The 72089-nt window shown below is 41.3% G+C and overlaps 1 protein-coding gene across 2 annotated transcripts; it reads right to left on the reverse strand.

Annotated features, from left to right (window-relative positions):
- Positions 1–18300: 18300 nt before the first annotated feature.
- Positions 18301–23487, reverse strand: LOC132482225 (diphosphoinositol polyphosphate phosphohydrolase 3-beta). Of its 2 annotated transcripts, XM_060087366.1 has the most exons (2): positions 22878–23487; positions 18301–18980 (listed from the first exon to the last, which is right to left on the reverse strand). In XM_060087366.1, coding segments are annotated over exons 1-2 (495 nt in total). In that variant the 5' UTR covers positions 23372–23487; the 3' UTR covers positions 18301–18979. The 2 variants fall into 2 exon arrangements, with proteins under 2 accessions (XP_059943349.1, XP_059943350.1); XM_060087367.1 differs by lacking the exon at positions 18301–18980 and having other exon boundaries at positions 22877–23487.
- Between the last annotated feature and the right edge of the window lie 48602 nt (positions 23488–72089).

The following is a 72089-nucleotide window of genomic DNA, read 5'->3' on the forward strand; positions in this document are numbered from 1 at the left end:
TAGGTGGAGCCAAGTTGGCCCCCTCCCCGGAAGACGAAGGTCACGTGACATCCAGCCCACCAATCAGAACCGAAGACCCCACGGGGCCCGCCCATCCTCCTCCCTCTTGGCGCCCAGGGCTTCTCTGAGGTAAGGGTCGGCCGCCACGCTCTCGTGTCTCTTGAGTGAGAACCTGGCCTTGCGGCCAGCCAGTCGTCCTGTGAGAGGGAGCAGAAGCCTCAGCAGGGTAAGATGCCGGCAGGGCGGAAGAACAAGGTCGCCTCTGCCCCTGGCGACACCCGTGAGACTGAAAACCCCAATCCCGGTGCCTTGGTCCCCACAGTCTCGAGCAACCCATCTCCGTCAGGTGGCGGTGGCACAGCAGGTTCTTCATCCTGCAAGGTGGCTGCCGCCGGCGCCATTTTGCTCACCGGGGAGGACCCGGGGCCCCCCTCCGTGGACGGTGTGCAGGAAGGGGGGCGCCCCGACCTCCATGGCGGCGGGAGTCCCTACGCAGAGCTGAGCTGTGTGGTGCCCAGGACGGGCCAAGGCGTCCAGACAGTGCCTGTGCTCAGTGGGGCCGCCATCTGGCAAGCCGCTGGGGGCGCTGGCCAGCGTCCAACCCAGACCACGAGCCCAGGGGATGGGCGTGGGAGGAAGCGGCTCAGCCGCGAGGAGGCTTCTGTGTCTCTGAAGCTTCCACGGCGCTGTCTGTTTCCCGGAGCTGTGGTGTCCCTGTGGTCGGCCAAGCCATCTTCTCCAAGGTCTGAGCCCAGCAGCAGCGGCCATTTTCAGGTTTCTCTGGGAAAGCACACATCACAGCCGGGTCCTGTCCTTGAAAGCCAGGCTAAAGCACCAGGCCCTGGTGTCTGCAGTCAAGCAGTCAGACCAGGCCCAGCCCTCTGCCGCTGCGCCACCCAGTCTGGCCCTGCTGTCCGCAACCGTGCATCCGTGCAACGCCCTGCTCGCCGCGGCCGCACCTCCCCGTCGGGTCCCGTTCTCCGCAGTCAGGCAGCCAGGGTAGGCCCTTCTCTCCGTAGCCACGCATCCAGGTCCAGCGCTGCTCTTGGTAGCCGTGCAGCTGAGCAGAGACCTGCTCGCCGCCACAACCGTTCACCCAAACAAGGCGCAGCTCGTTGCCGTCCATACGTGCCGGGCGCTGGTCTCCGGCGCCCGGCATCAGTGCCAGGCCCTGCTCAACGCCGCTGCTGTACACCCAAGCCAGGCCTTGCTCATCGCCGCCGCCGTGCTTCCGCGCCAGGCCCTGCTTCCCACCGCCATGCATCTGGGCCAGGCCCTGCCGTCGACAACCAGTCCAGCCCACCGGGCCCTGCTCATCGCCGCCGCCATGCTTCCGTGCCAGGCCCTGCTTCCCGCCGCCGTGCATCCGGGCCAGGCGCTGCTGTCAACAACCACTCCAGCCCGCCAGGCCCTTCTCATCGCCGCCGCCATTCTTCCGCGCCAGGCCCTGCTTCCCGCCGCCATGCATCTGGGCCAGGCCCTGCCGTCGACAACCAGTCCAGCCCACCGGGCCCTGCTCATCGCCGCCGCCATGCTTCCGTGCCAGGCCCTGCTTCCCGCCGCCGTGCATCCGGGCCAGGCGCTGCTGTCAACAACCACTCCAGCCCGCCAGGCCCTTCTCATCGCCGCCGCCGTTCTTCCGCGCCAGGCCCTGCTTCCCGCCGCCATGCATCTGGGCCAGGCCCTGCCGTCGACAACCAGTCCAGCCCACTGGGCCCTGCTCATCGCCGCCGCCATGCTTCCGTGCCAGGCCCTGCTTCCCGCCGCCATGCATCTGGGCCAGGCCCTGCCGTCGACAACCAGTCCAGCCCACCGGGCCCTGCTCATCGCCGCCGCCATGCTTCCGTGCCAGGCCCTGCTTCCCGCCGCCGTGCATCCGGGCCAGGCGCTGCTGTCAACAACCACTCCAGCCCGCCAGGCCCTTCTCATCGCTGCCGCCGTTCTTCCGCGCCAGGCCCTGCTTCCCGCCGCCATGCATCTGGGCCAGGCCCTGCCGTCGACAACCAGTCCAGCCCACCGGGCCCTGCTCATCGCCGCCGCCATGCTTCCGTGCCAGGCCCTGCTTCCCGCCGCCATGCATCTGGGCCAGGCCCTGCCATCGACAACCAGTCCAGCCCACCGGGCCCTGCTCATCGCCACCGCCGTGCTTCCGTGCCAGGCCCTGCTTCCCGCCGCCGTGCATCCGGGCCAGGCACTGCTGTCAACAACCACTCCAGCCTGCCAGGCCCTTCTCATCGCTGCCGCCGTGCTTCCGCGCAAGGCCCTGTTTCCCGCCGCCGTGCATCTGGGCCTGGCCCTGCCATCGACAACCACTCCAGCCCGCCAGGCCCTGCTCATCGCCTCCGCCGTGCTACCCGCCACCGTGCATCTGCGCCGGGTGCTGCCATCGACAGCCACTCCAGCCTGCCAGGGCCTGCTCATCGCCGCCGCCGTGCTTCCGTGCCAGGCCCTGCTTCCCGCCGCCATGCATCTGGGCCAGGCCCTGCTGTCAACAACCACTCCAGACCGCCAGACCCTGCTCATCGCCGCCCCCGTGCTTCCGCGCAAGGCCCTGCTTCCCGCCGCCGTGCATCTGGGCCAGGCCCTGCTTCCCGCCACCATGCATCTGGGCCAGGCCCTGCTTCCCGTCGCCGTACATCTGGGCCAGGCGCTGCTGGCAACAACCACTCCAGACCGCCAGACCCTGCTCATCGCCGCCGCCGTGCTTCTGTGCCAGGCCCTGCTTCCCGCCGCCGTGCATCTGGGCCAGGCGCTGCCGTCAGCAACCACTCCAGCCCGCCAGGCCCTGCTCATCGCCACCGCCGTGCTTCCGTGCCAGGCCCTGATTCCCGCCGCCGTGCATCTCGTCCCGGCGCTGTCGTCAACAACCACTCCAGACCGACAGGCCCTGTTCACCGCGGCCACGCACCCGGGCCCGGCTCTGCCCTCGAAGCAGCAGCACGACTCCAGGCTTTGTGCACCGGAGCCATACCACCCAGAGAAGATCAGGCCTTAGCATCCGCCCTTTCCTGCCTGGGCTTAATAGCCAGAGTCCTCCTTCATCGCCTGGGTTCGCCTCAAGAAGGGTAGTCTTCCAGAGCAGCTCAAGCTCTTCTGATTCTGAGGTCCCAAACTTTCCTACCCAGCAGGTTTGGCATGCAGTTCGTATGCGTGCCTCCTCACCATCACCTCCTGAGTCATATGCTGACAGTTTCTCCTCCTCCTCCTCCTCCTCCTCCTCTTCTTCCTCTGCTCCTTGGTCTCTGGGCCAGAGCCCCTCCTCCTCCCCCACTAATTTTCCTGGCCTGAGCTCCATCTCTACTCCTAGCCCCGCTAGCCTTAGGCGCATCTGGCTGCTTGAGTTTGATGCCCTGAACCCTCTCTCTTCAGAAGAGCTGGCTGAAATAGGGAGCATGCCTCCCTCTCCTACATTTCCTATGTTGTGATCCTCCATGAGCAGACTCATAAGGCCTGCAAAAGAAATCAACATCCACCCACTGTCCTGAATGGGCTGCCTGCTCTGCCGGTTAACTGAGAGGTTTCCAAATGCTCTAGCTATTAAGCAACATCATGAGCAGTTTTGAAGTTGTTGTTTGAAGAGGCAGTTTTGAAGCCTCCCCTCCCCATAATGGCAGTACCTAGCACTTACCTGCTGTTGGCACTTGATTCCAGCACCCCCTTATCCCCCAAGAGGGCCTGCCTTGGCCTCTGAGATTTCCCTTTTCCAAGTTGCCATTCCATAATGAAAGTTTTGAGTGAACAAATTAAAATGTTGGTTGCATTTAAAAATTGTAGCTTTTTTATTGTCCAAAAAACGGTTAATCCTGTGTCTTATTTAGAGGACTTAAGAAAGTTGTTGGCATACTAGCTTACTCATTGGTAGGGAGGGGGAATACACTATTATCCTAGCAATCATTTATTTCCACTGTCTAACATGGAGTTCTGTCCAGGAAAATTCCATTTATATATTATATATGCTCTTTGCATAGGTGATTTGCAACTATGGACAAGAAAAGGGGGCAGGGTTTAACTCAAGGTGGCTAGAGAAAAGGAGGGGTGATGGAGATATCCAGGTTGAAGAAAGAGGCAGGGCATGACCCTGTATGGATAGGGAGAATACTTCCTCCTCAGATGAGAGTAGGGGGTGCTAGAAGGAAGACTCAGGATCAGGAAGGGGGAGAACAGCAGGAGTCAGGAGCAGAAGGGGGAAGGTCTCAGTTTCTAGGGGAGAAAAAAATTTATGTGTTGGGAACAGGGGCTCTTGAGGTCTGTGGGGAGAGGGGAGGGGAAGGTATAGGAGAGTGATTCAAGGTTAATGAGTATGTAAAAATGGTCGTATATTTAGTGAAAACTGTGTTAATGGATAATCCCATTGAAAAAATTATTGTGCCTAAGTGTGAGCAGATATGCGAGGATGAGTGTGTATGTGTGTGTTTGTGTGTGCACATATAGACATATTTGGAGACAACTGGATGGACATACAGCATGCTGTGATCAGGGCATATATCTCATCTTTGGGATAACTGGTGGTATGGTCTTCTATGTTCTACATTTTCCACCATGACCATATTGCTGGTTCTATGATGAAACTCAACTCAGCTGTTTTTTTAAGAAGTTTTGTTGTAGAAACATGGTAGGAGACCACATTAAAACAATAGAGTGAAAAAAATTTAAGCCAAACCAGTAAAAGGAAACTCCTCCCTACTTTCCCATATTTTTTTCTCCTTGCTTTTCTGGTATGTGGCCAGTACTGGCATAGTACTGGCCAAGAAGAACCCTCTTCCTGGGCCCCACATTATAAAGGTTCCCACTCAGGCCCTCTTCGTGCTGTATTCAGACCAAAAAGCTAGGGACATTGACCACAAGGACAATGGGATGTTCTCACCAGGTCCCAACACCCTGCAACATTTGTGTAAAATGTTTAGGTTTCCTTATTCCCCAAGGGTGCTTCCAGGTCCTGTGAGGCCTTACTTTCAGGGTCCTTCCTAAGGAAGGGAGGTCTGGGCCTATGGTATGCAAACTCAGGCCCAAAAGGTGGCCAAGTGGCCACTGTAGAAGCAAAGTGTAGACGGAGCTTGGAGATGTAGGCTGAAGTGTTCTCTGGGTTAGGTGTGAGCGATCTCTTGGTGTAGGACATAGCTGGCAATGGGAAGAGATCAAGGACGTGGACCAAGGGCCTACATTTGTACTTTTGTGCCAGACATACTGCAAATGTTAGCGACTGCCCTGGATGTATAGTTAGCTCTGTAGTCCAGCCTCAGAGAGTTAGAGACACTAAGGGATATATCAATATATTTAGGAAGCCACATCTTGCCCTGGAAGTGGCTCTGACCATACAACAACATCAATATCTCAAGATGTTGAGGGAAGCAATAGTTCAGGTCCTAGGTTTGGTCCTTCCCGCAGTGAGCTAGCATTCAGTGGGCTGAATCAGAGATGCCACCACTCTACTGCATGTTAATGTTTTAGTGCGTCTCCTGGCATTTGATCTGTTTGGGAGTGGACCTCAATCCAATGTCCTTAACTCAAGCCCACCATACTAAAATTTACATAGCTGCTATTGGCCATAAGCATTTCTTCCTTCTCTGGACCCTCCCTATGAAAGTATCAATTGTCATCACATAGCAGACCTTCATTGTGCAAAATCCAGTGGACAATTCCTAGATTTCATCTTGTTATTTTTTTTTTTTTGGCTGTGCAACATGTGGGATCGCAGTTCCCTGACCAGGGATCGCACCTGGGCCCTTGGCAGTCCTAACCACTGGCCCACAACGGAATTCCCTGTGCACTTTAAATTTTTTTCGTTAATTGTGATAAGATACGTATAACAAAATTTACCATTTGTAAGTGTACGGTTCTATGGCATTTACTGTTATGCAACCATCACCACATTCCATCTCCAGAATTTTTTCATCTCCAACTAAAACTCTGTCCCATGAAACCATAACTCCCCATTCCTCTCTTTCTGAAGTCCCTGGCAATCAACATTCCACTTTCTATGGGTTTGACTACCCCTTTTTAAAAATATTTATTTATTTGGCTTTGTCGGGTCTTAGGTGCGGCACACAGGCTTCTCTCTAGTTGTGGCGCATGGGCTCTCCAGTTGTGGCGCTCGGGCTTAGTTGCCCTGTGGCCTGGGGGATCGTAGTTCCCCGACCAGGCATCGAACCCACTTCCCCTGCATTGGGAGGCAGATTCTTAACCACTGGACCACCAAGGAAGTCCCAGTTTTGTTTTTTGATAGCAGCCATCCTAATAAATGTGGGGTGATATCTCACTGTGGTTTTGATTTGCATTTCCTTAATGATTAGTGGTGTTGAGCATCTTTTCGTATGCTTGTTGGCCATTTGTGTATCTTCTTTGGAGAAATGTCTATTCAAGCCCTTTGCCCATTTTTAAAATCAGTTTTCTTGTTGTTATTGAGTTGTAGGGGTTCTTTATATGTTCTGGAAGTTAGCCTCTTTTCAGATGTATGATTGGCAAATATTTTCTCCCATAGGCTGCCTTTTCACTCTATTTAAAGTGTGTCCTTTGATGCAGAAAGTTTTCATTTTGATGTAATCCAATTTATCTATTTTCACTTTTGTTGCTTGTGTTTTTGTTGCTTGTGTTTTTAGCGTCAAAACCTAAAAATCATTGCCAAACCCAACATCATGAAGCTTTTTTAAAAATTTTATTTATTTTATTTGTTTATTTATCTTTGGCTGCGTTGGGTCTTCATTCCTGCACACGGGCTCACTCCAGTTGCGGCGAGCGGGGGCTACTCTTCATTGCAGTGCGCGGGCTTCTCATTGCAGTGGCCTCTCTTGTTGCGGAGCACGGGCTCTAGGCACGTGGGACTTCAGTAGTTGTGGCTCGCTGGCTCTAGAGTGCAGGCTCAGTAGTTGTGGCGCACGGGCTTTGTTGCTCCTCGGCATGTTGGATCTTCCCGGATCAGGGCTCGAAACTGTGTCCCCTGCATTGGCAGGTGGATTCTTAACCACTGTGCCACCAGGGAAGCGCTAGATTTCATCTTAATTCACCTTTTGGCAGCATTTGACACAGTTAATCATTCCCTTTTCCTTTATATATGTTCTTCTTCTTCTTGTTTTTTTTTTTTTTTTTTTTTTTTGGTGGTATGCGGGCCTCTCACTGCCACGGCCTCTCCCGTCGCGGAGCACAGGCTCCGGACGCGCAGGCCCAGCGGCCACGGCCTATGGGCGCAGCCGCTCTGCGGCATGCGGGATCCTCCCGGACCGGGGCACGCACCCACGTCCCCTGCATCGGCAGGCGGACTCCCAACCACTGCGCCACCAGGGAAGCCCTAGATTTCATCTTAATTCACCTTTTGGCAGCATTTCACCTTTTGGCAGCATTTGACACAGTTAATCATTCCCTTTTCCTTTATATGTGTTCTTCTTTAATCTTTGAAGACTGTTCTCTTTATGTCCACCCCACATTCTCCTAGACCTTTCTCATTTTCCACACCTCTAAGTGTTGGATTGCCCAAGGCCTCCGTTTTTTTGCCTTTATTGCTCTTTTTTTCCCTATACACATTTACTTCCTAGGTGATTCCATCTAGTCTCACATCTTTGAGTATTGTTTTAGGCTGGTGAATCAAAATATTGTATATCCACTCCCATCTATTCCCTTGTACTCCAGTCACGTATATCCAGCTACCTAATTGACTTTTCCACTTGAGATGTCGAAAAGGCATCCCACACTTCAGTAATATGGAATTCTGTCCAGTAGAAATATAATGCTAGCCACACATGTAATACCGTTTTCTAGTGGTCACATTTAAAAATGCCTAAAGAAACACATTTAATATTTTATTTAATTTCATCTATCCAAAATATTATTTCAACATGTAATCAATATAAAAATTATTGAGATATTTATTTTTAGATAAAAAAATATTTTTATTGAAGTATAGTTGATATACAATGCTGTGCTAGCTTCTGGTGTACAGCAAAGCGATTCAGCCATGCATATATATATACACACTGTTTTTCATATTCTTTCCCATTATGGTTTATTACAGTATATTGAATATAGTTCCCTGTGCTGTACAGTAGGGCCTTTTGTATGTATTTTATACATAGTAGTTTGTATCGGCTAATCCCAAACTCCCAGTTTATCACTTCCCTACCCCCTTTCCCCTTTGGCAACCATAAGTTTGTTTTCTATCTCTGAGTCTGTTTCTGTTTCATAAATAAATTCATCTATGTCATATTTTAGATTCCACGTATAAGTGATATCACATGGTATTTGTCTTTCTCTTTCTGACTTACTTCACTTAATAATTTATGAGTTATTAAAAATTTTTCCTACTAAGTTTTCAAAAGCTGGTGTGTAGTTTACACCTGCAGCATAACTCAGCCACATTTCAAGTACTCAATAGCCACAAGTGTGGACGTGTGTATACAGCACAGTTTTAGACCTTCTCATTTCCTTAGTCTCTCTTATTCATTTCCTACTGAATCATGATTCCAGTTCCAGAGGTTTCTCATATGGTGGGCTCCTGTCCTAGAAGGGAGCCCTGAAGTGTCAGTTTTCAGAGTTCGCAGGGGCTATGATGCTTCCAGCCCCTTTAGTGCCTTTTCAGCTGGGCTCCTTGCACTGACCTGGTATTGAAAAGGGCAGAAACCCTGCCAGTTTCAGTTTCTCTTTCCAGTGAGCTGGCTAGTTTGTGGTTCACCTATTATCAAGTTAGTAAAACGCTGTGCTGTTACTTCTTTTTCTTCCTGCACAGACACCGGTACCATGTAAGCAATGCAACTTTTAGTGGTTTGTCCTCACCCACTTCAATTTTGGAGGCTGAGGGGATATCTTATAATCTAGATTTGTTGAAAATATTATTCATGCATTTTGCTTTTGCTCTCTAGTTGCTCTGTTTTTATGTGTTTGGAGAGATCCAAAAGCTATATAGCCACTGACGCCACCATCTTCCCAGAATCTCTACCAACAAGTGTCCTTACTCCTTGAAAAATGTTCCACCCGGTTAACCCTTTGGTAGCTCTGAAGGAACACAGTGGGATCCATCATCTGTACTAAAATGGAAAAAAAGAATTAAATTCAGGAATTGGAACAAATACCTATGGGGCATGCTACTAAAAATCATTAGAACTAAAGGAATTATTTTTGAGAGCACATTTTAAAAACTTTTACTTTGTCATGTTACTCTGTTGGCTCACAAACTGGCCCCTGTACATGAAGGGCAAGGAGAGACGGAAGAAAGAGGCAGACCGCTCCAGATAGGTAGGTGGCAGATTAATAAACAAAGAACTTACATGTTTTTCAAAAAATATTGGCGTTTCACATTTAAGTCTTTATTTATTTATTTATTTGGCCACACCATGTGACTTGTGGGATCTCAGTTCCCCAACCATGGATTGAACCCAGACCCTTGGCAGTGAAAGCACAGAATTCTAATTACTGGACTGCCAGGGAATTCCCCACAAGGGACTGACATTTGAGGCTTGTCTTGGGCAGCTGAAAGACAGTAGATCTCCATACCTGCTTCCCAGAATCTTGAAAGTTTACATAGAGGCCTTAATGGGGCTCGGTCACATATACCAACCAGATGGTCTCAACATCACATTACTGTCTCAAGGCTGTGTCCTTGAAAACGGCTCCAGTTTGAGAATTGTGGACTGAAGGTACATTCCAAGGACTGGAGAGGGGATGAGGAGCCTCTGATTGCCCAGGTCCAGCTTTAGAGTCAGCAGTTGGTCACGTCCTCTTGATGACCTCCACCACCATCCTAATTCTTTTTCTTTTAAAAATCTTTATTGGAGTATAATTGCTTTACATGGTGTGTTAGTTTCTGCTTTATAACAAAGTGAATCAGTTATACATATACACATGTCCCCATATCTCTTCCCTCTTGCCTCTCCCTCCCTCCCACACTTCCTATCCCACCCCTCTAGGTGGTCACAAAGCACCGAGCTGATCTCCCTGTGCTGTGCGGCTGCTTCCCACTAGCTATCTATTTTACGTTTGGTAGTGTATATATGTCTATGCCACTCTGTCACTTTGTCCCAGCTTCCCCTTCCCCCTCCCCATATCCTCAGGTCCATTCTCTAGTGTGTCTGCGTCTTTATTCTCATCTTGCCCAAAGTTTCTTCATGACATTTTGTTTTTCAAGATTCCATATATATGTGTTAGCATACGGTATTTGTTTTTCTCTTTCTGACTTACTTCACTCTGTATGACAGACTCTAGGTCCATCCACCTCACTACAAATAACTCAGTTTCGTTTCTTTTTATTGCTGAGTAATATTCCATTGTATATATGTGCCACATCTTCTTTATCCATTCATCCGATGATGGACACTGCTGGAGAGGGTGTGGAGAAAAGGCAACCCTCTTGCACTGCTGGTGGGCATGTACACTGATACAGCCACTATGGAGAACAGTATGGAGGTTCCTTAAGAAACTACAAATAGAACTACCATATGACCCAGCAATCCCACTACTGGGCATGTACCCTGAGAAAACCATAATTCAAAAAGAGTCATGTACCAAAATGTTCATTGAAGCTCTATTTACAATAGCCAGGAGATGGAAGCAACCTAAATGTTTTTATTTTTTAAGGTTTTGTGTTATTTTATTTATTTTTTATTGAGGTGTAGTTGATGTACAATATTGTATAAGTTACAGGTGTACAATATAGTGATTCACAATTTTTAAAGGTTATGCTCAATTTATGGTTCTTATGAAATATTGGCTATATTCCCTGTGTTGTACAATATATCCTTATAGCTTATTTATTTTACACATAATAGTTTGCACCTCTTACTCTCCTACTCCTATATTGCTCCTCTTCCCTTCCTTCTCCCCACTGATAACCACTGGTTTGTTCTCTATATCTGTGAGTCTGGTTTTTTTTATTATATTCACTAGTTTGTTTTATTTTTTAGATTCCAGAAGTATTGTTTTTAGAGTGGAAGCAGTGGAAGTTTATTTAGTCTGTCATTTAACTGTAAAGAAACAGGGTCACATTAAATAGTTTCTATGGGTCTATAGCCACTTGTCAGCACACAGGTGTTTTCCGACCTCACCTCTCACTGCTGCCTAGAAATCTTGCTCTATTTTCTTAGTTCTCTTTTCTGTTCTCCACAGAGTTATTCAATACATCAATTCTGCTCTTCTTTCTCCTAACCTCTAATCTTACACATTCTCTCCTCACATGGTAGATGATTTGACTCTTACCTCCCCAAGGGAAATGAATCTCTCAAATGTAACATACCTCAGTTTTACAGCACAAATGTACAACCTTCCTTATACATAATCCAGCCTTTCTTCCTTCCCTCCAGGTATGGTGGAAGAGGTAGCCTTCCCCCCATCTAAGATAAATTCCTTCACTGTGCTTCACACACAATTCGTTCTACCCTCTTGTTCCATTGGTTACCACATCTTCCTGTGTTTTCAGGCTTTCCCTCTCTACTGGCTCCTCCTCATCAATAAGTAAAGGTGGTCAAGTGTCTGCCACCTTGAAAACATTAAAGCTGTCCTTCAATGTGACATTAACTTTGAGCTACCATTCCATTTCTCTCCTCTTTCATAATTAAACTGCTTGAATGAATTATTTAGACTCACTGAATCTAATTTCTTATCTCCCACTCATTCTTTAGCCCACTGTCATCTGTCTTCCCACCCTTCTATTTTATTGAGGCAGTTCCTATTAATCATTTTTTCTACTATGTCATTGTCAGTGGAACACCCCATATGCCTTAAACTCCCTTCTTAAAATGTTGTATGCCCTCAACTCTGCCATTACTTTCTCCCCACTTCCCTCTTATTTTGATAACTACTCCTTTTTTTTGATGATCGTTTTGTACGCACTTCTCTCTCTGCCCAACCCAGAAAATTTTGTTAATGGTTTTATTAAGATGTAAGTTACGTCTCATAATCTTCACCCATTTAGTGTATAAGTCAAGGGTTGTTAGTGCATTTATAGAGTTGGGCAACCATCATCATAATCTAATTTTCAAATATCTTCATTATTTCAAAGAAAAACCTTGTACCCATTAGAGGTCAATCCCTATTCCCCTTTCCTTCAGGCACAGGCAACCATTAATCTATTTTTTTTGATTCTATATGCTTGCCCATACTAGACATTAAGTGAAATTGTACAATATGTGACGTATGATGTCTGGCCTCTTGTTCATCTATGTAATAGCATAGTACTTCATTCCTTTTTACTGCTGAATAATATATCCCGTTGTATGTATGTACTACATTTTGTTTATATATTCATCAGTTGATGGACATTTCGGTTGTTTCCATTTTTTTGGCTATTATGAATAATGCTGCTATAAATATTCATGAACAAATCTTTTTTATGGAATATGTTTTTATTTCGCTTGGGTATATATCTAGTAGCAGAATTGTTGGGTTATGTGGTAACTCTATTTGTCATTTTAAAGAACTGCCAAACTATTTTCCAAAGTGGTAGTAATATTTTACACGTGAGGTCTCCAATTTCTCCACATCCTCAATAGCGCTTGTTACTTTTAGTCTTTTTCATTATAGTCATTCTAGTGGGTGAGTAGTATCTCATTGTGGTTTTGATTTGCATTTCCCTAATAGCTAATAACGTTTCATGTACTTATGGTCCACATGTGTATTTCTTTGGAGAAGTCTATTCAAATCCTTTGCCCATTTTTAATTGTATTATTTGTTTTATCATTGACTTATACATATTCTTAATATTCTGGATATAATACAGATTGTTGATCATTTCAAAGAACCAACTTTTAGTGTTGTTGATTTTCACTATTGTTTTTCTATTGTTTAATTTATTTTCATTCTATTCTTTTGTATTACTTTCTTTTTGCTTGTTTTGTGTTTACTTTGCTCTTCTTTTCATAGGAATTAATAATTATGAATTATCCTTTAAAGTACTGCTTTAGCTGCATCTCAAGTTTTGGTGTTTTAATTGTATCCACCTCAAAGTATTTTCTAATTTCCATCATGATTTCTTCTTTAACCCATTGGTTATTTAGGAATGTATTGTTTAATATCCACATATTTGTTAGTTTCCCATATATCTCTCTCTTGTTGATTTCTAATTTAATTCCATTTTGGTTAGAGAACATAATTTGTATGATTCCAATCTTTTAAATCTTTTGAGGCACGTTTATGGCCTAGCATACAGTCTTTTTTGGAGAAGGATCCATGTACTTGAGTGGAATGTTCATTTTGTTGTTTTTTGGTGGAGTAGTCATTAGATGTATATTAGTCTAGTGTTTTATAGTGTTGTTCCCCTGTTGCTACTAGTGTCCTGGAGCTACCAGGCCCCTCTTAATGGCTCACCATTAAGATCCCCATCGTTTTTTTTCAAAAATGCCCTTAGGCATAAATGTTTCCAGGTCCTTTTCCAAATAAATTCAGTCCCTTCAGGCAAAGCTGCTGTGCTTAGTTCTTACGGCCTGCTTCTGCACCCAGGCAGAAACTTCAGACAACTATACCTGAACTGGGGGTGGATATAGCAGGACACTTCTCCTGCCGTAACACCCCATTGGGCATTCAGGGGAGATAGTAACACCTGGTTATTTCAGCTTGCCTGTCTCCATGTAGAAACTTCACCCTATCAATGAACTTGGGCAGAGGAGATTGGGATCCCACTTTTACTGGCCTCTCATGCCTGAGGTCAAGCCCTCACCCTATAATTGGGAGTTAGTCCTCTAGCCCAGGCTTGCCTGGAATAGTGCCTTGGCAACTGTGGTGGAATAAAAGACACTGGTGCCCACCTCCTGGGATGAAAGTATGGCCCTAGACTAGGAACTGAGGGGATAGGGAGCCATCGTCTTCTTGGGCACATCCATATCTGGAGTAAAGCTTGTCACGTAGAGCTGTGGGAGATGGAACAGATTATAGCTCAAATGCCAGATTCTATTTTTACAGATTTAGTAGATCTTTTTGAACAAATGTTTATCCATTTGCTGTATGCCCTTATGACAGTTTCTAGGGACTTTAAACGTGTGTGCGCGCGCACGCGCGCGCGCGTGTGTGTGGTATGTGTGTATGTATATACATATTTGTCACCAATTAAATGGTGTTTCACTGGGGAGTGGATCCACCAAGATCCTCACACAACTATTCTGGAAGTCCTGCACCCACCCTTAAATGTTGATATCCCTCAGGGAGAGTTTCACTGTCCTCTCTGTACACCCTCTCCTGGATGACCTTGACCCACCTCTTCACCTATTATCCATCTACTGATGATTCCAAAAATCTACACTTGCAGCTCATTCTTCTTTCCTAAGCTGCTTGTCTATGTATCTCTGGCCTTTTGGACATGTCCAAGTTAATGTCCCTTGGGTACCAGAAACTAACAGTTATAAAACTAATCTCATCTTCTCAGTCCTCCGTAACTAATGCTTTCCCTCTATTAAATTCCACCTAAGGGAATGGTACCATCAACTCAGTTGCTCTAGCCAGGTATCTTTAAATATATCTATATCTACCTCTCTCTAATCTCCTACATCTAATCAATCAACTCATACCCCTTTAAACCCTATAAACTTCTAAAATGTGTCCACGCCTATAAATATACTCAATTACCCTAGTTCAGGTCACCATCATTTCTCACCTGAACTACTACCACAGTCTTCTCTCCCTTTACAAATAGTTTTCCATTCTTCAGACAAATTGATGTCATGTCTCCTCTCCTCAAATCCCTGAACAAGTCACATCAGACCCTCTATAATCTTTTTCTTACCCCATTGACTTCATCACTAGGAGATCCTTTCTTCTTCTCTACACGCTCAAACTATGTTCCAGACATAATGAACAAGTTCCTGTTCCTAAAAGCATCATACTTTATCTGGCTTCTAGAACCTCACACCTGCTCTTCCCTCCTTCTGGAGGAATACTCTCCCACTACTTCTCCTGGCTAAGCTCTATTCACCCTTCAGGTGAAGGCACTTTCTCTGATAATCTCTCATCCCCGCTAAACTAGGTTAGTTTACTATGTGCTGCCAGAACCCACTGAATCCCCACTATCATAAAAACTGTACATTTTGCTGAGATTTCTTGTTTTATCATCTGTCTCCCCAGTACACTGAGAGCTCCAATTAAGGACTGAGGTACTAGATAAATGCAAATACTTTCCTATTTATCTACCAGGTTAAAGCTAGATGAAAGAACACAGCTTAAAGACTTGAAATTTTATTGACTGGGACATGATAGAGGGTCTTTCTTCATATATAACATATTAAGATTTAATTCAGGATTATGAAAAAAATTGTAAATAGACTTGGACAGCAAGGTGCTCTTGGGCAGCAAAGTACTGATATTCCTGGGAAGGGTTTCCTTGCTCTAAACAGAATGCATCCAGGACTGGGTTAATTCCTAAAATGCCCACTAGGGATTGTGATGCCATCGCTGATACCACCTACTACGAAGGATTTTGCAGTCCATTTATCTTTTGTAACACCCAAGAAAAGAGGTCTAAGTTTGAGTGCGTAGACAAAAGGAAAAGAGAGAATTGATACCAACTCTGTTCCAAGTCCTCTATGCCCTCAGCACTGGCCCCAAAGAAGTCTAAACTTCTAGAGGTCCTGCCTGCTTTTTCACACTGCTGTGTAGGATTACACAGGGGCAGGGTGTTAAGTCTTCTTGGACCATGGATGGACAGTTTGGTTCCCTATGTTTACTATCCTGGGAAGAGGTGGAGCACTGAGCTCACTGTAAGATATTGTCAGCCCTGTTCTTCTTCATCTTAACATGAATCATGATCTTTGGAGTAATACGAGACTGAATTTCTATATCCAACCCATCACATTCTAGCCCTTTGATCCATTCCATTGATTTCAGGTAAATTTGAGACACTTTGAGTACTTTTTAGAGATTGAGTTGTGGGAGCAGCTTTCCCTTCTCCATGGTGAGGATCAGTTTATCCATGATGTGAAACTGCAAACTCTCAGGTTTTTGGTAGTGATGGGGAGTCGGGGGTTGAGGGACTTTCCTAGGCCATTTGGAGTCAGCCTGCATTAGGGAATTGGTCTAGCAATGGAACCTAGAAAAGATATGAACTGTGCAGTAGGTGTAAATTGTGTTCTTTGCCTCACAAAATCTGGTAATCTTCAATAAAATCTCATCAAGAGTTACGGCCTTGTCTCTGGAGTACTGTAGTAAATGAGGGATGGATAAGGGCACATTCTGGGGTAAAAAGGTAGAAGGGTGAGAACAGGGTTCCATTTCCTGAGTCCAGAGTGGTGGTGCCCTTGTTTACCAGTTGAAAATCACTGTCCCCAGAAGAGCACATGAGGGTCAGAGGCTGCAGACATGGTAGCTTGCTGAGGATTCAGAAAAGACAGAGGGAACTTTCTGGAAAACAAGGTAGTATCAGGCCTACCTTTAGCCAATACATTGCAATGTGTGATTTAAGAAAGGGGCACTCCCTCTGAATTGATACTTCCCCCTCCCCTAGCAGCCTCAGTGCTTGGTGAGTAGAAAGTTTGTGTGGGAATTAGAAGAAAAACCAAACCCAACCAAGCCAAGCCTATTCTGCCCTACATCAGGACTTGGTAGAGAGCTTGGTCTGGATTTCACACCCAAGTTTTGTGCCATGCCTGCCGCACTTGTGCAGGAAAGAAGTAACACAAATTCCATGACGGCCCTGAGCATTAGCCTAAAAAACTGAGGAACAGCAAGGTGCCTGTGTGGTGTGTGCTTAACAAAAGGGGTCATGGATTTTGGGAAATATTCTGGAGGAAGGGGCTCACCTGTGCCATCTGTGTCTGGGTTACATATGTTTGTATTTGGAAAGAAAAAAGGCTGGAATACACACACACACACACACACACACACACACACACACACTTTTTTGAACTTGGTTATTCTAGGTAGGGGGATCATGTGTGATTTTTGATTCATTTATTTTGGGGGGAATTTTACAAATTTTCTGAAATTAAGATGAATTAATTTTGTAATCAGGAAAACAATTCAATTTTTTAAGGTAAATTGTAGAATGGGGAGTGGAACCTAAGCTTATGTCCACCACCGGGGTTCAAAACTTTCTGGTCATATCTGACATACTGATGCGACTAAAAGTCTTTTTACATGTAGAACTGGGAGACCTCCAAGGAAAGAATTCACACTAAAGGAAGAGCAAGTCTGCTAACATGTCAGCTCGGGAACAAAACCTAGGTTTTTGGAGGGGAGGAGAGAGTCTGGCAGCTGGGCTGTAGATTGATGTTCCAACCAACCTTCTCTCCTTAAGTCTTAGGGATAGAGGGGGGCCTACAAGTAAACTCTGAAGAATTTGTTTTCAATTTTTATTATGGAAAATGTCAAACATATACAAAAGTATAGAGAATAGAATAATGAACTCCCAAATATCCATCACGCAGCTTCAATAATTATCAATTTATCACCAATTTCCTTTCAACTATATGCTCACTTACTCCACCCTCAGATTATTTTGAAGCAAATATCAGTAGCATATCACTTCATGTGTCAAATTTACAGTACATTTCTCTAACAGATAAGAATAAAAAAACATAACCACAGTACCATATCACACCTAAAAAACCCCAATATGTTGGGGAGGTGTGTTTTTATTTCAAATTCTGTAAAGGTTGGGGGAACAATTACTAAATAAATACATTTCACTGGTAACATGAGGAAGGGTGTAACACTCAGATGGAGCCCATTTTTTTCCTGATGTAATTGCTTTACAATGCAAAAGAAAGAAAACTACCATATTAAAGCCACTTTAGGGACTTTGTAGGGAGCTGGGGAAGAGTGCTGACATCACAAACCCCATGGCAGAACTCCATAAAACTTCCTCTAAACACCTTTGTCATTTTCTTAAAGTTGATCTCCTGGAGGTAGCTGACCCAAGTCCTCTCTAAATCTTTCATTTTTGGTTCCCTCCCAACAGAAGTGTTTTTTTTTTCCCCCAATGCCTTTGCCAAGTGACAACAATTCAGTTGTCTTTCAGTCCTCTGCATTCTCACATGCAGAAACCAGGGGGGATGAGGAGCTAGCTGATGTATTGGAAAAGGGGAGGAAAACTGTGGCCAACTGAATCACTAAGAGATGCAAAAGAAACCTAGGCAAACTAAGTGGCATGATTAACTTTGGAAACTGCCTATAGCAGTCTTTTTTGCCTCTGGCATCAAATAATACAGTACACTGAATCTGAAAAATAAGAAAAAACATCTTTTCTTCAAAGAGATGTTAAGATTACATTAAAGAGCTGGTTAGGGCAGTGCAAAAACATTAAACTTATTATTTGTATATCATTTTAAAATTTTTATAAAAAGCACATTATCTTATGTTCATTGTATTTATTTTTATAGTTACTTTTATAGCAAGTGATATTTTTGAATAAAATTTTAAGCAAATCAGCAACAGTACAAAAACACTGAAGTTGTTACACAAAGGACTGATTCTACAAAATGCTGCCTTAAGTGATGGGTAATCTTAAAACTGCCAGCCACTGTGTGGTATGACTTAGAAATATGAGTAGTAATTCTTGTCCTTGAATATCTTACAACTGCCTTGAAAAGTTTCTGAAACACCTGATACAGACAAGCCACACACGTGGTGCCTGGACAGCATATACTCTACTAGCACCAGATTGGAAGGGGAATGTTTTACCATGTAGTGATTATAAAATATGAGTTGAATCAAAGAACCTTCAGTGATGCCAACCATATTTCAAGTAGTGTCTCAGATGCAGAATATGCAAAGAGTAAGGAAACGTGGTCCTTGCTCTCAAGGATATCATAGTCTAATGAAGAAGGCAGACATATCAAAAAAGCACAATAAAAGGCTACGGGTGCTGAATAAGAGTCTGTTCACATACAATAGTACAATCACCAGGGCAAGAGGAGTCAGTGGAATAGACAGGGAAGGAGTGTCCCAAGATGTACGAGTAAAACCAGATGAGCTGTCTCCTTGGAAACATGGAAGTGCTCACTTATACTTGCCAATTCCATTCATCAGTGGTTCACATCAATGACTCTTTCAAAGCAATCCTGGATATCTTTGCTGTTCATCTGGAGAAACAAACCAACATACAATTAGCAGGCTCATACTAATTTGACAATTCTTCCAATTGATAAATTTACAAAAGGTTTATTATCTGCATCACTCACTTTGCATCTGGAAAGCCTTCACAGAATTATCTAATGCAGATGCAATGTGAGTCTGGATCCGCAGCTGAGGGAGTTACAGGTCAGTATATGTTACAAAACAAAGAAGTCAGGAAAGCAGTGATACCAGAAGTTTTGCAAAGGGGGGAGTGGTCATCTAAGACATAAAAAAGTCCTAAAGTCCATGTTCTGGACTCTAAGCTTATGGCAATTATTCAGGCTGGTTCCTACCCATCAAAAAGTTTGTGGTCTACTGGCCACACAGCCATGCAAATAGAGAAGTACAATAAATTGTGAGAACCATGACACACACAGAAGAGGATATGTTGACCCAGGTGGTCAGAAAAGGCTTCTCATAGGAAAAGTTTATGAATTAACTATTTTTATTATCTTCAATTTTATATTAAAAACCCCTGAGCATCAGACAGTTAGACAATTTGGCTGAAGTTACAGAATTTACAAAAACTGGAAGCAGTTTTCAACCCTAGGTCTGTTTGACTTCAAAGCCCAATGTAGTTTGATGTATCACATCAAACTCTCATAAAAATGTCAAGTTTTTGGGCTTCCCTGGTGGCGCAGTGGTTGAGAATCTGCCTGCCGATGCAGGGGACACGGGTCACAGCTGAAAATATATGCTGTTTATAAAACATGCAGAACATAAATTTGATTCATTTCTGCAAACTTCAATTAGCTATGGAGAGTACCCTTTCTCCGTTTCTACCAAGGGGAGGGCTGAAAAACCAAACAAACAACATATAAGTGACTTTTTAACACTCTTAGAAGGAAAAAGAATCCCAACTGTACAATCTTTGGAGCACTGAGGTGGTAGAAATTTTCTATATATGACCTCTGCTCACCTGTTTAGCCGGAAACACTTGGTCTTAAAGAGAAAAAAAACGAAATCTCCTTGGAGCTTTAAACTATTTTAGGCTAGGTTCCAGAGAATATTTCACAAAAACTACTTAGATGAACCTAACGGTCAATCCTAAAAAATAGCATGACAGGGCTTCCCTGGTGGCGCAGTGGTTGAGAGTCCGCCTGCTGATGCATGGGACACGGGTTCTTGCCCTGGTCCGGGAAGATCCCACATGCCGCGGAGTGGCTGGGCCCGTGAGACATGGCCGCTGAGCCTGAGCGTCCGGAGCCTGTGCTCCGCAACGGGAGAGGCCACAACAGTGAGAGGCCCGCGTACCGCAAAAAAAAAAAAAAAAAAAAAAATAGCATGACATATTCTAAATGTTTCTGGCGAAAAACAACAACGACAAAAAAAAACCCAACCAAACAAACAAAAAAAACAAACCCACAACATATTTATAGGCTAAATTCTTTATAACGGGTTAATATGAATATTGTACATTTTTTGCCTTTGTCAGATACTTAATTTAAGAACCAAATAAGATGATGCATTATTACCTCTAAGAATAACAAGTTAAGGCTCCAAAGTATTTGTGATAGCATTTCAGGTGGAAGGGGTTTTTATCTGCAAAATTATCTGTAAAATAAGAACCCAGTATATCTGCTGTGTTAATGTTAATGTAGAATTTAAGAGTCTTCTAACCTAGAATAACTAGGTTATTGGGGGAAAATATCTTTGGGTCTATTTGAGATTGAATGAGTAGTAAAAGCCAGATTGTTTGGAATTAAAAATATGTACTCAAATATATATTCGATATATATCACTTTTGCAGAGAAAAACAGAAAAATACACAATAACCATAATTAATCAAATGATATAATTCAGATAATAAAACTGTCATTGGTTTTAAAAAACCCACTCATTTTTTAGTTTACTTTGATAGCATTAGTACCGAAAATGTTTTGTGAACTGAAACTTGTACATTGTTTATCTGTGCTTGAATGTGTAATAAGATTTGTTTTCAAAAGAGTGGTACTGAATTTCTTTAGAAAGTGGAACAGAACCCACTTTTTAGAGGCAATCGTATAAGCATGTTACCAATTTATAGAATTAAAATGCAACCAAATAGAGAAAAATATTTGAGTATTTTGAGGAACAAAATACACATAGCACACAAGGGGGCAGCACAAAAGAGTGTGTTCTAAAATTCAATATAAAGTTCAAAAGCAGAACTTAAAAGATAGGAGGGCGGAGTACTGATTAGGAAGAGGAATGCAATGGGCTTTTGAGTAACAGGTAATATTAATTTCTGGATCTGAACTCTGGTTACATGTATGTGCTCACTATATAAAGATTCATTAAGCTGTAAAGATTTGTCAACTGTTCTGTATGTATGCTGCACAACCGTAAGCTATGAATTAATTTAAGAAAGGTAACTTCCATTCAATCTTCAGCAGTAATTGTGTTTAAAAAGGTGACTTTGAGAACTAACAAAATGTTTTAAACAACCATTATTTTCTACCTTATTTATTTACTAGAAGAATGTTTTAAAAATGCTTAAGCGTTATATAAGGAATGACCTTTCCACCCTGATGTCCTCTTCAGAAAGTAGATTTTCCCACTACCTAACTGACGACATGGCTAGAGGAATAAAGGTAGTTCCAGAAGACAGACCTATGCACTTTAGACAGGATCCCTGATTTCAAACAAGTACTGAAGCAAATGTAAGAGCTTTTAATTTGGTAGCTTTTAAGTCTGTCATGTGACACAAAACCTTTATCCTAAATCTTCACAGGCGTCCTGACAGTTTGAGAATTCTGTAGCAGCTGAATATCAAGAAGGCTAACTCACTCAACTGGGATGTAATTACCATACAATATTCCATTCCTTTGGCTACTGGTATTCAGACAAGTTTAAGTGGACTATCATGAACTCAAATATGTGAACTAACTTTCTTTCAAAGACTAGTTTATAATGAGAGAACCATGTTGTTCTAGAGCACTGAGAAAGGAGCAATGGGAGTTGGAAGTTGAGCACGCTAAATCTCACTCAGAATACAGTTTTCATAATATGTACATATCAGGATATGTACATAACAATACCTTCCCGAGAGGGTCTTTATTCTATAAAATAATATTTTGCTAAGCTACATTCAGGCTCAATGGGAAATGGCCATTGCAAGTAAGAAGTAAAAAACTACCAGTTGTGAAAACGTTCTGAAAATCGAATTATCGACATATGAATTAAGCAATTTCTGAAAAGGGCAAATTGGATCACATATCTGAAGATAAAATTATTGTTCAGTGTGGAAAGAGCACATGATGTAAAATTCCTTAAATACTTCTTTGAAATTCAACACTGGTCCTTCAAACCAATCACAGAAGGGCTTTCTGACAAGGGCTAATGCTGTGAATGAGAAAACAACTTAAGAGAAAAAATTAATGAAGTTGCCATACAACCAAGGTGATCAGATTTTAAAGGCCTTCACTACAAAAAACCCACAAGACTGGTACCAAAAGTGCATACACACGCAGACACATACGGACACACACACACGTGTGAACTGCTAAAAAAAAAACAAACCACAACACGTATACACGTGTACACACACACACACACACCCGCCCCCCAAAGACTGGGTCAGCAGTTAAGGCACCTTTATAAACAAACAAACAAACCAAAAAATCCCATGTGGCTTTGGCTTTCCGAAATGTGTTACAGTGCTACCAAGAAGCGATTCTGAAAGCATCTGAAAAACGTGCAAAATGTCTGAAAACAGTGCCTGGCAACTGAGACAGTTTGCAAGCGTGATTCAGAGGTCTGCCAAGGAAACAAAAGAAGCCTCCCTCCTCCCGGTGAGACCGCACACGGCACCAGGGGTGCCCCGGGCACTATTTACTGTCAGGTAGGTAGAAAGCAAGAGTCTGTGCAGGAGCGGTACATACTAGGGATCGCTCTCTGGCAGGGACGGGGCCATGGAGTTTCCACTGCTCGGGGAACCGCCCAGCTTTAGTTTTTGCAGATATTCGGCATGCACGGGCTTGTGGCACTGGAGAACCTTGATCGCATCTTCGATTTTGAACCACTCTCGCTTCCTCCCAATGCTAACCGAATCTTCCCAATCCTCCAGAATCTCAGTGACAGTCAGTACATACACGTACGTTCTGTGCTTGCGATCTTGGTTCTGCTCGAAAATGCCCAGGAGCCGGCCTAACTTCCCCTTGACTCCCGCCTCTTCGTACACCTCGCGGACTGCAGCACCGCCCGGCTCTTCCCCGGGCTCCATGCCCCCGCCCGGCACGATCCAGCGGTCCGGGTACCGACTGCTACTCACTAACAGCACCTCGTCCTCGCGCTCGCTCCGGAAGCACAGGCACGCCGCCCGCTTCTTGAACCCCTCTGGGTCGTAGGTCCGCGTCTGGTTCGGCTTGCACTTCATCCTCGAGGCCGCTCGCCGCTGCTCGGGTCCCTGCTGCCGTCGCCACCGGGCCGAGGGACTCCGAGGTGCTGTGGAGAGAAAGGGCCGCGGGCAGGGGCGGGGAGAGAGAAGCGTCTCAGCCCGCGAGCCACGGGAGCTCGGGGAGGATGAGGCGGGGGCGGGGACGGAGGCGGGGGCGCACGAGGTACGTCAGTCGGTCCGTCCCCCGGCGCGGCCGGGGGGTCCCGGGCGCAGACGCCTGAGTGGAGGAGGCGCCGCCGCCACCGCCCCCATCCCCGCCTCCGCCCCGGAGCCCGCCACTCTGCGCGGAGCCTACCGGCGTCTCCGGTGCGTGTCCCCGTCCCTCCCTCCTCAGCCGACGGGGCCGGGGTTGAGCGAGGTGAGGCGCATTCGCGGACGCGTCCCCGTCCCCGGGCACGTGCGCGTTCCCGTCGGAGGGCGGGGGGCGGGGGTCTCGTGGCTCCCGCAGCGCGTGGCGCCTGGGGCGCACTGCGCAGGCGCCCCGCACCTCCGGGCTGGGAATGTGCATCCCCCGGGGTGGAATGCCCCGCTTGGGCCAAGCTTGCTTCCACGTGTGCCTTCGAGCCAGACGTGGCTGTGGCGTGGCTGGAAGTTTCTCCTCCCCCTCCCCACCAGGTTGCAGGAAACACACAGGCAACCGTTTTACACAGAGGACGGATGGTCAAGTGCGTGTGGTCTTCGTCATCAGCCATAAGGTAGAGTGCTGGCTTCCTTACAGGAAGGCCCCGGTTTTGTGAAGACGATCCTCGGTATTCTTGACAAAACAGAACCTAATCTTTGCTTCGTCATATCATGCGGTTTTGTTTCTTCAACAGGTTCTTCACCTTGCCAGGCATCTTGGCACAGCCCATAAGTGAACACCTTTCTTGAACCCCTGTTGACATCTTACCTAACCTCTGGTCCTCGGTTTCCTCAGCAGTAAACTCCTCACCTACTTGGTTCAGACCTTTGCATTTTGGGTCATGTTCACTCAACAGCTGGAGAACCACCCCAAGCAGTGTTTTATTAAATCCCAGGAATCTCTCCCCTCCACACACTCCACCCTTGTCTCTCTTTCTCATTGAGAAGTACTGGTTGAGGCTTTGGGAAACGTGCCTCTGGCAATCCCTTCATATTTTGCATTTTGATTTTTAGAAGCCTCCTGGCCAGGGAATCCAGCAAGGCCACTTGGTGCTCTCTCACCTCTGTCTGGTCATCCTGTCCCCTTGGCCAAGAAGTGGCTCTCCCACAGCCCCAGATGTAACAGCCTAAAGCCTTCCCCCTCCTTTGTAATTTTTCTTATTGTTTCCCTGCTCTCACAGTAACCTATGGAGAAGACCTCTGATATCCCCTCCCTTTTGCCTTATTGCAACTTAGGCATCTTTGTCTTTCTCTTACCCACAGACCCTCTGCTGGCATCAGGCAAGCAGGATCACAACAACTCACTTTTCCAGTGAAATAATCCACTCATCAAGGGGAAATTGAATCGGAAAGGTATGTGGAAAATGGTTATGAAACATACAGTCCGGTTTTTAAATAACAAGTTAGTTCAGCTTGCCAGGGTCTGTTCCATGCCGTGTATATATAAATAGCTCATAAAAATGATTCTGTTCCTGGTGGCAAGACTACCCTCAATATCTAGAGCATAATAAGACAAAAATATATGGTCATAATATAATAAAACTGTATGAAGAAGATGATAAAATGGAGAAATGAAGAGAATGACCTCAACCAATAGCGATACTGGTGCTGATGACCATATTTTACCGATATATGGATGATCAAGGAACATTTGGAGGAAGGCAACATACCATGATTAAAAACAAACTAGGAGGACTTCCCTGGTGGCCCAGTGGTTAAGATTCTGCGCTTCAGTGCAGGGGGCACGGGTTGGATCCCTGGCTGGGGAACTGCCTCATGCCGAGAGGTGCGGGCAAAACAAACAAACAAAACAAAACAAAAGACACCAAAACCCTAGGAAAATAGATTTCAGCACAGGCTGTATACCTCAGTGTGCCCATACTCACAAATACACAAATGATGTTAAACAGCTAGATACAAAATTCATTATAGTCAGGATCTAGGCAAATATACCAATTATCACCCATATTATTACATATCATTTTAGATTTTCTTTCCCATGTAATGAGATTACCATTTTGGTAAAGAAGACAAAATTGTCATTCTTAGCAGATGGTAGGAATATATCCTTGGGAAACACCTAAGAAACGATGTAAAATAAATGTAAAATGTAAAAATAAATTTTTTTAGGACTTCCCTGGTGGTGCAGTGGTTTGGAATCCGCCTGCCGATGCAGGGGACATGGGTTCGTGACCCGGTCCGGGAGGATCCCACATGCCACGGAGTGGCCGGGCCCGTGGGCCATGGCCGCTGAGCCTCTGCGTCCGGAGCCTGTGCTCTGCAGCGGGAGGGGCCACAACGGTGAGAGGCCCGCGTACCACAAAAGAAAATAATAATAAATAAATAAATAATTTCTTTAAATGGTAGAAGTTAATAAACGTTAACATTTAAAATCCCAAGAGCTTTCATGTATGCCAGCAATAACCCTCTAGAACATATAATGGGGAAACGATGACATCACAGTAGCAATATCAACCACTACAAAGTAAACAAAATACCGAGGGATCCTAAAAAATATGGTTAGGGCATTGTAGTAGAAAGCGATAAAACTTGTACTCAACTCTAAAAGATATTTGAATAAATCAAGAGGAACTTTAGCAAAGCTGGGAGATTGGACTGGTGTCTGCAGGGAGGTGTGGACCAAACAGGCCCCAGCCACATCACAAGTCTGCTTCACAGTTACCAGGTACTATGTCCTTGTCTCACCAGAGGTGCCGTTTTATGGTCTGCTGCATCACTCCCACATCAGATTATGCCTATGCAATATGTCTGTGCCGGGGGTGGGGCATACTTATTGGAAGGGGCAGGAGAAGCAACATTATAATATGGAAGGAGGTAGAGACTGAATTCCTACTGGCAAAGTCATAGCATGTTCCTGGATAAAGAGATCCACGGGTTGTAGGTTTAGTGCAATGCCAAGGAAATTTTCAAATTAGTTTTTTTCCAAATTTCATAAAATGATTTTATTTTCCACCTGTTAAAACAATAGGGCAAGACAGTTTTAACTTCTTCTAAAGAAGAGTAGAAATCTGTTTTGGGAGACTAGCACTCTGCTGTCTGGTTTATCTATAGTTCATTGTTTCTCCACTGATGAACAGGGTTGTTTTATGAACCACTGTGGTAGCAGACTGTTACAGCAATAGCTGTGATACGTGCTTGCCTCCCACATCGTCCTTGGCCTTGGCATGGAGCTTGCTTTGTGCCATGGGACCATAGCAAGTGTGAAGCAAGCAGAGAATTGAAAAGTGCCTGTGCACTGGGGTTTGCCCTCTCTTTCTGCTCTTGAAACAAGATGACAAGAATGTGAAGAAGCCTGGGCTAGGTGAATGCTGAGAGATCCACAGTCCATGCATCGCCTTCACCCCACCTTACAGTGGATCCTTTGCCAGAAATGTAGGTGAGACCATCCTAGACCACCCATCCCCCAGCAGAGCCAGTTAGCCGATAGAGCACCGACCACGGATGCATAAGGAAGCCTTCTGAGGAGAGCAGAAGGACCAGTCACCCGAGCCCAGCTGAAGTCGTTGAGCTGTAGAATTATGAGCAAAAGAATCAGTTGTTGTTTAAAGCCACTAAAATTCGGTGTGGTTTCTTATACATCAAGAGCTAGCTGACACCACCATTAACTGCCATCCATCGAAATCCAACCAAAAATAAAGAAAGTATGTTCCCCAGTAGAAATTCCACCTCTTCTTGAAGAGATTGCCATTGAACTTTCCCTGGAGTCAGAAGGAGAGGGATGAAGTTAAGACATGTAATATTTGTACGTGTCAGTCTTTGTGCCAGACCCTGTGTTGAGCCCTGTATCTTGTTTAACTGACAGCCCATTAAATCCTAAGGAGACAGTTATTATTTTGGTTTCATAGAAGAGAAGGCTTAGAATGGAGTTAGTGTTTGAATTCAAGTCTTCATGTCTCTATAGCGGTGCTCTCCCAAAGTCACCATGTCTTGTCAAAAGGATTCATTTTATCAAGGGCTACGGCTTGTTGTGGCATTGAAAAAATTTATTTTATTGAAGTGTAGTTGATTTACAACGTTGTATTCATTTCTACTGTATAGCAAAGTGATTCAGTTATACGTATGTATACATTCTTTTTCATGTTCTTTTCCATTATGGTTTATCACAGGATATTGAATATAGATCCCTGTGCTGTACAGTAGAACCTTGCTGTTTATCCATTCTATATATAATATTTTGCATCTCCTAATCCCAGACTCCTAATCCATCCCTCCACCTGCCTTCTCCCCCTTGGCAACTATGAGGCTGCTCTCTATGTCTGTGAGTCCTTTTCTGTTTCGTAGATAAGTTCATTCGCGTCATATTTTAGATTCCACATATAAGTGATAGCATATGGTATTTGTCTTTCTGTTTCTGACTTACTTCACTTACTATGATAATCTCTAGTTGCATCCATGTTGCTGCAGGTGGCATTATTTCATTGTGTTTTGTGGCTTAGTAGTTTTCCATTGTATATAGGTACCACGTCTTCTTTATCCATTCCTCTGTCGATGGACATTTAGGTTGTTTCCATGTCTTGGCTATTGTGAAGAGTGCTGCAGTGAACCCTGGGGTGCATGTATCTTTTCAAGTTATGTTTTTCTCCGGATATATGCCCGGGAGTGGGATTGCAGGATCATATGGCAACTCTGTTTTCAGTTTTTTTGAGGAACCTCCATACCATTTTCCATAGTGGCTCCACCAGTTTGCATTCTGTTGTGGCATTTTTGGATGACGTTCAGAGCTGACTTCTTAGGTAAGGTGTTCATTTGCTAAGGGTCACTGAGTTCAACGGAAGCTATTTCCGCTCCGGATGTTCTTCTCCTGAGAAATATAGTGAAAAGCCCACCTGAGGGCCCATCTCACTCCCACCAATGAAGGGTGTCACCTTGACATGTTACTTAACACCTTGAAGTTCAATTTCCCCTGCAAGCATAAAATGGAATTAGTGTTACAGAGAAGAAGACGTTCTATTTTGTCATCATCCTGGGCATTGATTTTGATTTGTCGAGCGTCCGCTTTATGCATGTAGTATTAATTTACCAGCTAAATTGAAAAACGAGTATCAAAATCTCCTTTCAACAGATTAAGAGACAGACTGAGATGGGTTTAAGGAAGTGAGGCAGCAAGTGATGGAGCTGAGTCACACGTTGGTCTGCCTGACACCAAAGGTAATCTTCCCTTCACTATGACAGATTTCACGTGTGTTGAGAGTTGCTGAGATACACACACAGTACATGTCATTCCTTGTGGCACAGACTTCCTCCGCTCTCCTTTTTTTCTGCCTGGGAGATCTGGGCACCCAGGAGAACACAGCTTCTATGTAATGTTCTGAAACTGAGGGGATCTGCTCTGAGCGCAACAAGTCTGGGATACATATTTCCACATGTTTTCTGATTTAGGAAAGAGCAGGCAGATTGGAAAGTGACAGCAACATTAGAAGCATGGTCCTGGGAAGTTGGGTGCCTTTCTTGGTGAGATGGGCATGGAAGCTAGAGCTGCCCCTTTTGCGATTAATTTTAAGTGGAATGCAATTCTAAGCAGGAGGAGCTCTCCAGAACAGCTGTCACCGCAGATGGAGAATGTTACAGACCTTCTGAGGGCCTTGTGGTCTTCACAGCTGGACCCAGCTTTCGGGAGAGTGACCACACATACCTGAGAGGATTCCTAGATGTACTAAAGGGAAGCAGAGTCGGGAAATGTGATTTTAGTAGTAGTCAGTGAGTGGGAAAACATTGGTGTTTTGTAAACCAAATGCCCTAGAACTTAAGTCTGGCTCTCTCAGTAGCCGTGCAGCCTTAAGCAAGTGAATATCTTGGACCTTGATAGTTCTCATCTGTGAACTGGGGATAATAAAAGCACCTACCTCATTAACTTCAACCTTCCCCCAAAGGCTTTCCTGATCATGTGTACTCACCCGCCCCTTACACTGCAATTAAATGCCCCTCGTCCATTTTACCGGGCTCCCTTGACTTTAATTCTGTCATGGCTCTAATCAAGGAGCAGTGTGATGATCTGTCTGTATGTTTGTAAGCAACTGAAAGGCTAGGGTCCAGCCTGCTACATACCTGCTCCCCCTGAGTCAGCACAGTGACCTGAGCTCGGCATCCAGCAGGGATTCAAAATACATTGATTGAATGAAAGAGTGTGACAAAGCCTACATGGATCATAAAGGATGGTCTCATTGTACCTAATAATTGTTTATTACAAATATAAAATGAAAGATGAGTGAAGAGAGGCAACTCCACACATAGCTTTTCACGTGTGTGAAAAGGGAGGCTTCATCATTGTCCTTGGATAACCTGTTTTTCCTTGAAGCACAGCAAGGGCTTCAGAGTGGGGCTACAGTAGGTAGTTCAGTAGAAACTCCTCAGATACAAAGGGATTGGAACAAAAAAATACCTCCCCATTTTTCTTTTTCTTTGCTTAACGGAGGCACCATGGGGATGAATACAGGACTTGTACGTTTGTGATTTTGTGAGTAACGGCACACGTGTGCACAGTCACGGGTGTGAGCCCAACGGTCAATGGAGGTCAAGTCCAGGTGAGTGTTTCCACTCTCTGGCAAAGAGGCAGCGCTCCTTGATTTCTCCTGCTTCTTTGATCACTCCCTCTGGTCCCCTGACTGCTGTATCCCCTCTCTTCACTGATACCGTCCTCTGTACAGACCTCTAATTCAGCAACTAAACCCTTCCTAGCACTGTTCCGTTCATGGCTCAGAGTCAAATGCGAAACCCTCAGAAAGGTGTAGGAGGCCCTACAAGATGTGGCCCCATTTCCTCTCTGACTTTACCCCACCAGCCTCCCTTCAGTCACTCAGGTCCAGGACTCTGCAGTTTCTGGGTCTTGTCAGCCAGGCTCCCTCCTCAGGGTCTTTGCTCTAGCTCTTCCCTTTGCCCGGATGCTCCTCACCCACATCTGCCTGGCTGACTTCCTCATTTCCCTGGAGGCCTTGCTCAGTTCTCGCCTTCTCAGTGAGGGCTAACCAGGCCACAGGACAGCATATTGCCAAGTGCACCCGTCTTTCCCACCCTCCACCCTATCCCTGATCCCCTTTGCCTTGGCCTAAATTGTCCTTTTGTTATAACACTTATCAGCTAACAGACTCTGTTATTTACTTCTTTGTTATGTTTGTTGCTTATCTCTGTCCTCCCCCAGAGTTCCCAGCTGTGAGGTCCTTGGTCTTAGGGATCTTTGTCTCTTGCCCACTGGTCAATCTCCAGCAGCCCAGAACTTTGCTGAGCACACATTGTAGTCATGCAGAGGATATCTGTTGACGTAATGAATGTGTCTGCCTCCCTAGGTACATTGTGATACCCTTGAGGGCAAGGGCCATGTTTCATTGGTCTTTTGTCAGTCCATGATCCAGGACACTTTCTGATACAACTGGGAAGGCACTACTGAATATTCATTGAATTAATCTATCAGTTAATGAATTAATTTGTGAAAGTGATCCTAACAGGGAAAACATTCTGTTTACAAACTGCAGTTATTCCAGTAGGTGCCATCTGTGTGAGCGCCATGTCTGTATCAGCTGCCACGCAAACTCTGCTAGTCGGCGCAGCCAGATGTCTGACTCATTTTTCGTGGATCCCTCCTAGGCCAGCCCTGTGCTTACTACGCAGCATGACTTAGGGTGGCGTTTCCAGACCTCAGGGCTTCGTCACCTAAATAGACTTTGCTTTATCTGCGCAGAACATGTACTAATTTACATAATATATTTTCTTCAAATAAAATTGTATCTTTGAGAATAAAAGGTAATCATACAGTTAAATATGGTGAATGCCAAAGAATGTAATGAGCTCATTGAAATGGAAGTTGAGATTAATGTGAAGTGATAGTACACGCAGTGAAGGGCACCAAGCTAGGCTCTTCACTGATCTTCTGTAGTTGAATCCTAGGACTACAGGATTTGTAGTTGAATTCCTTCAAAGGAAATATTGTCATTCCCACTTCATAAGGGAGACTGTTGAGATGACGGACATTCTGTAAGTTGCCCACGATCTGGCATAGCGAGATTGCCCAAATGAGAGGGAAACTCGGGGCTCACCGATGATAACACCCCAGAAAGAGTGCAGCATAGGCAGACCCCCGCTTAATTTTCTCCCAGCAGTCCTGTCCGGTTCCCTTCCTTTTTTCACTGATCCAGCTGTCCAAAGCTTTCATCCCATCTCCTAACACTTGCAGAAGCTCTTCATCCCAGAGACCTCGCCCCAGCTGCTTTGGCCAAACGTTGGTATATTCAACACTGATTCCTGCTGCGGCAGATGGAAGGTGACTATTCTGAGTCCTTGTGAAGGAAGAAAGTAATTGTTGTTTACACTCCTTCATGACTTTTGATGATTGTGGATCCTGGGGAGGGTCCTTTGTTGCAGAGCTAGTTTCCTTGTGTGAGAATCCTGTTCTTGGCAGGATGCCCTTTCCTTCCACAAGGACATCCAACTGGCCCAGGAGGGAAGATCAGGAGTTTACTGATCAATGCTGCTGTGCACCCACAGGCCCAGGCACCGTGAGACCAGTTCCCTCAGAAGCAATACTGCAGATTTCTCAGGGTTACCAAGCTGTTCTGCACATTTCACAGGCTCCTTTGATGAAGACCACAAGTGAGGTATGGAATCAAAATTGGGATCAGGAAAACGGCCACATTCTCCCGGCACCCCCAGTAAAATCCACCTGTTCTGGGAAGGTGCACCGTTAGTGAGCAGCATGGTAGGGTGGCTCTGACCAGGGGTTCTGAGCCGGGCATCACCCTCTGGAATTTGAGATTAGTAGGAAAACGGCTTTTCCTTTTCTTTTTTCCCCCCATCTTCTCCTCGGGTGTTTATTATTTCAGGGCACATTGGAAAATCGGTGGTTTTCTTAGCAGTGTTCCCCAAATACGAGGTCTCCTAGGAGAGGACACCAATTAGACTCTTAGTTTCTGAGCTTCGTTTAACTTTGATCAAATAGCTTTTAGTACCAGCCTACATCTCAAAGGAAGTATCCTTGATTTGTTGCTTCGGATGAACTTTCTGCTGTGTGTAATTCCCAAAATTCTTGTAAAGGAATCCTTTTTTTCTGTTGTTGCTTTTTCCTAACTACATATCAGAAGACATGATAAAATCTCTTTGAGGGCCTACCATGTGTCAGGTGTTTACATATCTCACTGACAATTTTCATAAAATCCCTGTGGCATAAGTACCATTATTCCAGTTTCACAAATGAGGAAATCAAGGCCCAGGAGGGTAGATACCTTGCTCATCACAGAGCTAGGAAGTGGCAGAGCTGGGATTTAGGGGAACTGCTGTCACAATCCATTGTCTGCATATCTCCACGTTTTTAAAAAGTTTTTGAAAAAAATTCCTGTGTTCTTGAGAGCCACCAATGTAAATTTTAAAATCCCACACCGTTGCTATGTCACCATTCTCTTTATTTTTCGAGTTTTTCTCATGACACATAGTACCTTCCTTTACAGAAAACATTTAAGCTTATAACATTGGAGTTGGGGGTGGCAGACATGGAAAGGCTTACACATGGCTAAGTTCTGGGAATTGTTGCTTTTAGCCATATTGTGGGCTAAAGACCGTGCCACGTGCTTTGTAGAGGCCCATGGACAAACGAACCAGATCTCGTCCTCCAACACCTCCTAGGTTCTAGAAGAGTTTGCCTGATACTCAGAAACCACACACATGCTACCTATATAGAATGCATCTACTGTCCTACTCCCAGATGGCAAGTGGATGTTTCTGCTGTCAGAGTTTCAGTATGAAAGAAATGCCTTCAGCAAACCTTCAGCAATGCCTACCATGTTTCATGCAGTGTACGTCGTACAGGATAAGCAAAGAGCAAAGAAAATATGGTCCTAGCCCTTCAGGATCTCACAGGAAAACAAACATAAAAAAAGAATGTAATTTCTGAATTAGAAGTATCCACGGAGTACATTTACAGTGCAAGAGAGGAAAAGAGGAAGAGGAGACAAAGATTTGGGTGATAAAAAAATAGAGGCAGTAGGATCAGGAGTCAGATCAGGGGAACTGGGACCTTGTGACTGTGAGCATGAAGGCCTCTATCTGAAAATTCCACTGTTTGGGGCTCATGGTTATGATTCCTTAATCCCGAATATTTGTGATCTTCAGCAAAACAAACAATCAAATTACCAGTCTTATATTCACTAATTAATTTCTGCAGTTAAATTTCTTTAAATGATTTTTATGCTTCAGTCACTTTTCACTTGCAAAGTCTAGGGGCCTTAAAAAAGCTCCCACCGTGAGGACATTTCAGAAACTGAGAGATTGTTAGAAAGGCCAACACTGATCACGAAGCCAGGAAGTCCGCAGTGCACTGGTACTAGAAGCTGCTGAATACAGGGAGCTGGTGTAAAAGTCAGAAAATGCGTATGTTCCATGTGCTGTGGTAGCCTCTCGGGGTAGAGGGATCAGGCAAGCTGATCCAGCTGTCTTAGTACAGAAAATCACGCAGGCAGATCTTAAACCCAGCGGTCTGTAAAGATTTGTCAGGATTATCGAGGAGGCGTGTCACCTGCGCGCACGCGCGCGTGCCCACACATACACATACACATACACATACACATACTCACACAGAGTTAATAAATTAGAATTCCGAAACACAGCTAGGATCACAGAGTGTTGGAGCCAGTCTGTCTACCTCTAAAGCCTCAAAGAATGTCTATGACATCAAACCCTTTTCCATAAAAATTAATTTCCATTTAATTCAGAGCCACTACCTGCAGTTTCCCTGACTGTGCTTGCCTGCCGCTGCCCTGTAGAGGGCCTGGGAACTGAGTGTTCTGCTTTGTCTGAAGTGCAGGGACTGAGTGGGCAGCTCCAGTGTCCAAGCCCTTCACACTGAGTATGGCCCTATCTTACCAGGACGTGCCCTCGTGTTGCTGTCACAAATTTAATTCTCACAATAGTCCTATAAAATAACTAGTGTTCTTAATCCCCATTTTCCAGATGTAAGTCAAAGAGATATAGTAGGGCTTCCCTGGTGGCGCGGTGGTTGAGAGTCTGCCTGCCGATGCAGAGGACGCAGGTTCGTGCCCCAGTCTGGGAGGATCCCACATGCCGTGGAGCGGCTAGGCCCGTGAGCCATGGCCGCTGAGCCTGCGCGTCCGGAGCCTGTGCTCCGCAACAGGAGAGGCCACAGCAGTGAGAGGCCCGCATACCGCAAAAAAAAAAAAAAAAAAGTCATGTACCAAAATGTTCATTGCAGCTCTATTTACAATAGCCAGGACATGGAAGCAATCTAAGTGTCCATCGACAGATGAATGGATAAAGAAGATGTGGCACATATATACAATGGAACATTACTCAGCCACAAAGAGAAATGAAATTGAGTTATTTGTAGTGAGGTGGAAGGACCTAGAGTCTGTCATACAGAGTGAAGAAAGGCAGAAAGAGAAAAACAAATACCATAGGCTAACACACATATATGGAATCTACAAAAAAAAAAAAAAGAAATGGTTCTGCAGAACCTACGGACCAGAAAGGAATAAAGACACAGACGTAGAACACGGACTTGTGGACATCGGGAAGGGTAAGGCTAAGCTGGGACGAAGTGAGAGAGTAGCCTTGACATATACACACTACCACGTGTAAAATAGATAGCTAGTGGGAAGCAGCCACATAGCACAGGGAGATCAACTCAGTGCTTTGTGACCACCTAGAGTGGTGGGATTGGGAGGGTGGGAGGGAGATGCAAGAGGGAGGAGATATGCGGATATATGTATTATGTATAGCCAATTCACTTTGTTATACAGTAGAAACTAACACACCATTGTAAAGCAATTCAACTCCTATAAAGCTGTTGAAAACAAGCAACAGCAACAAAACAAGCAAACAGAAAAACACATTATCCTTCTAGATGCTCACTTAGAAAGATTGGGGTCAGTCTTGCCATTATATCCATCCAGAAATCCTGTTGCTTCCATGGTCTAATGCCTCCTCCCGTGCTACCACTTGATTCTAAGCCACTACACTTTATTGCCTTAGAACAACAACTTGCAACACCTTCGAAGTATTTACGTGGTCTACAACTTTCTACAAGATTTGCTCTTGTGTTATTTCTCTGAAATCCAACTACACTACCACTAGATCCCTCCACATCTACCTTAACTCTAGTAGTTACACTTTAACTGAAACCTCTTGCATTGGCTGTTCTCTGTGTTGCAAATGTTCTTCCTCCACATATTTAACAGCTCGCCCCATCAACTCCTTCAAGACTTTACTCAAATATCACTTTCTGAGGAAGGCCTATCCTGACCACTTCACAAAATTTCCAGTTTCTCAGCATTCCAGACCCAGTTTGCTTTTCATAACAGTGTAATCTTCCTACGTACAGTATAATTTAATCATTTATTTTATTTATTGTTTATACAGCTAGCCCAATATATGACTTCTATGAGGGCAGAGACAGATGTCTGTTTTGTTGACTACAGTATCTTCAGGGTCAACAGGAGTGCCTGGCAGTTAGCTGTCAGTCAGTACGGTTTGGTGCATTTTCCAAATAGACTGGAAGTGCAAAGTAGGGTGGGTTCTAGACATGGCGAAGTCTAGCTCAGGGATGTCATCAAGGGTTCAGATACTTTCCCTCTGTTTTTCTCCGCCACCTCAGGGTCCTCATCATTTTGGTCCCCAGATGTCTGTAGCAGTTCAGGGTTCATATCTAGGAATGGTAATATTTAGGCAAAAAGGGAAAATATCTTCCAGTGTTCCTTTTCAAAGAGAAAGAAAACTGACATGATACTTTCCAGAAGATATCCACCCGCATCAACCCAAACATATGCGACTGAATCTGGTCACATGACCAACCTAAAATCAGAGATTGTCAAGGATATTGGATGCATCATGACCGGCTTAGATGAACATGAGATGATGAGGAGTTTATCACAGTGTTCCCTGAAACACATCTGTGCACTGGTGTGATAAGATGAGAGGGAGGTCAGGGGCAGGGCGAGGAGAGAGAGAAGAGAGAGAGAGAGAGAGAGGTTGTGTGTGTGTACTTGATAGGGGGTGGAATTCTGGTACTCAGTGGTTTCAGATTGTAAAGAAACAGATGATGGGGCCTCCCTGGTGGCGCAGTGGTTAAGAGTCCGCCTGCCGATGCAGGGGATACGGGTTCGTGCCCCAGTCTGGGAGGATCCCATATACGGAGCGGCTGGGCCCGTGAGCCATGGCCGCTGGGCCTGCGCATCCGGAGCCTGTGCTCCGAAACGGGAGAGGCCACAACAGTGAGAGGCCCGCATACGGCAAAAGGAAAAAAAAAAAAAAAAAGAAAGAAACAGATGATGGTAATTCAGGAGGCAGAAGATGGGGGAAAGTTGACGTCTTGCATACAAACTCCTGGTCTGTTAACGGCATGAGGCTAACATCATCTGATATGTCCATCTCATACTAGGTAATCCTTTGACAGAGGCACCAGAAATACTCACAGTCAAGTTGGTAGAGACACTTTTACCCACACAGTGTTTAGATAGGCATTAAAAGTGTTTTATTTCACGGATGAGTAACCAACCCCTTCTGACTGATAACATCTTCACATAGCCATGTTAATACCTTTATTCAAATCTCAAGGCTTCCCTGTCTTGGGACCTTCCTGTTCTCTTTTGTTGGGTTCAGTTTTGAAATAATATATACCTGCATACAAAAGAAGCATAAAACATATATACAGAGATTTATAATGAACAATTATAACGTGAAAACCTATGTGACCACCACCCAAAACAATGAATCAAATAGTATTAAAACCCCAGAGCCCCTGAGGCTTTGCTCCCTGACCACAACCGTGTGTCTCCTTAGTAGACAAGTCTGCCATCCTAATCATCCTTCCGTATCTCTTTTTTTATTAATTAATTAATTTATTCATTTTGGGCTGCGTTGGGTCTTTGTTGCTGCGTGTGCGCTTTCTCTAGTTGCGGCGAGCGGGGGCCACTCTTCATTGCGATGCGCGGGCCTCTCACTGCGGTGGCTTCTCTTGTTGCGGAGCACGGGCTCTAGGCACGTGGGCTTCAGTAATTGTGGCACGCGGGCTCAGTAGTTGTGGCTCACAGGCTCTAGAGTGCAGGCTCAGTAGTTGTCGCATGTGGGCTTAGTTGCTCCGCGGCATGTGAGATCTTCCCGGATGAGGGCTCGAACCCGTGTCCCCTGCCTTGACAGGCAGATTCTTAACCACTGCGCCACCAGGGAAGTCCCCAGTATCTCTTCTTGTTGTTCATTGTATCTTCACCTACCACCTATGTAAAGTACACTAAACTATCTAGTTTCATTAAAAAACAAAAACAAAAAACCCTTATGGCATCAGGCATCCCATGTCTGCTTTGAGTTTTAAGTGTACACTCAGAAAACCACCTCATGTAACTTGTTTCTAGAGGCTCCTTGAAATGTATAAAGAAATCCCTCTTCCCAGGTTAAAGGGACAAACCCTCTTCCCAAATATGTGCTTGGGGGTGAATTCAATGCCAGGGTATACATGAGAGCTAAACGGTGTTCTCTACCTCCAGTGAGGCTATAGTCTAAGTAGGAAGATGGTGCTTACTGATGCTGTGCACTGGCAGAGCTCAAGACAGCTCAGGTTAGCAGCAAGGCCATGGGTGAGATATTTGATATGCCGCCTCTCCCTAGTTTGTGATTTGGGGTGAGTCTCTCTACCTCTCTGAGCCCGTGTACTTACTTCTTAAAGAGAGATTTAAAACCTGCTCCCCAGGGTTGCCATGTGTGGACGTTTGTAGCTCTCTGCTGTAACGCACTGCACTGGTCCGCAGGAAGGGTGAACAATATTTCAGTTCTCTCTGAACAGTCTACATGGCATACATACGAGTCTAGTGACTTTAGTACCTACTAGGTGTTAATGTGAGGAATTCTTTGGTCCCAGGAACACACCAAGGCAGCTAAGTGGAGTGGTAGGAGGCTGGACATTAAGATCAGAAATATTGGGCTTAATGATTATAATCATGGTGAAAGCTAACTTGTACTGTGCACTGTAAGCCCCCACAGGCACAGGGAGTCTGCCTCCTAGCAGGCACCTCAGTGACACAGTAAGATCTGTGTACTGAGACCAGAAGCGTCTGGGTTAACGATGTACTTTACTTTTTAAAGAATCAAAAATGTTAGGCTTAAGTTCTCTTGAGTATTCCCTGCATCCAATCAATTGCTCAAAACATATTATATGCATCATCTCATTTAATCCTTACCATGGCCTGAGGAGGTAGGTAAACTCAGTGATTACCCCTATTTACCTGTCAAAAACCTTGAATTCAGAGATTAAGTAACTTTTCTGTGGTCACACAGTTAATCATGAAGGACACAGGAAATGATCCCAGTCGGTATCTGGAACCCACATTACTTTTTGTGAGGGCGATACTTTTTTGGGGAAATAATTTCAAACTTAGAGAAAAGTTTCAAAAATAGCGCAAGGAACTCCCATTTCTACTTCACCCAAATTCCACAATAGGTAATAGTTCCCATATTTGTTCTCTCTCTTTCTCTCTCTCCTCCACCTTTCTCTTTCTGTCTGTCTCACTGTCTTGTTTTCCTGTCCATACACACACAACACGCAGGCGCACATACATACAAACTTTTTCTAAATCGTTTGAGAGTAAGCTGCAGACATGTCCTTTGACCCCTAAATACTGCGGTGTTACTTCCTGAGAACTAGGGCATCCTTTGGGGTAAGCACTGTACACTTATCAAAGTCAGGAAACTAACATTGATACAGTACTATTATGTATCTCATCACAGACCTTATTCAAATGTGGCAATTATCTCAACAATGTCATTTATAGAAAGTTTTATAATTTTCTGTTCTACTCTCCAGTCTAGAATCACGCTTGTATGTATTTGTTGTTTCACTTTAGTCTTCTTCAGTCTGGGACAAGTCCTCAGACTTCCTGTTTTGAACGACCATAAAAGTTTTGAAAGTATGAACCATGCCCCTCAATTTGGGTTTGCCTGATTTTCGATTCTCATGACTAGATTCAGCGTGTGTATCTTTGCCAGGGAAACGACGAAAGTGATAGTATATCCTTCTCAGTGCATTATATCAGTCGGCACATGCTATTATTTATTCTGTACTGGTGAGGTTAAATTTGATCACTTGGTTAAGGTTGTATTCACCAGGTTACCCCAAAATAAAGTTATTATTTTCCCTTTGTCCACTTAACTATATTGTGGGGGGATACTTGGAGACTATGGAAATATCCTGTTCTACCATCATTGATGATTCTTCCCTAAACCCACTAATAAATGATGGTTGAAAAATCATGCATTTCCAACTCCATCATTTCCCCCCATTTACTAGTTGGGATTCTTCTGCAATGAAGAGCTTTTCTCTGACCCTCATTTGTGAATTATTCATGTCTTCATTGATGTCCTATGAGCTCATGGACATATATTTTATTCACTGGGTATATAAACCCATTACCATCGCGATTCAGTTTAATACTCCAATTTGCCCACATTTGGTCAGTGGAACAGTGGAAGCCCCGTAAATCTTGTTCCTGTATCCTTTTAGATGTACTCCTATTTTTCTTTGAAAATTTCTTTTGGTACAGCAAGATATTCCTGGCTCTTCTTGTACTTTCCCTGTTCCGGCCCTGGAATCAGCCATTTCCCAAGGAGCTCTGGTTTCTTTTGTGTCGAATGGTATTTAGAATCAAGTCTGTGCTTTTAACTATTGTTCTCTTACTGGCAGTATGAATTTATACCCCCCTACATTTCCCTTAACTTCGTTACCCAATATGTGGAATTGGCATAAAAATAGGAATTCTTTTTTCGCTGTGTTGCACAGCTTGTGGGATCTCAGTTCCCTGACCAGGGGTCTAACCCAGGCCCCAGCATTGAAAGTGCTGAGTCCTAACCAATGGATCGCCGGGGAATTCCCCAAAACAGGGTTTTTGTTATTGGTATGTTGTAAGATTTAGATACAGTAACGAAGCATGTAGTACAGTGCCTGGCACACAGGTAGTTTTTAAAAAATAGCATAATTTCAGCATCTATAATAATAATAATAATAATAATAATAATAATAATAATAATAATAATGGTTTATCACCCAATGAATAAAATAAGAATCTATAAGTCCATTTGAAAATAAGTGGTAGCTATTTTCATCATCATTTTTGTTACTACCAAGTACTTCTGACTGTCAATAAGAGATACCTCTGGGAAAAACCTCAGGTTTACAATAGTAGCCTTGTCAAGTCAAGGCCAACTCAACAGCATCACAGAGCTTGTAAAAATAGAAACATGAAGCATGATCACAGAAGCAGGCCTCAGGCCTTGGTGACTGACACCACTTCAGTATTAGAAACAAAGGACATGAAGTGAAGAGCTCCGGCCACTCCTACAGCCTGCTTCTGGCACCCAGGACCTCTCTTATCATGGCCCTAAGAGCACTGTTCTGTAAACAGGTGTTTGCCTGCTTCATTCATTAGACTGTGAGCTGATGGATGTAACTTGTTTATGACTTATTCTCGCCACCTAAAACAGTACCTGTCAGATAGCAGACATTCGACAAATGTTTGCCGACTGAATGAATGGAAGTGTTGAGCAGTTTGAAATATCTCATTAGGATAACTAAGGAGAGGAGGAAACTAAGGCTCCAAAAGGTAGAGAAGCATCCCCAAGGTCATACAACTAGTAAGAGATAGAGGTGGAATTCCATCCTGGTCTGACTCTAGAAGCCAGAAGTCTTAGTTGTATTGGCCTCCTTGGACAGTGGGCCTTCCCAGAAAGATTAACTTGTCCAGTTTCCATGTTTCCCAGAGTCAGGTGGGAGACCCATAGGCACCAGATTGCATATCCGAGACTGGTTCAAGGATCAGGCATTTAATTCAACAAATATTTATGGATCACTTACTATAGGCCTTTCCGTCTCGGGGGACAGGGCTCTGAGCACAATAGTCAGATCCCCTGTGTTCACCAATATTTCATTCTAGTGTGAAAAGACAGACAGTGAAGAAAGGGATAGATAAGATTTAATATGGTGGAAAAGTTACAGCTTGATGATCAAATAGGTAATCATCCATCATGTGTGTGTACAGAAGAGAGAGTGGATGTGGAGGTGAGAGAGAGCTTGCTGGGTTCAGGGAAGTAGGAGTAGTTTGTAATGGCTGGAGGTAGAATGAGATGTAGACTGGGGGCTGAGGTGGGAAATTGGAAAGCAGAATCCACAAGAAAGTGAGTCACTTAACTTCCCTGAGATGAAGTGTTCCTTTCAGAAAATGGGGATTTGAATATCTGAGAAAATGCATGGAAATATCTAAGGCTGAAATCTAAAAACAGTAATGTTATTAAATTATTAACCAATAAAGAGAGTAATAGTACTGGTTAGTTGGAATCTACGGTATGTTGCCTTTTCAGTTTGGCTTATTTTATGAAGTAATATTCATTTGAAGGTCCTCCATGTCTTTCCATAGTTTGATAGTTCATTTCCTTTTAGCGCTAAATAGTTCGTTGTTTGAATGTACCACAGCGTATTTATCTATTCACCTGCTGAAGGCCATTTATTTCTTCCAAGTTTTGGCAATTGTGAATTAAGTTGGTATAAACATTTGCGTGCAGATGTTTGTGTGGATATAAGTTTTCATTTCATTTGGGTCAATACCAAGGAGCATGATTGTTGCATCATATGGTAAGAATATGTTTAGTTTTGTAAGAACTGCGAAACTGTTTTCCAAACTGCACCAGTTTGCATTCCCATCAGTAATGAATGAAGTTCCTGTTGTTTGACATCCTTGCCAGCATATTATGTTTGTCAGCATTTTGGATTTGGCCATCCTAATAGGTGTGTAATGCTTATTTGCCTTCTGTACATCTTCTTTGGTGAGGTGTCTCTTCCGATCTTTTTTTGTTTTAAATTGGGCTGTTTTCAAGCTTTATTGAGGTATAATTGATATACAAAAATTGCACATATTTAATTTATGTATTTTTATGAGTGTGGAAACATGCATACACCTGATATATCATCACCACAATCAATGTATTAAATATCATATCCATCACACCCAAAAATTTCCTTGTGCTCTTTTCTTTTTTTTTTTTTTGATGTGTGTGGGGTAAGAACACTTAACATGAGATGTATCCTCTTAACATATTTTAAAGCACACAATATTATACTGTTAACTATAGGTACTATGTTGTACAACAGATCTCTTGTTGAGTTTTAAGAATGCTTTGTATATTTTGGATAACAATTTTTTATCAGATGTGTCTTTTGCAGATATTTTCTCCTAGTCTGTGTCTTGTCTTCTCATTCTCCTGACATCATCTTTTGCACAGCCAAAGTTTTTTATTTTAATGAAATCTAGCTTGTCAATTATTTCTTGCAGTTGTTCATCAATTATTTATTTCTTTTGTTTTCTAGCTAAAAAGTCATCATCATATCCAAAGTTCTCTAGATTTTCTCCTATATTATCTTCTAAGAGTTTTATAGTTTTGTATTTTACTTTTTTTTGTCTAAATCTATTTTATTTTAAATCCAGCAACTTACAGCTGTAGTCTTTTTTTTTTACATCTTTATTGGAGTATAATTGCTTAACAATGGTGTGTTAGTTTCTGCTTTATAACAAAATGAATCAGTTATACATATACATATGTTCCCATATCCCCTCCCTCTTGCGTCTCCCTCCCACCCTCCCCATCCCACCCCTCCAGGCGGTCACAAAGCACCGAGCTGATCTCCCTATGCACTGCGGCTGCTTCCCACTAGCTATCTAACTTACGTTTGGTAGTGTATATATGTCCATGCCTCTCTTTCGCTTTGTCACAGCTTACCCTTCCCCCTCCCCATGTCCTGGAGTCCATTCTCTAGTAGATCTGTGTCTTTATTTCTGTCTTACCCCTATGTTATTCATGACATTTTTTTCCTTAAATTCCATATATATGTGTCAGCATACAATATTTGTCTTTCTCTTTCTGACTTACTTCACTCTGTATGACGGACTCTAGGTCCATCCACCTCATTACAAATAGCTCAATTTCGTTTTCTTTGATGGCTGAGTAATATTCCATTGTATATATGTGCCACATCTTCTTTATCCATTCATCCGATGATGGACACTTAGGTTGTTTCCATCTCCGGGCTATTGTAAATAGGGCTGCTATGAACATTTTGGTACATGACTCTTTTTCAATTATGGTTTTCTCAGGGTATATGCCCAGTAGTAGGATTGCTGGGTCATATGGTAGTTCTATTTTTAGTTTTTTAAGGAACCTCCATACTGTTCTCCATAGTGGCTGTATCACTTTATATTCTCACCAGCAGTGCAAGAGTGTTCCCTTTTCTCCACACCCTCTCCAGCATTTATTGTTTCTAGATTTTTTGATGATGGCCATTCTGACTGGTGTGAGATGATATCTGATTGTAGTTTTGATTTGCATTTCTCTAATGAGTAAAGATGTTGAGCATCCTTTCATGTGTTTGTTGGCAGTCTGTATATCTTCTGTGGAGAAATGTCTATTTAGGTCTTCTGCCCATTTTTGGATTGGGTTGTTTGTTTTTTTGTTATTGAGCTGCATGAGCTGCTTATAAATTTTGGAGATTAATCCTTTATCTGTTGCTTCATTTGCAAATATTTTCTCCCATTCTAAGGGTTGTCTTTTGGTCTTATTTATGGTTTCCTTTGCTGTGCAAAAGATTTTAAGTTTCATTAGGTCCCATGTGTTTATTTTTGTCTTTATTTCCATTTCTCTAGGAGGTGGGTCCAAAAGGATCTTGCTGTGATTTATGTCATAGAGTGTTCTGCCTATGTTTTCCTCTAAGAGTTTGATAGTGTCTGGCGTTACATTTAGGTCTTTAATCCACTTTGAGCTTATTTTTGTGTATGGTCTTAGGAAGTGTTCTAATTACATTCTTTTACACATAGCTGTCCAGTTTTCCCAGCACCACTTATTGAAGAGGCTGTCTTTTCTCCATTGTACATTCTTGCCTCCTTTGTCAAAGATAAGGTGACCATATGTGCGTGGGTTTTTCTCTGGGCTTTCTATCCTGTTCCATTGATCTATATTTCTCTTTTTGTGCCAGTACCATACGGTGTTGATTACTGTAGCATTGTAGTGTAGTCTGAAGTTAGGGAGCCTGATTCCTCCAGCTCTGTTTTTCTTTCTCAAGTGTGCTTTGGCTATTCGGGATCTTTTGTGTTTCCATACAAATGGTAAAATCGTTTGTTCTAGTTCTGTGAAAAATGCCATTGGTAGTTTGATAGGGATTTCATTGAATCTGTAGATTGCTTTGGGTAGTAGAGTCATTTTCACAGTGTTCATTCTTCCAATCCTAAAACATGATATATCTCTCCATGTATTTGTATCATCTTTAATTTCTTTCATCAGTGTCTTATAATTTTCTGCATACAGGTCTTTTGTCTCCTTAGGTAGGTTTATTCCTAGATATTTTATTCTTTTTGTTGCAATGGTAAATGGGAGTGTTTTCTTGATTTCACTTTCAGAATTTTCATCATTAGTATATAGGAATGCCAGAGATTTCTGTGAATTAATTTTGTATCCTGCTACTTTACCAAATTCATTGATTAGCTCTAGTAGTTTTCTGGTAGCATCTTTAGGATTCTCTATGTATAATATCATGTCATCTGCAAACAGTGACAACTTTACTTCCTTTCCAATTTGGATTCCTTTTATTTCCTTTTTTTCTCTGATTGCTGTGGCTAAAACTTACAAAACTATGTTGAATAAGAGTGGTGAGAGTGGGCAACCGTGTCTTGTTCCTGATCTTAGTGGAAATGGTTTCAGTTTTTCACCATTGAGGACGATGTTGGCTGTGGGTTTGTCATATATGGCCTTTATTATGTTGAGGAATGTTCCCTCTATGCCTACTTTCTGCAGGGCTTTTATCATAAATGGGTCTTGAATTTTGTCGAAAGCTTTCTCTGCATCTATTGAGATGATCATATGGTTTTTCTCCTTCAATTTGTTAATATGGTGTATCACATTGATTGAATTACGTATATTGAAGAATCCTTGCATTCCTGGAATAAACCCCACTTGATCATGGTGTATGATCCTTTTAATGTGCTGTTGGATTCTGTTTGCTAGTATTTTGTTGAGGATTTTTGCATCTATGTTCCTCAGTGATATTGGCCTGTAGTTTTCTTTCTTTGTGACATCCTTGTCTGGTTTTGGTATCAAGATGATGGTGGCCTCATAGAATGAGTTTGGGAGTATTCCTCCCTCTGCTATATTTTGGAAGAGTTTGAGAAGGATAGGTGTTAGCGCATATCTAAATGTTTGATACAATTCGCCTGTGAAGCCATCTGGTCCTGGGTTTTTGTTTGTTGGAAGATTTTTAATCACAGTTTCAATTTCAGTGCTTGTGATTGGTCTCTTCATATTTCCTGTTTCTTCCTGGTTCAGTCTCGGCAGGTTGTGCATTTCTAAGAATTTGTCCATTTCTTCCAGGTTGTCCATTTTATTGGCATAGAGTTGCTTGTAGTAATCTCTCATGATCCTTTGTATTTCTGCAGTGTCAGTTGTTACTTCTCCTTTTTCATTTGTAGTTATGTTGATTTGAGTCTTCTCCCTTCTTTTCTTGATGAGTCTGGCTAATGGTTTTTCAATTTTGTTTATCTTCTCAAAGAACCAGCTTTTAGTTTTATTGATCTTTGCTATTGTTTCCTTCATTTCTTTTTCATTTATTTCTGATCTGATCTTTATGATTTCTTTCCTTCTGCTAGCTTTGGGGGTTTTTTGTTCTTCTTTCTCTAATTGCTTTAGGTGCAGGGTCAGGTTGTTTGCTCGAGATGTTTCCTGTTTCTTAAGGTGGGATTGTATTACTATAAACTTCCCCCTTAGAACTGCTTTTGCTGTGTCCCATAGGTTTTGGGTCGTCGTGTCTCCACTGTCATTTGTTTCTAGGTATTTTTTAATTTCCTCTTTGATTTCTTCAGTGATCACTTCGTTATTGAGTAGTGTATTGTTTAGCCTCCCTGTGTTTGTATTTTTTACAGATCTTTTCCTGTAATTGATGTCTAGTCTCATAGCATTTTGGTCAGAAAAGATACTTGATACAATTTCAATTTTCTTAAATTTACCAAGGCTTGATTTGTGACCCAAGATATGATCTATCCTGGAGAATGTTCCATGAGCACTTGAGAAAAATGTGTATTTTGTTGTTTTTGGATGGAATGTCCTATAAATATCAAGTCCATCTTGTTTAATGTATCATTTAAAGCTTGTGTTTCCTTATTTATTTTCATTTTGGATGATCTGTCCATTGGTGAAAGTGGGGTTTTAAAGTCCCCTACTAGGAATGTGTTACTGTCGATTTCCCCTTTTATGGCTGTTAGTATTTCCCTTATGTATTGAGGTGCTCCTATGTTGGGTGCATAAATATTTACAATTGTTATATCTTCTTCTTGGATCGATCCCTTGATCGTTATGTAGTGTCCTTCTTTGTCTTTTCTAGTACTCTTTATTTTAAAGTCTATTTTGTCTGATATGAGAATTGCTACTCCAGCTTTCTTTTGGTTTCCATTTTCATGGAATATCTTTTTCCATCCCCTCACTTTCAGTCTGTATGTGTCTCTAGGTCTGAAGTGGGTCTCTTGTAGACAGCATATATATGGGTCTTGTTTTTGTATCCATTCAGCCAATCTGTGTCTTTTGGTAGGAGCATTTAGTCCATTTACATTTAAGGTAATTATCGATATGTATGTTCCTATTCCCATTTTCTTAATTGTTTTGGGTTCGTTATTGTAGGTCTTTTCCTTCTGTTGTGTTTCTTTCCTAGAGAAGTTCCTTTAGCATTTGTTGTAAAGCTGGTTTGGTGGTGCTGAACTCTCTCAGCTTTTGCTTGTCTGTAAACGTTTTAATTTCTCCATCAAATCTGAGTGAGATCCTTGCTGGGTAGAGTAATCTTGGTTGCAGGTTTTACTCCTTCATCACTTTAAATATGTCCTGCCAGTCCATTCTGGCTTGCAGAGTTTCTGCTGAAAGATCAGCTGTTAACCTTATGTGGATTCCCCTGTGTGTTATTTGTTCTTTTTCCCTTGCTGCTTTTAATATGTTTTCTTTGTATTTAATTTTTGACAGTTTGATTAATATGTGTCTTGGTGTATTTCTCCTTGGATTTATCCTTTATGGGACTCTCTGTGCCTCCTGGACTTGACTATTTCCTTTCCCATATTAGGGAAGTTTTCAACTGTAATCTCTTCAAATATTTTCTCAGTCCCTTTCTTTTTCTCTTCTTCTTCTGGAAACCCTGTAATTCAAATGTTGGTGCATTTAATGTTGTCCCAGAGGTCTCTGAGACTGTCCTCAGTTCTTTTCATTCTTTTTTCTTTCTTCTGCTCTGCAGTAGTTATTTCCACTGTTTTATCTTCCAGGTCACTTATCCGTTCTTCTGCCTCAGTTATTCTGCTATTGATTCCTTGTAAAGTATTTTTAATTTCATTTATTTTGTTGTTCATCATTGTGTGTTTCATCTTTATTTCTTCTAGGTCCTTGTTAAATGTTTCTTGCATTTTGTCTATTCTATTTCCAAGATTTTGGATCATCTTTACTATCATTATTCTGAATTCTTTTTCAGGTAGACTGCCTACTTCCTCTTCATTTGTTAGGTCTGGTGGGTTTTTATCTTGCTCCTTCTCCTGCTGCGTGTTTTTCTGTCTTCTCATTTTGCTTATCTTACTGTGTTTGGGGTCTCCTTTTTGCAGGCTGCAGGTTCATAGTTCCTGTTGTTTTGCTGTCTGTCCCCAGTGGCTAATGTTGGTTCAGTGGGTTGTGTAGGCTTCCTGGTGGAGGGGACTAGTGCCTGTGTTCTGGTGGATGAGGCTGGATCTTGTCTTTCTGGTGGGCAGGTCCACGTTTGGTGGTGTGTTTTGGGGTGTCTGTGGACTTTTTATGATTTTAGGCAGCCTCTCTGCTAATGGGTTGCGTTGTGTTCCTGTCTTGTTAGTTGTTTTCCATAGGGTGTCCAGCACTGTAGCTTGCTGGTCGTTGAGTGAAGCTGGGTGCTGGTGTTGAGATGGAGATCTCTGGAAGATTTTTGCCGTTTGATATTATGTGGAGCTGGGAGGTCTCTTGTGGACCAGTGTCCTGAAGTTGGCTCTCCCACCTCAGAGGCACAGCACTGACTCCTGGCTCTTCAATTTGGGATGATTCGTTGTCTATTCATGTATTCCACAGATGCAGGGTACATCAAGTTTTTTGTTGATCTTTAATCCGCTGCTCCTGAGGCTGCTCTTGCATTTTACTTTTAGGTCTATGATCCATTTTGAGTTAATTTTTGTAAAGTGTGTAAATTCTGTGTCTAGATTTATTTTTTTTTCATGTGAGTGTTCAATTGTTCCAGCACCGTTTGTTGAAAAGGCTATTCTTCCTCTATTGAGTTGTCTTTGGTGTCTTGAGGATCCCTTCTACTTATTTGTGAGAATCTATTTCTGGGCTTTCTATTCTGTTCAACTGATCTATTTGTCTATTCTTTCACCAATACCACATTCTATTGATTGCTGTAGCTTTTTTGTGTGTGTGGTACACGGGCCTCTCACTGTTGCGGTCTCTCCCGTTGCGGAGCACAGGCTCCGGACGCGCAGGCTCAGCAGCCATGGCTTACGCGCCCAGCCGCTCCACGGCATGTGGGATCTTCCCAGACCAGGGCATGAACCCTTGTTCCCTGCATCGGCAGGCAGGCTCTCAACCACTGCGCACCAGAGAAGCCCGCTGTAGCTTTATAGTAAGTCTTAAATTAGAGTAATGTCAATACTCTGATTTTTCCTTCTCTTTCAATAGTAAGTTAGCTATGTTGGATCTTTTCCCTCTCCATATAAACTGGATCAGTTAGTCAATAACCATAAAATAACTTGCTGGGATTTTGATTGGTATTGTGTTGAATCTTTAAGCCAAATTGAGAAGAACTGACATCCTGACAATATTGAGCCTTCTTATCCATGAACATGGAACAGCTTTTTATTTATTTAGTTCTTCATTGATGTCTTTCATCAGAGCTTTATAGATTTTCTTAGATAGGAATTGTACATATTTTGTTAGATTTATATGTACATATTTCATTTTTGTGTGCTAATATAAATAGTATTGTGTTGGGACTTCCCTGGTGGCGCAGTGGTTGGGAGTCCGCTTGCCGATGCAGGGGACGTGGGTTCGTGCCCCGGTCCGGGAGGATCCCGCATGCTGCGGAGCGGCTGGGCCTGTGAGCTGTGGCCTCTGGGCCTGCGCACCCGTAGCCTGTGCTCCGCATCGGGAGAGGCCGCAGCGGTGAGAGGCCCGTGTGTCGCCAAAAAAAATAGTATTGTGTTAATTTCACTTACACTTGCTCATTACTTGCATATAGGAATTATTGACTTTGGCATATTAACCCATATCTTGCAAACTTGCTATAATCACTTGTTAGTCCCAGGAGTTTTTTGTTGATTCTTTCAGGTTTTTTGTATATTCAGGTTTTTTGTTATTTCTTTCTCCATAGATGATTATGTCTTCTGACAACACAGATAGTTTATTTCTTCCTTCCCAGTGTATATACATTTTGTTTCCTTTTCTTGTCTTATTGCATTAGCTAGGACTTCTAGTACAATGTTGAAAAGTAGTGGTGAGAGGGGACTTCCTTGCTTTGTTCCTAATCTTAGCAGGAAAACTTGTAGTTTCTCACCATTAAGTATGATGTTAGCTGTAGGGTTTTTGTACATGTTCTTTATCAAGTTGAGGAAGTGCCCCTTTATTCCTATTTTCTGAGACTTTTTAGCATGAATGAGTGTTGGACTTTGACAGATGCTTTTTCTGCACCTATTGATATAATCATACGATTTTTCATTATTTGTCTATTAGTGTGAAGGTTTACCTTAATTGATTATTGAATGTTGAACCAGTCTTGCATGCCTAGGATAAATTCCACATGCTTGTGGTGTATAATTCTTTTTATATATTGTTGGATTTGATTTGCTAATATTTTTCTGAGGATTTTTATATTTATATTCCTGAGAGATATTGGCCTGTAGTTTTCTTTTCTCCTCTAATGTCTGTGTAGTTTTTATATTAGCATAATGCTGGCCTCTTAGATAGGTTAGGAAGTATTCCCTCAGTTTCTATCTTCTGGAATAGATTATAGAGAATTGATATAATTTCATCCTTAAATGTTTGGTAGAATTCACTAATAACCTATCTGGGCCTGTCACTTTCTATTTTGGAAGGTTATTAATTATTCATTCAATTTTTTATTGATAGAGGCCTATTCAGGTTGTCTATTTCTTCTTGTGTGAGTTTTGGCAGATTATGTCTTTCAAGGAACTGGACCATTTTATCTAGGTTATCAAATTTGTGGACTTAAAGTTGTTCTTAATATTACTTTCAATTTTATTTTCAATGTCCATGGGATTTATAGTGAAATAAAAATTGCGACTATACAATGGAGAAACCTGGCAAACTCTACCTGAGCCAAGTGATCAAGGTTAACTTTATCAGTTACAAGTCAAGTTTATAGAATATACCCCGGATATGTTGTATTGAGAATGTCACTTCATGTCTGTGGTCTTCCTCCCCAAAATCCATAACCTCAGTCTAACCATGAGAAAAACATCAAACAAACACAATTGAGGTGCATTCTAAAAATTACTTGACCAGTATTACTGTACACTGTCAAGGTTATCAAAAACAAGGAAAGTCTGAGAAACTGTCACAGCAATGGGATACTATTCAGCCTTTATAAAGAAGGAAATCCTGCCATTTGTGACAACATGGATGAATATGAGGGCATTATGGTAAGTGAAATAAGCCAGACACAAATACAGCATGATCTCACTTGTATGTGGAATCTAAAAAAAGTCAAACTCATAAAAGCAGAGAGTAGAATGGTGATTGTCAGGGACTGGGCAGTGAGAGAAATGGGGAGATGTTAGTCAAAGGGTATAAAAGTTCAGTTATGCAGGATGAATAATTTCTGGAGACCTAGTGAACAGCATGGTGACTGTAGTTAATAATACTGTATTAAATACTTGAAACTTGCTAAGATAGTTGATCTTAAGTGTTCTTACCACACACGTACAAAATTGGAACTATGTGATATGATGGATATGTTAATTAGCTTGATTGTGATAATCATTTCACAACATATACATGTATCAAAATATCATTTTGTAAGCCTTAAATATATACAATTCTTATTTGTCAAGTATATCTCAGCAAGGCTGGAAAAAAGAAAATTAATAACTGTTACCCCCCCGAATAAAGAAGAGCCTAGGGAGACATGATGACTAAATGTAATGTAGTGTCTTAGATGAGGTCTTGGAACAGAAAAAGAACATTTGATAAAAATTGAACAAATATGAATAAAGTATGGACTTTAGTTCATAATGTGTCAGTGTTGCTTCATTATTTCTGACAAATGTACCATAGTAATGGAAGATGTTAACAACTGGGGAAACTTATTTCTGTAAATCTAAAATTGTTTTAAAATAAAATTTCATTTAAAAAAGACTAACCACACTAAGTGTAAGTCAGGATGTGGAAGAACTGGCATTCTTATACACTGCTGTGGGAATATATAATGGTACAACACTTGGAAAACAGTTTAGAAATTTCTTTAAAAAAAAAAACCCTGGGCCTGTGTCTACCATGTGATCCAGCCATTCTAGTCCTAAGCATTTAGCCAAGAGAGAAGAAAGCATATGTCCAAAGGGATCAAGTATACTTAAATAAAATTTTTTTAAAAGCTAAGGATAATTTCAGTTTGTGATTATTAAAATTACTTGATTCTGAAAAAGAGAGAAAGCATATGTCCATATGAGGAATTGGGAATCATTGGGAGGCAGGGAGCATAGAAAGCTTCCTGGAGAATATACATATCAACTGAGTGTTGATATGAAATAAAATCCCTAAATGACTGAGATGTTAAAAATGTCACCTTAGTTTATGTTGGTGACAAGAACTATGCTAACTGCTATATCAGAAGCTGTATGAGTTTGCTAGGGCTGCCATTATGAAGTTATGACTTAAACAACAGAAATTTATTGTTTCACAATTCTGGAGGCTAGAAATCTGAAATTTGAAATAAATGTGTCAGCATGGTTGATTACTGCTGAGGACTATATGGGAAAGACTGGTTCCAGGCCCCTCTCCTTGGCTTGTAAATTCATCACCCCGATCTCTGGCTTCATTCTCCCTTTGTGTTTGTCTATTTCTTTACATGGTGTTCTTTTATAAGGACAGCAGTTGTATTGGATTAGGAACTAAGTACCTCTGCAATGACCCAGTTTCCAAATAAGATCATATTCTGAGGCAGTGGATGTTAGGATTTCAACATGAATTTTGAGGGGACAAAATTAAACCCATAACAGATGACAGAAATGGAGCAGAGTTCTGGATCTCTGAAACCTCAGATTTCTTGTACAAATTAAATGGCATCTAATACACAGAAGCTATTCGTGTGGTGTCTTGGAAAGATAGCATCTACTATACCAATACCAGTTTGGAATAGGAATTTTTTCCTTACAGTATATTTACAAAATATTTGTTAAATCAAAACCTCTTCAGGGAGTCCTGCCATATTTCAGGCAGTTTCAGGTGCTAGACATGAAAGCATAATGAAACATGGTTCCTACCTTGAAGGATCTCACAGTCTAATGAGGAAGTCAGAAACATACTTTTAAAAGTAAAACCAAAGGTTGTAGTTGTTGAATTCAATATCTGTGTTTGTACAGTAGCAGGACAAAGACCATGGGGAGAAAAGCAGTGTCGAAATGTATAGGAAGAAAATAAAAGCAGTTGTGTCCTCTAGATTGTAAGAGAGCTCACCTGGATGTGACGATTCCATTGTGTATTCATTTCACACTTTTAAGTCTTACTATGTGAGCTTGAAGGAAAACCATGCTTTTCACCTAAAAAATCCAAATAACATATTTGTATTTGTTCAACAGTTCATCCATATGGACATAATTTATTAAGGGCCTCATATGTGTGCTTAATAGCATTGTATTTGGGAAACCTTCAGTGAACGTTCAACTTAATTTGAAGATGAGGCCAGCTCTGAGACAGAATGTAATGGGGAGGCTCTAGTCTTTCATAAATCTACAATGTCAGGATACCAGAAGTCCCATTCTAGAAGTTTTAGAAGTTTAGAGATACAATAGAGAGTGAAGATGAAACTGAATTCTAGGATATCAGCTATTCACTAATTTTTCGTGTACATTCTCAAGTGATGAAATACTAAATACAATAATAGTGATCTATCATTCCCTGACCACTTGTGAGTATCTAGACTGGGACTCTGCCATGCTCTGGGGAATACACATGGCAGGTCTTATCCCTTAGAAACCTTACCATCTGTGTTTGCTTAACACAGACAAGCAGACAGATAATTGCAGGATTACTATCGGAAGAGCATGACTGAACCCTAGGACCACACAAGAGGATATCTTATCAAAAGTTGTCAGGAAAGACTTCTCAGATACTGTGCTATATAATAATGAAACAGATCTGATTATCCCCATTTTACAGATGAGGTATCTAAGGATAAGACAATTTGTTGGCCAAGTTCACACACCTGGTAAACCTGTGGAGCCAGTTTTCACTCTTGGTCTGTTTAACTCTAAACCACTATGTGCTTTAAATGGTAGCCACCAAGTAGAAGTCCTATGAATTTTTTGGCTTAGAAATTACTAAAACTGCTAAGTCTAGAGTAGTTTTGGATCAGGAGGCATCTTCCAGGGAGAGATTACTGTAAATGTCTCTGTATTTTCCTGGTGTCTCACCACAGGGTAATTGGCTTGGACAAGCTGTGAGTGTTGCAGGACTCTGAAGCAGGCCTTTCACTTTGCCTTTTCTAGTTTAAACAGCCGTTTCTGTGGAACTGCTCCCTCTTAGGATTAGACATGACTTCTTTTTTAAAATTGAAGTATTGTTGATTTACAGTATTAGTTTCAGGTATACAGCATAGTGATTCAGTATTTTTACAGATTATACTTCAGTAGAAGTTATTACAAGATGATGGCTATAATTCCCTGTGCTGTACAATATATCCTTTTTTTAATTTTTTTTATTTTTGGCTGTGTTGGGACTGCGTTTCTGTGTGTGGGCTTTCTCTAGCTGTGGCGAGTGGGAGCCACTCTTCATCGGGATGCGGGGGCCTCTCACTGTCGCGGCCTCTCTTGTTGCGGAGCACAAGCTCCAGACGCGCAGGCTCAGTAGTTGTGGCTCACGGGCCTAGTCGCTCCGTGGCATGTGGGATCTTCCCAGACCAGGGCTCAAACCCGTGTCCCCTGCATTGGCAGGCAGATTCTCAACCAGTGCGCCACCAGGGAAGCCCACAATATATCCTTTTTGCTTATTTATTTTATGTATAGTAGTTTGTATCTCTTAGTCCCTACCCCTGTCTTGCCCCCTCCCCTTCCCTCTCCCCACTGGTAATCACTAGTTTGTTTCTATATCTGTGAGTCTGTTTCTGTTCTGCTGTATGCATTCGTTTATTTTATTTTTTTGATTCCACATATAAGTGATATCATGTAGTATTTGTCTTTCTGCCTGACTTATTTCACTAAGCATAATATTCTCTAGGTCCATCCACAATGCTGCAAATGGCAGAATTTCATTCTTTTTTATGGCTGAGTAATATTCCATTGTATATGTGATATATCACATATTCTTTATTCATTTGTCTGTTGATGGGCACTTGGGTTGCTTCCATATCTTGGCTATTGTAAATAATGCTGGTATGAACATTGGGGTGCATGTATTTTTTCGAATTAGTGTTTTTGTTTTTTTTTAATATATACCCAGTAGTGGAATTGCTGGATCATATGGTGGTTCTAATTTTAGTTTTTTGAGGAGCTTCCATACTTTTTTCCATAGTCCTTGACACAATAGAACAGTTGGACTTATCTACAGATATCTACAGGACAGTACATCCAAAAACAGTAGAATATACAGTCTTTTCAAGTGCACATGGAACATTCTCCAGGATAGATTACATACTAGGCCACAAAACAAGTCTCAACAAATTTAAGTGGACACTACTTTAAGTGACAAGGACAGAAGTTGTATATCCAGTTTCCAAGCCCTTTCACTGGATAAGACACCTGTCTTCCCCAGAAGGAAAGTTTAATGTTGCTGTTTTCTTCCAAGATGCCTGCTTCTTCCTGATCTCACAAAAAATGTGAGGAAAAAAAAAGCAGATCTGTGGTTTCCATACAAATTTGATAGGGTGTCTTAATGCAATATATAATATGCAAATATCTTTTAAACTTTCTATTTTGAGATAACTGCTGACTCACAGGAAGTTCAGAAATAGTACATAGATTCCTATGTGCCCTTCAACCAACTTCCCACAATGGAGACATCTTATATTTGGAGTACAGTATCACAACTAAGAAATTGACATCGGCAGAATATTATTAACTAGACTTTTACAAAACATTCAATTTCACTATTTTTTGCAGGCATTAAAAATTGTGTATGTATAGCTTTATACAGTTTTATCCCATGTTTAGATTCATGAAATCATCACCACAGTCATGATACAGAATTATTTCATCATTGCAAAGGAAATTCCTCATATTGCCTCTCATTTAGCAACAACTCTCCCCCATCTCCATTCCCTGGCAACCACTAATCTGTTCTCCATCTTTATAGCTTTGTCATTTTGAGAATGTTATATAAATAGAATCATACAGTATGTAACCTTTAGAGTATTTTTCTCATTGAGTGTAATATCTATGACATACATACAGAATGTTGCATTTATCGATAATTCAATTATTTCTTTTTGCTAAATAGTATTCAGTTGTAGGGATGCACTAGAATTTGTTTAACTACTGAAAGATATTTAGGTTGTTTCCAGTATTGTTGTTGTTATGAATAAAGCTGCTATGAACATTCACATGAAGATTTTTGTGTAAAGATAAGTTTTCATTTCTCTGGAATAAATACTCAAGAGTGTGATTGCTGGGTTATATGGTAAGTACAGGTATAGTTCTATAAGAAAATGCCAAATTACTTTCCAGAGTAGTTGTGCCATTTTACAGTACCACTAACAATGTATGAAAGATCTAGTTTCCTAATTCTCACTAGCATTTGGTATTGTCACTATATTTTATTTTAGCCAATCTGCTATCTGTGTAGTGATATTACATTGTGGCATTAATTGGCAACTCCCTGATGGCTTAAAATGTTGAACATCTTTTCATGTGCTTATTTTCCAACCATATGACTGACTTTGGTAAAATGTCAGTTCATGTCTTTTACTTCTTTTCTAACTGAATATTGTTTTACTGTTAAGTTTTGTGACTTCATTATATATTGTAAATATAAGATCATGTTTGATATGTACTTTGCAAAATGTTTTCTCCCAGTCTGTAGCTTGTCTTTTCATCATCTTAACAGTGTTTAGCGGCACAAATGATTTTTATTTTGATAAAATCCAATTTATGTTTTTTTTAATGGATCATGTTATTGTGTCATGTCTATCCCCAGGTCATCAAGATTTTCATCTATCCCCAGGTCATCAAGATTTTCTCCTGCTTTTTTTCTTAAATTTTTAAAAGTTTATTCTTGACATTTAAATCCACTATCCATCTTGCATTTGAGTTTTGTATATGATGTGAGTCTTAGGTTGAGGTTCTTTTTTTTTTCCCTATAGATGTCTAATTGTTCCAGTACAATTTTTTAAAGAGGTATCATTCTTCCACTGAATTGCTTTTGCCCTTTGTCCAAAATCAGTTTGGCATATTTGTGTGAATCTATTTCTGTGTTCTCTCTTCTGCTCAGTTTACATGTGTGCCTATTCCTCTGCAATACCACATTGTCTTCATTATTGTAGCTATATAGTAAGTCTTAACATTAGCAGAGTGATTTCTCCCACTTTATTTTTCTTTCTCAGAATTGTTTTAGTTATTCGAGTTTATTTGTCTTTCCATAGTAAGTCCCCTACATATGAATGAGCTCTGTTCCAAGAACGTGTTTGTAAGTCCAACAAAGTTAGCCTGGGTACCCAACTAACACAATCGGCTATATAGTACTGTACTGTCATAGGTTTAAAATACTTTTCATACAAATAATACATAAAAAACAAACACAAAGGGGCTTCCTTGGTAGCGCAGTGGTTAAGAATCCACCTGCCAATGCAGGAGACACAGGTTCGATCCCTGGTCCAGGAAGATCCCACGTGCCATGGAGCTACTAAGCCCATACGTCACAACTACTGAGCCTGCGCTCTGGTGCCCGTGAGCCACAGCTACTGAGCCCACGAGCCACAACTACGGAAGCCCACGTGCCGAGAGCCTGTGCTCCGCGACAAGAGAAACCACCACAGTGAGAAGCCCGTGCACCACAATGAAGAGTAGCCCCCACTCGCCACAACCAGAGAAAAGCCCACGTGCAGCAACAAAGACCCAATGCAGCCAGAAAAAAAAACACAAAAATTAAAGAAGACGTTTTAATCTTACAGTACAGCACCTTGAAAAGTACAGTAGTACAGTACAACAGCTGGCATACAGGGGCTGGCATCGAGTGAACAGGCAAGAAGAGTTACTGACTGGAGGAGGGAGAGGAGGTGGGAGATGGTAAAGCTGAAGGATCATCAGCAATAGGAGACGGAAGGCAAGCTGCAATTTCACTCATGCCTGACGGTGATGGCACAGATCCTGGTTCCTTGCTGGATTCAATTCTATCTACCCTCTTGAAAAAAGGATCCAGTGATGTCTGGATAGTAGCTCTTTTTTCTCATCATAGATGACACAGTAGCAGTGGGTTGCATTCTGAATGGCTGCTGCAACCATCATGTACCGTTCTATGTTAAGGTCCTGAGCCTCAAAAACTAACAGTGCCTCCTCAAATAAAGAGAATCCCCTTGCCATTTCCTGTGTCATGAATATCTTCGGTTCTTCAGTTACTTCTTCCTCATGTCTCTCTTCATCCTTTCTCTGGGCGTCCAACTCCATCAGGTCTTCATTAGTAAGCTCCTCGTGTTGCACAGCAACAGTACTGTACAGTAAAGTACACAAAAGCACAGCCACTTGTAGAGGGTGCATGCACGTGACAGTGTATACCAGACATGTGAACTAACTTACATGATTGGACATGTGAAGGTATGTTCACATCTTTGAAAGTTTGAAGTTTGAAGGTTTGTATGTAGGGGACTTACTGTATAAATTTTAGTACTAACTTGTCTGTATCTATAAATAATCTTGCTGGAATTTTTGATGAGAATTGTGTTAAACCTATAGATCAATGGGAGAAAATTGACATATTTTCTGTTTTCATTCTTCCAGTCCATGGAAATGTTCTGTATCTTCATTTATTTAGTTCTTGTTTTATTTATTTAATCAACACTTTAATTGGCTGCAGTCATAGATGGTGAAATTGCCCCTGACAGTGTTTCATCCATTGATCTTCACAGACATCTTGCCAGCTATGTGGTTTGGAATAGATCAAGGGAGACATGGAAGGGATCTCCATTGACATCAGAAGCTGTGATATCAGGACCTCTTGCTCATCTTCATGTAAGAGATCAACGTACAGATGCTTTACAAGTCTTACTATTAAAATTACACCTAGTATTTCTTTTTTAGGAGTGACTGTAAATAGTATTTAGTTTTTGATTTGTTTCCACATATTCTTTGCTAATATAGAGAAATAAGGTTGGTTTTTGGCTGATGATCTTGTAGCCTGTAATGTTGCTGAATTCTCTTATTAGTTCTAGAAGTTTTGTGTGTGTGTTTTTTTTTTGTAGACTCCTTGGTGCTTTGTACATAGACAACAATGTTATCTACCATTAAGGATAATTTAATTTTTCCTTTCCAATCTGTATCCCTTTTATTTCTTTTTCTGGCCTTACTGTATCAATACTTGCTAAGACATCCAGTAATATGTTGAATAAGAGTGGTGGGACTGGACATACATTCCATGTTTCTAATCTTAAACAAAAAGCATTCACTCTTTCACCACTAAGAATGATCTTAGCTCTAGGGTGTTTCTAGATGTTCTTTTTCAAGTTGAGGAAGTCTCCCTCTCTTACTAATTTGCTGAGAGTCTCTCTTTTTTTTATCCTGCTTGGGTGTTGAATTTTTTCAAATGCTTTTTCTTTATCAATTGATATGATTTTTCTTCTTTAACCTATTGTTACAGTTTTTATTTTAAAATATTGAACCAGCCTTGTATTCTTGGAATAAACCCCACTTGGTCATAGTATATAATTATTTTGATATATTACTAAATAAAATTTGCTAGTATTTTTTAGGGTTTTTGCTTTTATGCTCATGAGAGATATTGGTTTTTAGTTTTCTTTTGTTGTACTGTCTTTATCTGTCTTTGGTATAACACGGGTCTCATAAAAGTAGTTGGGAATTGTACTCTCCTATATTGCAGAAGAGATTTGCAGAATTGGTGTTAATTCTTCTTTAAAATTTTGGTAGAATTCTCTAGTGAAAACCTTCTGGGTCTAGATGATTTTTTGAAGCTTTTAAATTACAGATTCAATTTATCTTATAGATATAGGACTCAATATTATCTGTTTCATATGGGGTGAGTTATGGTAATATGTGGTTTTAAAGGAATTGTTCCAGACTTGTGGTTGCCAAGGGAGAGTGGAGGGGGGAGGGAAGGACTGGGAGTTTGGGATTAGCAAATGTGAACTATAATATATATGATGGATAAACAAGGTCCTACTGTATAGCACAGGGAACTGTATTCAATATCCTGTGACAAACCGTAAGGGAAAGAATATTTAAAAAAAGAATGTCTCTATATAACTGAGTCACTTTGCTGTACAGCAGAGATTGGCACAACATTGTAAATCAACTATACTTCACTAAAAAAATAAATTTAAAAAAAGGAATTGTTCTATTTTATTTACATTGTCAAATTTGTATTTGTATAATTGTTTATAATCATCCCTAAGTATCCTTTTAAAGGATCTATAATTATATTCCCCAGTTCAAACTTGATATTAGTAATTTTTGTTTTCTTTCATGTTATTTTCTGTCAAACTCATTAAAGGTTTGTCAATTTTATTGCTATTTTCAAAGAAAGAGCTTTTGGCTTTATTGATAATAGGTTTTCAATTTTATTGATGCCTGGTTTTATCTTAGTTATTTCCTTTCTTCTGATTGCTTGGGATTCATTTTACACTGCTATGTTTTACCTCATTCACCTAGTTGGAGTAGGGTAGTTAAGCTCCCCTCTTGGCCTTCCTGACATCAGTCGAGATAATTGTACCATTGGTGCTGGCTTGGAGTAGCGCAGGTATTGTCAAAAGTTTTCTGTTTTGCTAGGTTGCCCTATTCCAATACCTTTGGCTAAAGGGCTTATTTAAACATCTTCTTGTTTGTATGTTTTTATTTTTAAAAATTTTTTTAACATCTTTATTGGAGTATAATTGCTTTCCAATGTTGTGTTAGTTTCTGCTATATAACAAAGTGAATCAGCTGTATGTATACATATATCCCCATACCTTCTCCCTCTTGAGCCTCCCTCTCACCTTCCCTATCCCACCCCTCTAGGTGGTCAGAAAGCACCAAGCTGATCTCCCTGCGCTATGCAGCTGCTTCGCACTAGCTATCTATTTTACGATTGGTAGCGTATGTATGTCAATGCTACACTCTCACTTCATCCTAGCTTACCCCTCCCCGTGTCCTCAAGTCCATTCTCTATGTCTGCGTCTTTATTCCTGTCCTGCCCCTAGGTTCATCAGAACCATTTTTTTCTTAGATTCCATATATATGTGTTAGCATACAGTATTTGTTTTTCTCTTTCTGACTTACTTCACTCTGTATGACAGACTCTAGGTCCATCCACCTCACTACAAATAACTCAATTTTGTTTCTTTTTACGGCTGAGTAATATTCCATTGTATATATGTGGCACATCTTCTTTATCCATTCATCTGTCGATGGACACTTAGGTTGCTTCCATGTCCTGGCTATTGTAAATAGTGCTGCAATGAACATTGTGGTACAGGTCTCTTTTTGAATTATGGTTTTCTCAGGGTATATGCCCAGTAGTGGGATTACTGGGTCATATGGTAGTTCTATTTTTAGTTTTTTAAGCAACCTCTGTACTGTTCTGCATAGTGGCTGTACCAATGTACATTCCCACGAACAGGGCAGGAGGGTTCCCTTCTCGCCACACCCTCTCCAGCATTTATTGTTTGTAGATTTTTAATGATGGCCATTCTGACCAGTGTGAGGTGATACCACATTGTAGTTTTGATTTGCATTTCTCTAATGATTAGTGATGTTGGGTTTCATGGGTTTGTTGGCAATCTGTATGTCTTCTTTGGAGAAATGTCTATTTAGGTCTACCTCCCGTTTTTGGATTGGGCTGTTTGTTTTTTTTGATATTGAGTTGCATTCCTATGTATTTTATTCTTTTTGTTGCAATGGTAAATTTTATCGAACATTTAGAGAAGATCTAACACCTCTTCTTCTGAAACTCTTCCAAAATATAGCAGAGAGAGGAACACTCCCAAACTCATTCTGTGAGGCCACCATTACCCTGACAGCAAAACCAGACAAAGATGTCACCAGAAAAGAATACTACAGGCCAGTATCACTGATGAACATAGATGCAAATATTCTCAACAAAATACCAGCAAACAGAATCCAACAGCACATTAAAATGATCATACACCATGATCAAGTGGAGTTTATCCCAGGAATGCAAGGCTTCTTCAATATATGCAAATCAATCAATGTGATACACCATATTAACAAATTGAAGGATAAAAACCGTATGATCATCTCAATAGATGCAGAAAAAGCTTTTGACAAAATTCAACAGCGATTTATGATAAAAACTCTCCAGAAAGTGGGCATAGAGGGAACCTAACTCAAGATAATAAAGGCCATGTATGACAGACTCACAGCCAGCATCTTTCTCAGTGGTGAAAAACTGAAACCATTTCCTCTAATATCAGGGACAAGGCAAAGGTGCCCACTCTCACCACTATTATTCAACATAGTTTTGGAAGTTTTAGCCACGGCAATCAGAGAAGAAAAAGAAATAAATGGAATCCAAATCAGAAAAGAATTTAGTAAAACTGTCACTGTTTACAGATGACACGATACTACATATAGAGAATCCTAAAGATGCCACCAGAAAACTACTAGAGCTAATCAATGAATTTGGTAAAGTAGCAGTATACAAAATTAATGCACAGAAATCTCTTGTATTCCTATATACTAACAATGAAAAATCAGAAAGAGAAATTAAGGAAACACTCCCATTTACCATTGTTTTAAATTTTGTAATAAAAATTTTTATCTGCAACTGTTGGCATTTCCAGATGGCAGGTTTCTCCAGCACTCTGTCTGGGATATATGGCATGCAAAAGGAAAACCCAGGGACCTCACCACTGTCTTGTACCTGAAGTCCTCAGTTTCTGAGGCAGTCTGCTTTCTTATTTCCATCTTTCAGAATCTTCCTATGCTTGTTTTATCTTTGGATTTTTATTTGTAAGAGGTAGAACCAGGAAGTAATGGGGCTATTGCATTTTGGCCAGAACTAGAGGTACAAATATATGTTAAAAATTTAAAAATTCAGCATTATGAGCAAAAAAGATTTGAAATTGTTGAGAATGCTTTAACTCATTCAGCACACAAATGATTTATACATACCTCAAAATAGTCTCTGGCTCATATTTCATTACATAGAAAACAAAATTTTCACTTTAAATGAAAAAAGTTACATACACATTTTTATATAGAAATACTGCCATTTTTCAACGGTTAACCTGAACTAGCATGCTCTTGGAACATTCTTTGGTTATGTCTTGATAAACTGCATATCACTGAAAATTTTGCAGTTCTACCCATGAAAGCAAGTTTATTTTAAAGCCACACACACGTCCTGTTAAAATCCCTGTCTTTACAACGAGGGGTGTTAAGACCCCAAGAAGACTAGACTTCCCTTTGATCCTAGCATGGATGCTTAGTGTGATAGGCTAGTTAAGCCATTTATTTATTTATTTTTTTTTCAAGGAAAAGTAAAATTTGTGTTGGTTTATATGCAGGAATTCACTCTATATATACTTCACCTATAACCTAACCTGCTACTATAAATATAGCCATTTATAACTATATAAATTTTAAAAATACAACTATTTAAATTTATCATGTACTTGTTTTTAAATATGTAAAACAATGTCCATGGCAAAGACTCAATGCATGTTCTATGTATATCTTAGCAGATATTGATAGTTGGATGAAGAGTTGCTACTTAGATAGATAAGTAAGTTGTCCCCAGTGGTAGCAAAATACATATTCAGTGGACAGCCTGGGGAGGGGAGGTTTTGGAAGATGTTGGTTTCTGTTAACATGAACTTTTCAGTACTTGTCATGGAGTCAGATGAGGGCAGACTAGAAAGGCTCATATTTCTTGTCTGTCCAGGCTCTCAGACTGTGACCTTGGGCAAGTTATTTGAATTTCTTGCAGCTGGATGTTGTTACCTATAAAATGTAGCCAATAATAGTACCTACCATATAAGGATTATTCTGAGTAGTTAAAGTGCTTAAAATAGTTCATGAACTTGATGTATTATCATATTTATATATAAGAATGCTTGCATCTGTATTCATGAAATATTTGGTCTGTAGTTTTCTTTTCTTGAAACATCATTGCTTGGTTTTGGTACCATTGTATTGCTGGCCTCAGAGAATGAGTAGGGAAGTATTACCTCCTCTTCAAGTTCCTAGAAAAGCTTGTAAAAAATTGGTATTATTTCTTCTTTGAATATTTGGTAGAATTCCCCAGTAAAGTGATCTGAGCTGAAAGAGTTCTTTCTTGGAAGGTTTTTTAAAAAATGTTACTTATCATAATCAACCTTTAAATAATACTGTATTGCTTCATGTATGAAATAAAAACCATGCAGTATTCTACTTTCATTTATTTTGCCTCCAACTTTATGCTAATATTGCTATGTTCTACATGTGACATAAAACCTAAAATATGTTATTATGATCTTTGTTTTACATAGTTGATTACTATTTTTTATAGGTAAGGATTTTTCCAAGATGGGGGAAAGAGACTATTGCATAGGGAAAATTCTCTGACCATGAGATCCACAAGCATCTCAAAAGTTAGGGAGAAAGAGCTTTTCTTTTTTTTTTTTTGACTTTTGTATTTTGGGACAATGTGACTTATTTTTTAAAATTGTGGTAACATAAGATAAAATTAACCATTCTAACTAGTTGTAAATGTACAGTTCAGCGGCATTAAGTTCATTAACATTGTTGTGCAAACATCACCACCATCCATCTCCAGAAATTTTTCATCTTCCCAAACTGAAATTCTGTATTCGTTAAACAACTATGCATTCCCCTCTCCCTCAGCCCCTGAAAACCACCATTCTACTTTCTGTTTCTATGAATCTGACTACACTAGTAAATCATATAAGTGTAAACATACAAATGTCATTTTCTGACTAGTTCTTTCACTTAGCGTAATGTCTTCAAGATTTATCCATGTTGTAGCATGTGTCAGAATTTTCTATCTTTTTAAGGCTGAATAATATTCCATTGTCTGTATATACCACCTTTTATTTATCCATTCATATGTTGATAGACAACACTGAGGGTTACATCAACCTTTTGGCCATTGTGAATAATGCTGCTATGTTCATGAGTGTACAAAAATATGTTCAAGCCCTTCCTTTCAGTTCTTTTTGGTAAATACTCAGAAGTGGAATTAGTGGATCATACACTAATTCTATTTTTAATCTTTTGAGGAACAGCCAAACTGTTTTCCGCAGCAGCTGCACCATTTTATGGTCCCACAAGCAATGCTCAAGGGTTGCACTTTCTCCACATCCTTACCAAATTTGTTTTCTCCATTAAAATTTATGTTTCATGGTTACCATGAGGTTTGTATAAAACATATCATAGATAAAATAGTCGTTTTTCTGCTGATAGCATCTTATTTTCGCTTGCCTATGAGGCTTCCTTCATTTTTCCTCTTTCCCTTTTATATTTCTGTTGCCTCAAATTATCTCTTTTTATGTTGTGAGTTAGTTGCCAAATTGAATTAGGTATAGTTATTTTTATTGCTTTTTATCATTTAAACTTTATGCTATAATTGTTTAAGAACATACTTTTATATAGAGTTGAAACTTTCTGATTCTATTTATCATTTTACTCAAAATTTTGTGTACTCTTGCCCTTTATTTCAGGTAGAAGAACTCCTTTCAACAGTTTTTGTAAAGCAGGTCTAGTGGTTATGAACTCCCTCCATTTTGGTTGTCTGGGAAAGCCTTTATTTCTCTTTCATATCTGGATAACTTGGCCAGATAGAGTATTCTTGGGTGACAACTTTTATCCTTCTGTATTTTCAATATGTCATTCCACTCTCTCCTGGGCTGTAGAGTTTCTGAGAAACCTGCTGGTAGCCTAATGGTGGTTCCTTTGTAGATTACCTTTCTTTTTTTGCTGGCTGTCTTTAAAATTATTTCTTTGTCATTGACTTCTGACAGTTTTAAAATAATGTGTCTTGGAGAAGGTCTGTTTGTGTTGTGGTAATTAAGTATTCTATTAGCTTCATGGGCTCGAATACCCAATTCCTTCCCCAGGTTTGGAAAGTTCTCAGCTATTATTTCTTTAAATAATCTCTTTGTTCCCTTCTCCCTCTCTTCTCCTTCTGGGATACCAATTATCCTATGTTGACCTTTCTAATGAAGTCAGATAGTCTCATAGAATTTCTTTCTTTCTTTCTTTCTTTCTTTCTTTCTTTCTTTCTTTCTTTCTTTCTTTCTTTCTTTGTCTTTCTTTTCTTTCTTTCTTTCTTTCTTTCTTTCTTTCTTTCTTTCTTTCTTTCTTTCTTTCTTTCTGTTCTTAGTTCTTTCTCCTTTTATACCTGTAAAATTTCTAGATTTCTGTCTTCAAGCTCACTAATTCTCTCTTCCATATTATTGGCATTATTTCCAATGATTTCTAGTGCAGTCTTCATTTCATTTATTGAGTTCTTCAGCTCCAGAATTTCTATTTGGTTCTTTTTAGTTTCAATCTCTTCGGTAAGGTATTCATTCTGTTTGTTAATTTTACTCCTTAGCTCATTGACCTGCCTTTCTGAGTTTTGTTGTAGCTCATTGAGTTTCTTCATGACAGCTATTTTGAATTCTCTCTCAGTTAGATTGCAATATTCCATGATACTAAGTTTGGTTTCTGGAGTTTTGTCTTTTTTTTGTGATACCATGTTACTGTGGTTTTTCATGGTGTTTGATGAGTGGTTCCTCTACTGGTACATTTAAAATAACAAACACCTATCTTCTTTACATAAAGTTCTTTTTTTTTTTTTTTTTTTTACTTGATTCTAACAATTCAAGACATTAGTGATCAGAGGCCTTTCTTTTGTTTTTCAGTAGGTGGCGTTAAAGCACAAGTTTTTGGTTTCTCCTACCTGAGCTGCCTCTGGGTATATTTGAGAATCTACACTTTCTACACTCTACTACCTCTGATAGAGGTGTCATCTGATGCCCTCTTTGTCACTGCTTGTGCCTCTGGGGTTGCTGGTGCCTTGTTGCTGCCAGTGTCACTGCTATTGATGGCATTGACACCTGGGGCACTGGGTTGGTGGGTGCTTCTGCGGTGTTTCGGTTGCCTGGGTTGCAGGCTTCACTGCCTCAGGGAGAGGGGGAGGTTCGGGGGCATACCTCTGCCACATCTGGAGTTTTCAAGTTTGAAGGTGCAGCCACTGTGGGCTGGGGGGCTGGAGAGGCAGGTGCCTCTGTGGCTGGAGGGATGGGGTTGCAGGCTCTGCTGCCACTGCTGTTTGGTTCCTGTGTTAGAGAGCGCTGCTGTCACTGGGAGGCTGGAGTCATGTGTGCTGTCTCCGCTGCTGCTACCAGGTGCTCTGGGACTGGGGGGCCCATCACCGTGCCTGAGGGGCTGGGCTTGCAGGCACAGCCTCCACTGTTCACCCTGGTTCCACCTCCTCTATGTATTCTAATCCACCCACCTTTAGATCTACAGATGTATAGAACTTTCTGGCTTCTGGTGTGTTGGACAGAGGAACCTTTGTTGAATTATGGATGATTTACTGGTTGTAGATTGAAGGGGAGAGACAAAGGAAGTGTTTCATTCTCCATTTTTTTTGGTACTAGCCATCCTATTTAATGTTAACTGCTATCTCATTGTGGAATTCATTTGCATTTCCTTAATGATTAGTGATGCTGAGCATCTTTTCATGTGCTTATTGGCCATTAATCCATCTTCTCAGGATAAGTGTCTATTCAAGTCCTTGGCCTACTTTTAGTTGTTTTTGTTTTTGCTGTTGAGTTGTAGGAGATTGTTACATATTCTATTAATCCCTTATTAGATACATTTGTAAGTATTTTCTTCCATTCTGTGGGTTCCCTTTTCATTCTGTAGATAGTGTCCTTTCATGCACAAAAGGTTTTAATTTTCATGAAGTCCAATTTATCTGGTTTTTGTTCTTTTGTTGCCTGTGCGTTTGGTGTCATATCCAAAAAAAAATTACCGAATCCAATGATATGAAGCTGTCCCCTTATATTTGCTTCTAAGAGTTTTACAGTAGCAGCTCTTATGTTTAGGTCTGTGATCCATTTTGATGGATATAGTGTAAAGTAAGGGTCCAAAGTAAGGGTTCATTCTTTTGCTTGTGGATATCCAGTTTTCCCAACACCAATGGTAGAAAAGGCTGTTCTCTCTGTATTCAATGGTCTTGGCACACTTGTCAAGAATAATTTGATGATATACAGACAACATAATGCTATTAAACCAAAAGATTCTACAAAAAAAATCTGTTAGGACTAATAAATTCAGCAAAGTTACAGGATACAAATTCAACACACAAATATCAGTTGTATTTATATATACCAAGAATAAACAATCCTAAAAGTAAATTAAGAAGACAATTCCATTTACAATAGAATCAAAAACAGCAAAATACTTAGGAATAAACTTAACCAAGCAGGTGAAAGGCTTGCTCATTGAAAACTGTAAAACATCACTGAAAGAAATTAAAGACACAAATAAATGGAAGGACATCCTGTGTTCATGGATTAGAAGACTTAATATTGTTAGAAATCAATACTGCCAAGTGTGATTGACAGATTCAATGCAATTCCTATCAAAATCCCAATATTTTTTGTAGAAATAGAAAAATAAATCTAAAAATTCATGTGGAATCTCAAGGGACTTCAAATTGTCAAAACAACCTTGAAAAACAAGGACAAAGTTGGAGGTCTCACATTTGCCAATTTCAAAACTTACAACAAGGCTACAGAAATTAAAACAGTATAGTACTGGCATAAAGACAGACATATAGACCAATAGAATAGTATAGAGAGCCTAAAAATAAATACTTGTGTATATCAAAGTGATATCAGAGTCTTGTGATGAGGACTTTTAACATCTAATCTCTTAGGAATATTCAAATACACAGTACAAGATTGCTAACTATAGTCACCATGCTGTAATTTCAGCCCCAGGACTTATTTATCTTATAACTAGAAGTTTGTACATTTTGATCACCTTCACACACTTCCCCGGCTCCTCACTCCCCACCTCTGGCAACCACCAATCTGTTCTCTCTTTCCATGAGTTCAGTTGTTTCTGTTTTTGTTTTCAGATCCCACATATGAATGAGGTCATTCATTATTGGTCTTTCTCTGTCTGACTTATTTCACTTAGAATAACGAACTCAAGTTCCATCTATGTTGTTGCAAATGGCAGGATTACCTTCTGTTTTATGGCTGTATAATATTCCGTTGTAAATATATACCACATTTTCTTTACCCACGCAGTCATCAGTTAACATGTAGGTTGTTTTTATGTCTTGGTTATGGTAAATAATGCTGCAATGAACACAGAATGCAGAAGTCTCTTCAAGGTAGTGTTTTCATGTCCGCAGGTATATAACCATAAGTGGGATTGCTGGAATATATGGTAGTTCTATTTTTAACTTTTTGAGGAACATTTCCAATGGCTTCCAGTTTTCCCAGCACCATTTTTTTTTCTCTTTTTTTTAACATCTTCATTGGAGAATAATTGCTTTACAATGGTGTGTTAGTTTCTGCTTTATAACAAAGTGAATCTGTTATATATATACATCTGTTCCCATATCTCTTCCCTCTTGCATCTCCCTCCATCCCACCCTCCCTATCCCAACCCTCTAGGTGGTCACAAAGCATCGAGCTAATCTCCCTGTGCTATGTGGCTGCTTCCCACTAGCTATCTATTATACGTTTGGTAGTGTATATATGTCCATGCCACTCTCTCACTTTGTCACAGCTTACCCTTCCCCTTCCCCATATCCTCAAGTCCATTCTCTAGTAGGTCTGTGTCTTTATTCCCTTCTTGCCGCTAGGTTCTTCATGACCTTTTTTTATTTCTTAGATTCCATATATATGTGTTAGCATACGGTATTTCTTTTTCTGTTTCTGACTTCACTCTGTATGACAGACTCTAGGTCCATCCATCTCACTACAAATAACTCAATTTCATTTCCTTTTATGGCTGAGTAATATTCCATTGTATATATGTGCCACATCTTCTTTCTCCATTCATCCGATGATGGACACTTAGGTTGCTTCCATCTCCTGGCTATTGTAAACAGAGCTGCAATGAACATTTTGGTACATGACTCTTTTTGAATTATGGTTTTCTCAGGGTATATGCCCAGTAGTGGGATTACTGGGTCGTATGGTAGTTCTATTTTTAGTTTTTGAAGGAACCTCCATACTGTTTTCCATAGTGGCTGTATCAATTTACATTCCCACCAACAGTGCAAGAGGGTTCCCTTTTCTCCACACCCTCTCCAGCATTTATTGTTTCTAGATTTCTTGATGATGGCCATTCTGACTGGTGTGAGATGATATCTCATTGTAGTTTTGATTTGAATTTCTCTAATGATTAATGATGTTGAGCATTCTTTCATGTGTTTGTTGGCAATCTGTATATCTTCTTTGGAGAAATGTCTATTTAGGTCTTCTGCCCATTTTTGGATTGGGTTGTTTGTTTGTTTTGTTATTGAGCTGCATGAGCTGCTTGTAAATTTTGGAGATTAATTTGTTGTCAGCTGCTTCATTTGCAAATATTTTCTCCCATTCTGAGGGTTGTCTTTTGGTCTTGTTTATGGTTTCCTTTGCTGTGAAAAAGCTTTGAAGTTTCATTAGGTCCCGTTTGTTTATTTTTGTATTTATTTCCATTTCTCTATGAGGTGGGTCAAAAAGGATCTTGCTGTGATTTATGTCGTAGAGTGTTCCGCCTATATTATCCTCTAAGAGTTTGATAGTTTCTGGACTTACATTTAGGTCTTTAATCCATTTTGTGCTTATTTTTGTGTATGGTGTTAGGGAGTGATCTAATCTCATATTTTTACATGTACCTGTCCAGTTTTCCCAGCACCACTTATTGAAGAGGCTGTCCTTTCTCCACTGTACATGCCTGCCTTCTTTATCAAAGATAAGGTGACCATATGTGCGTGGGTTTATCTTTGGGCTTTCTATCCTGTTCCATTGATCTATATTTCTGTTTTTGTGCCAGTACCATACTGTCTTGATTACTGTAGCTTTGTAGTATAGTCTGAAGTCAGGGAGCCTGATTCCTCCAGCTCCGTTTTTCGTTCTTGAGATTGTTTTGGCTATTCGGGGTCTTTTGTGTTTCCATACAAATTGTGAAATTTTTTGTTCTAGTTCTGTGAAAAATGCCATTGGTAGTTTGATAGGGATTGCATTGAATCTGTAGATTGCTTTGGGTAGTAGAGTCATTTTCACAATGTTGATTCTTCCAATCCAAGAACATGATATATCTCTCCATCTATTTGTATCATCTTTAATTTCTTCATGAGTGTCTTATAATTTTCTGCATACAGGTCTTTTTTCTCCTTAGGTAGGTTTATTCCTAGATATTTTGTTGTTGTTGTTGTTCCTGCGGTATGTGGGCCGTTCACCGCTGTGGCCTCTCCCGCCGTGGAGCACAGGCTCCGGACGCGCAGGCCAGCAGCCATGGGCCATGGGCCCACCCGCTCCACGGCATGCGGGATCCTCCCGGACCAGGGCATGAACCCGTGTCCCCTGCATCGGCAGGCGGACTCTCAACCACTGCACCACCAGGGGAGCCCGATTCCTAGATATTTTATTCTTTTTCTTGCAGTGGTAAATGGGAGTGTTTTCTTGATTTCACTTTCAGATTTTTCATCATTAGTGTATAGGAATGCCAGATATTTCTGTGAAATAACTTTGTATCCTGCTACTTTACCAAATTCATTGATTAACTCTAGTAGTTTTCTGATAGCATCTTTAGGATTCTCTATGTATAGTATCATGTCACCTGCAAACAGTGACAGCTTTACTTCTTCTTTTCCGATTTGGATTCCTTTTATTTCCTTTTTTTTCTCTGATTGCTGTGGCTAAAACTTACAAAACTATGTTGAATGAGTGGTGAGAGTGGGCAACCTTGTATTGTTCCTGATCTTAGTGGAAATGCTTTCAGTTTTTCACCATTGCGGACGATGTTGGCTGTGGGTTTCTCATATATGTCATTATGTTGAGGAAAGTTCCCTATGTGCCTACTTTCTGCAGGGTTTTTATCATAAATGGGTGTTGAATTTTTTCGAAAGCTTTCTCTGCATCTATTGAGCGGATCATATGGTTTTTCTCCTTCAATTTGTTAATATGGTGTAT

Source organism: Mesoplodon densirostris, chromosome X (assembly GCF_025265405.1).
Source record: "Mesoplodon densirostris isolate mMesDen1 chromosome X, mMesDen1 primary haplotype, whole genome shotgun sequence".
Taxonomy (NCBI): Eukaryota; Metazoa; Chordata; class Mammalia; order Artiodactyla; family Ziphiidae; genus Mesoplodon; species Mesoplodon densirostris.

Coding starts and splice junctions, on each gene's coding strand:
- LOC132482225 (XM_060087366.1), bottom strand. CDS start 23,371: ATGAAGTGCAAGCCGAACCAGACGCGGACCTACGACCCAGAGGGGTTC.